Source organism: Panthera onca, chromosome D3 (assembly GCF_046562875.1).
Source record: "Panthera onca isolate mPanOnc1 chromosome D3, mPanOnc1 haplotype 2, whole genome shotgun sequence".
In the NCBI taxonomy this organism is placed as follows: Eukaryota; Metazoa; Chordata; class Mammalia; order Carnivora; family Felidae; genus Panthera; species Panthera onca.
In genome coordinates this window covers 42,264,676-42,329,982 of record NC_138350.1, presented here as the reverse complement: position 1 = coordinate 42,329,982, position 65,307 = coordinate 42,264,676, and the positions used below count along the sequence as shown (strand labels likewise).

Genomic DNA, 65,307 nt, shown 5'->3' with positions numbered 1-65,307 from the left:
AAATAAACATTGGAAAAAAATGTGATACAAAAGCAGAGCAGAGCCTTTTCCCATGAATGTGGTCCTGGCAGCGGCCTGGCTAACCAAGTGCCAACCTCTTAGACAGCCAGGTTGGGGAAGAAGCTGGATTAGTTTGTAGGATGACAACACATGGCCTAGGTGCTACCCTTTGATTAACTTCTCTGGGGCCTCATGGTCTTGCTTTCACGTGGCTTCCTCTAGTGATTTTTCTGTCATAGTTTTAGCAATAGCTGTGTCAATTTTTTTTCAACTGTAAAAAAGATTTGCTTTGTGAAGTTGTGCTTAGAAGGTACAGCTTGCATTGCTTTCTCCCAACCACACTTTTTGAATCTTGGTAAAACGCCATGGAAATTGACTGTGACATTGGTGGTGACTTTTCCTTACTATGAACTGTGATCTTAAAGAAATAAGTCACCTTGCTTATTTATGAGTGAATAATCCATCCGTCCATCCATCCATCCATCCATCCATCCATCCATCCCCTCTTCTATCTATTTCTCTTTAGTGGTTTTTCCTTGTTTCTGATGCAGAATTCTAAGGAAGGTTTTGTCAGTGGTTATGATGACTTTGTAAAATTTTGCTTTCTTATAAGACAGAACCAAAAGGAAATACGGAAAAGGAAATGATTTTGTTTTGACGGAATAGAACCTTAAATGAATGTTGTCTTTTTGATATCCACTGTTGTCATTATAAAGTTTGTATAACACACTTTTGTTTTTTCTCTTTTGATCTTTCCAGATATATTTTCTTGCAAATATGTGCATACATATACTTACTCATTTTTATGAAAATGAAATCATACTCTGTAAACATTTTTGTGGCCCTTTTTGCTTTTAGAAATATAAAATAAGCATTTTAAGTTAATAAAGCTCTTCATAATAGTTTTAATGGCTGCACAGTATCCCATTGTAAGAACGTGCCATAATTTACTCCATTTAATTAATTCAATTAATCTCCTTTTTTTGGGTATACTTTAGAATTTCTCCATTCTTAGAAACTTTGATGCAATGAACATTCTTGCATGGTTACTTTGTGCACCTGGTCATTAATTTCCTTACAATAGATTTCTAGAAGTGGAATTTGCTATATGAAAGGCTTTTGATATAGTTGGCCAAACAGTTCTTTTTCAAAAGTTGAACCAATTTATCCTCCCATCAGTAGAGAGTGAGGATATCTGTCTCTCTAGTGATTTTCTGTCATAAGTCACTAAGCAATGCCAGTGAACATTTTTTACCATTGAAAACTTTTCCATTATTGACTGGATGCTTTTCTTGTTTTGTCAATTGCCTGTCTGTATACTTTGGCTGATATTCAACTGAAGTGTCTGTCTTTTTTTTTTTTTAAATTTTTTAAAATTAAAAAAAAATTGTTTTAATGTTTATTTATTATTGAGAGAGAGACAGAGCATGAGTGGGGGAGGAGCAGAGAGAGAAAGGGAGACACAGAATCTGAAGCAGGCTCCAGGCTCTGAGCTGTCAGCACAGAGCCCGATGCGGGGCTCGAACCCATGAACCGTGAGATCATGACCTGAGCTGAAGTCAGACGCTCAACTGACTGAGCCACCCAGGTGCCCCTCTATCTTATTTTTTTTTTAAAGTCCCTTTGCATAGAAAGGACATTTTCCCAGTTTATCATTTATATTTTAACTATGATAATGATGTCTTTTGATTACAAAATTATAACACTTTGGTATAATCAACTTTATTTACTTCTTCCTTTGTAGTTGTTGTTATGCCCCAAGTTCATATAATTATTCCACATTTTTGTTCTAGTGCTTTATTTTAAAAGATTTATATCTGCTTGGAAACTATTTTGGAATATGGTGTGTATTAGAAATATGATCTTTGTTCTAAAGTAATTAAAATAAATACTTAGATCTATTTCTTGGGCTTTTAATATTGGTCATTGATCTGTCTGCAGGGGAAGGCACCAATATTACATTGTTTAGATTAGTATGTTTTTACTATTTTTTAATTGTTACACTATGCAAAATGTGCATAACATAAAATTTATCATTTTAACCATTTTAAATGTGCAACTAAATGGTGTCAGCTACATTAACAATGTTGTGCAACTATATCATTATCCATTTCCACAACTTCTCCACCATCTCAAATAGAAGGTCTGTACTCATTAAACAATAATTTCTTGTTCCCCTCCCTTTAGCCCCTGGTAACCTCTATTCTACTTTCTGTCTCTATGAATTTGCCTGTTCTAGGTACCTAAAACTGGAATCGTACAACGTTAGTCCTTCTGTGTCTGGCTTCTTTCACTTAGCAGAATGTTTTCAAGGTTCATCTATATGTAGCATGTATCAAAATCTCATTCCTGGGGTGCCTGGGTGGCTCAGTCGGTTGAGTGTCCCACTTGGGATCATGATCCCCCTGTTTAGGGGGTTTGAGCTCCGTGTCAGGCTCTGCTGACAGCTCAGAACCTGGAGCTTTGGATTCTGTCTTCCTCTCTCTCTGCCCCTCCCCTGCTCATACTCTGTCTCTCTCTCAAAAATAAATAAAACATTTTAAAAAATTAAAAAAAAATTTCGTTCCTTTTACAATTGAATAATATTCTGTTATATGTATATACTACATGTTTTTAATCCATTCATCTGCTGATATTTGGGTTGTTTCTCCCTTAGGCTATTGTGAATAATGCTGTGATGAACACTGTTATAAAAGTATCTATAATGTAGTTTTATAATTCCCTTTAATATATTACAGTGTGTATTTCCATTCATTATTCTTCTCCTTAAAATTTTTCCTTAGATATCCTGCATGTTTACTTTTGCTGCTAAATGTGAAGATAATTTGATTTGCTTTTAAACCTCTAATCTCAAGTGCTTTTGGAATTTTATTTTGGATCATATTGAATTTATACATTAATTTTGACAAAGTCGATATTGTGATATTTAGAGTTCTCAATCAAATATTATGGCTTGCCTCTCTTAAATAATGATGCCCCCGGTAGAGTTTTGAACATACTAGGATAGCTCTTCTGCATTTTTTGTTAAGACTATTCTTAGGTATTTTACAGTTTCTGTAGTTATTTTTATGGAATAGTTTGCATTTTATTTTCTACTGCTTATTGCTGGTACACAGAAATTCTTCTACATTAACTTTTGTTACCAGGTGCGTACTTGAATAACATGTATATTATAAACGTTAAACTGTTAGTTAATGGTTTAAATTGATAGTGTGCTTGGCTTCCTCTCTGCATGGACTGTTTTTATGTTTACCAGATACATATTTAACAGGAAAAAAATTTGTTTTCAAAGATTGAATTGTTGCTGTGTATCCATATTATAGGGAACAGTGGCCTTTATCTTAAAGGCAGACAGCTCTTTTCTTTAGGAAAACTCTTAGTAGATCTTTTGGTCATGGAAATCCTAGATAAGTGAAGGATTAAAAACTGTTCTGCCCAGGGGCGCCTGGGTGGCTCAGTCGGTTAAGCGTCCGACTTCGGCTCAGGTCATGATCTCACGGTCGGTGAGTTCGAGCCCCGCGTCCGTCGGGCTCTGTGCTGACAGCTCAGAGCCTGGAGCCTGTTTCAGATTCTGTGTCTCCCTCTCTCTCTCTCTGCCCCTTCCCTGTTCATGCTCTGTCTCTCTCTGTCTCAAAAATAAATAAACATTAAAAAAAAATTAAAAAAAACTGTTCTGCCCAATAAAATAACAGGAACATTCATGGATTCTTCTGCCATTTGAATAGAAGGGAGTGGGGAACTGAAGGATGAAAAGAGAAGAAACCACAGGGAGTAATAATAGCCTCAGTGGGGAGAGGGGTCCCATGACAATATCGCTGCTAAGAAATTCTCCGTAGAGATGGCTGAGGAACAGTGATGTCTAGTAATGAATTGTAGGTTGGCTCCTGTTCTGTGCCTTATTGTGATTTGTTAAGAATTTAGTGTAGTAATAAAAAATTTATGGGAAAGCCAAAGGATCACAAAATGATTGCCATTGAAAGATACTTTACTCACAATTCTCAAGAGGAGTGGACATGCCATACCATGGGGTGTGCCACACGAGGAAGCACAAGGGTGTGTCATGAGGCAGAGGGAGGGGGAAGAAATGTGGGCCAAAGTTTATTGTGGTTTCTTCAGAAAGGAACTATCAAGGCAGAATAAGCAGGTTTTGGATTGGCTAGTTGGAGTAATTTCACCAGGCTCCAGGGCATAAGGGCTGTTCATGTTGTCTGGGGTGATTAGGGCAGGTGGATAGTGGCCAGAGTAAGGAGGTGATTGGGGGTGTGGACTCTGGATTGTTTGGTTAGTATTTGAAAAGGAGCCCCCAAGAGAAGGACTCCTCTCAAGGAGACAGGGGTGGTGAAGCAGTGGAGGCTAAGTCAAGGTGACTCAAACATATTAGTAGGTTGTTCAGAACAAGGCATGTCCAACATATGCATGGAGGACAGATACTAAAGGCATCAAATTTATGGGGCGCCTGGGTGGCTCAGTCCATTAAGTGTCCAACTTAGGCTCAGGTCATGATCTCGCGGTTTGTGAGTTCAAGCCCTGCGTTGGGCTCTGTGCTGACAGCTCAGACCCTGGAGCCTGCTTGGGATTCTGTCTCTCCCTCTCTGTCTGCCCCTCCCCTGCTCACACTGTCTCTCTCTGTCTCTGAATAATAAATAAATGTTTAAAAAAATTAAGCATCAAGTTTATAGAACCTAGAAACATGGTTAATACATGGTCCTTCTCAGTTTTTCAAAGCCTTCAGTAAAGTTCTATCTTATGATAATGGTACTTTGAGGAATCAATGAAACAAGAGCTATTTTCTATGTTGAAGATGTTGCTATAGGAGGTGAATAGAGTAGAAAATCAGAATGAGAGGTGACCAGGAGAAACATGAGCAATCCCCCCAAGAATTCTCAGAAACACTGAGGAGGGCTGTAGACATCATGTTGGATGGAGGCTCAAGTCAACTTTTAGAAGATAAATACTTTAAAGAGGCTGGAGGAGTTGAAAACACTAATGGCAAGCCCTTGGGTTATGTAGTAGACATTTTAAGTTTTAGAGGTTAGGGAATGGTTTGAGGGCTGGTTTGTTTCCAGAAAAGGGCTCCCTTATATAGGGGAGCAAAATATGCTACTGCAAAATATGTTTCATTGGCATATAGATTATTTTAGGCTGGTTATTTTTAAGAAACAAAAGACCCAGGGAGAACCTTTGACCTTCCACTTAGCTGCATGAAAGTATCTAGATAGAAGTCCTGGAAGTCCTGCTCCAGGAAAGGAGCTGTCACAATAGATGAGTACCTTATAATATGAACTAGGTATGGCAGACAGGGAACATTGAGTGAAGTATCTCCCAATATTAAAGACAGAAGTCATAGTAAAAGAAATGAATACTATGTGTTCTCCTTAAATTGGCCACAGCACATCTGGTCCAATTATGCATCTTTAATACTACCACATGTTCACTGAAAGAACTACTTTTTCTTTAACCAACTCTACTGGTTGCGTTCTTATCTATCATGTAGTGTAAAGTCAGGTCAACTTAGAATGATAGAAGTAGTGCTTTTATAATAAATGTCAGGGCAGTTTTCTAGTATTTATTGTTAAAACTTATGCTTTTCATATATATATATTTCATGTATATTTTATATTTTCATATTATCACACATATATATTTGTATATCTATTCATATATTTCATATATCATATTTTTCACATATATATTTTTAAAATCCAGTTAGTTAACATATATTGTAATAATGATGTCAGGAATAGAATTTAGTGATTTATCACTTACATACAACATCCAGTGCTCATCCCAACAAGTGCCCTCCTTAATGCCCATCATCCATTTAGCCCATTCCCCCCACCCAACACCCCTCCAGCAGCCCTCACTTTGTTCTCTGTATTCAAGAAGCTCTTATGGTTTGTCTCCCTCTCTGTTTTTATCTTATTTTTGCTTCCCTTACCCTATGTTCATCTGTTTTGTTTCTTAAATTCCACATATGAATGATATCATATGATATTTGTCTTTCTCTGACTGACTTATTCCACTTAGTATAATACACTCTAGTTCCATAAACTTACAATTTTTCTTTACATCCAAATGAAGTTAAGGACTCATTAAAAAAAATTTTTTTAACGTTTATTTATTATTGAGAGACAGAGAAACACAGAGTGTGAGCAAGGTAGGGGTAGAGAGAGGGGGACACACAGAATCTGAAGTAGGCTCCAGGCTCTGACCTGTCAGCACAGAGCCCGACACGGGGCTCGAATTCACAAACTGCGAGATCATGACCTGAGCGGAAGTTGGTCGCCTAAACAACTGAACCACCCAGGTGCCCCACCTTTAAAAAAAATTTTTTTTAACGTTAAGGACTCATTTTTTACTCTTGTTTCTAAGAGTGTGGATGACATCAGAAAATCTTATTCTTTTCTGTTCTGAGTGGAAGTGAGGAAATAAGATTACCAAAAAAGATTTTTATCTTGAAGTTATTGAGAAGTTTTCTGAATAGTTCAAAGGAGAAATAAAAATCACATAATGATAAAATGAAAGCTTGCTTGACATTTTTCTTAAAATTTTAACAAGAGGTAATTTGATAACTTATTGCTGGCTAACATCTGCCCAGGGACCATGAATTACAAGTAATTTCACTGGTAAAATAATATCTACAGGGAATAAAACAAAGCTGTCTATAAGGGTTTCATAAGACACATTTCAGGAGCCTCCATTTATCTGCTTATTTATCTTAAGTTGTAGGAAAAGGTGTTGTATAATAATTTGTCTGGTCTCTGCCCAGCTTCCTGGATGGAGATCTTAAATCCTTGGAATTTTCCCAGGGACAAAAGTGTCTGTTATTCATGGTGGCCCCCTCAGACTCTCAGACCATGCCTGAGTTTATACCAATGAGATGACTCATGGTAGGCCCATAGATGGTTTCTGGGTGGGGGCTGGTCATAATGGAAAGACTAACCATGTGACTAGAGGATTAGAGGGTTGCAGCTTTTTTTTTGTTTTGTTTTGTTTTGTTTTGTTTTGTTTTGTTTTGTTAAGAGGGTTGGAGCTTTGAATCAGGTGATATTAGCTCAACCACTGGGGAGGGAAGAAGGGCTGGAGATTGAATTCAATTACATGTCCAATGACTCTATAAATCATGTCTAAATAATGAAACCCCAATAAAAACTCTAGACACCAAGGTTAAATAAACTTCTCAGTTGGTGAGCACATCAGTGTGAAAATAGAAGGTGATGTGTCCTCATTCTGCAGGGAGAATCATGGAAGTTCTATGTTTGGAACCTTCCCAGGCCTCACCCTACAGGTATCTTCCTTCATCTGGTCTTGATTTTCATCCTTTGTAATAAAACAATAATCATAAATACAGTGCTTTCTTGAGTCCTGTGAGTCTTTCTATCAAATTATTAAATGTGAGGGAGTAGTGGGAACCTCTGAATTTTTAGTCAGATGGACAGGAGTTTGAATGGCTTGGGAACTCCAGAGTTTGTAGCTGGTGTCTGAAGTGAAGAGACTCTTTTTTTTTTTTTTTTTACATTTATCTATTATTGGAGAGTCAGAGCGTGAGCAGGGGAGGGGCAGAGGGAGAGGGAGACACAGAATCTGAAGCAGGCTCCAGGCTCTGAGCTGTTAGCACAGAGCCCGACGCAGGGCTCAAACTCACTAACTGCAAGATCATGACCCGAGCTGAAGTCGGACGCTTAACCCACTGAACCACCCAGGCGCCCCTCTGAGGTGAAGAGACTCTTGAGAAGGACTGTGATCTCTACCTGTGAAGTCTGTGTTAACTCTAGGCTGTTGGATAGTTAGTATCAAAATTGCATTGCAGAAGCAGTTCAGGTGGATGTAAGAAGAGTGTCCTTGCTTGGTAAGGTAATTAGACACTGGAATTGGCTACCCACTGAATAGGCAAACATCTGTCTTGTTTGAAGTGTTGTCTTGGCTAGATCTAAGAGATATGGGCTAATTATAGTTTATCATGAATTTTTACCCAGCTGTGTGGTTCTGATATCTTACAGCCAGCTTTTTTTGGAGGGGGGGCTAGCACAGTTAAAAATTTTACCATTTTTTCGCTGTTAAATAACGATTTTAATAAAGATTCAGTATCTAAGATTGGTAATACATTTATGAAATTATGTTGAATAAACATTTGAATATCTCTGTAATAGAAAGAGGTCTCTCCAATAATTTTGAAAGGATCATAAAGGTTGATAAAGCACTTATTAAAAAACACCATGTGGTAGAGTAGAAATCTGGTTTGTGATCTTAAACATGACAAAGTTGTCTCAGAGCTGCTATTTACATATAAATTTCCCTGATATTTGCCAGTAGTTCTTATAATGGAAAATGTCCTTCAAACATATAGACCTTCTAACAAAAAATTTAAAGAAATCTCATGATTTGAGTATTTGGACATTCAAATAAGAAAACAATCACACAGTTATTTTGGACCCAAAATAAAGAACCAAAGAGCATCTGTATTAATTGTATTAATCTGTATTCATTGTTGGGTAATAAGGAAATTACCACAAATATTTTCCAAGTCCTAAAACCCTAATGTTGGGCTACAAATCATCACAAAAATTGCAACATGAAATATTTGTTTAGTATGCTTAAGTAATGGATAAATACAAAGCATTAAAGAACTGCAAGAACCATGGAAAACACAGAATCTCTAGAGATTGCCATGAGTGCTAAACCAGGTCTACACAAATATATGAAGTAAGTGAAGTTGGTCTTATGTTCCATTTCAGGATCCTGTCGTCTCTGAAAGTATCTTCCCCCCTCTTTGGTTTCCCAATGCTATTATGCCAGGCTGACCAGAACCTCCTACTCAGCCTTTATTCTCAACTCCAGAACAAGTCTCCTCCCTTTCCCCATCAAGAATAGCTCCCAGTTATCACATTATGAAGTTCTGATAAACTTACTCTGCCTTAGCAGTTACTGATAAGTGTAAAACATTGTTCCTCCCTCAGTCTCATATAGTGTGAGTTGAACTGTGGCAGGAAAATTTTCCTTTTTCTTTACCTGATGTATTTCCTCAATCCCACCATTAACCTAGTTCTTAGGGTTTTGAAGTTTTTTGATCTTTGATAGAACTCTCTTAAAATATAGTTTAAAATGCTACCAGCCAAAGTCAGCTAGTAGAAGAGGTGGATATAGAGTGAGGGGTAAAGGCTGGAGGTTGGGGTTTTCGGGGGCTTATAAGAAAGTTTAACCATAGGGTCTTAGAAGAGCTCTGGAAGAAGATGCAGAAGGCTGCCTTGTAGGGTGGAATTAATTTATAAAACTTTAATTTTACAGTTTAGACATAGCTATTAAAGGAGATCTGGAGAAAAATATACACACAACTTTGTGACTGCTTCATCCACCTTGAGGAAGGGGATCTTGGTCAGAGACTTAGAAATGGAAAAGTGGATCAAGTCAGTGTGTGATTCAGGAGGCAATGAAACACAAGGGGAAAAGTACAGACTGGTTCTAGTCTCACATTTGTAATGGGGCAGCCATATGAACTTGGTTCAGTCATTAACCTTCCTGAGTAAGTATCTTCCAGGGTGACATATGAGAGTCAGACAGGATGACTGATTTCTGAGGCATAATCTGGCTCACATTCTCATACAGACACCCACTTTCTGATAATCTTGAATATATTGAATGTGATTCACATCTTCTTTGTAAGAAGAAAGACTAATACAACAATAGGTTGTAATCCCTCATTTCTTAAAAAATCCCTTATCTCTGCCTTCTGTTGTTAGTCACCATCCTCTCCAAGGGCCACCATACTTAGTGCATATCATCTTCTACTTGGATGATGACTTTTTTCTTAAACCTTTCAAATTCCACTTGTTATTTTTGGTTTTAAATTCAGGAGTATAGCTTCCGTGGGACTTTGGTCGTAGGTAGGGAGATTGTAGGCAGCAGGGGATCCTGGCAATAAGGTCGGAAGCAAGACTTAAATAGTAGAGATGAGTTTGGCGTTGATCTTGAGACTAGATCATGTGATAATCTTGCCTTAGAAGTAAGCAGCAAGTACCGGCGCTCCTGGGTGGCTCAGTCAGTTAAGCATCAGGCTTCAGCCAAGGTTATGATCTCGTGATTCAAGCCCCTTGTGGGGCTCTGTGCTGATAGTTCAGAGCCTGGAGCCTGCTTTGGATTCTGTGTCTCCCTCTCTCTGTCTGCCCCTCCTCTGCTCACACTTTGTCTCTCTCTCTCTCTCTCAAAAAATAAACATTAAAAAAAAAGTAAACAGCAAGTACCAATTTAGGAACAAGCAATGAGTCAGAAGTGCAGAAGCAAAAACAATATCCATAGATCAAGGTACCTCTAAACCACAGAAAACATAATCCCAGGTGCAACAGGACCCAGAGTTTTGGCTTTTCATGGCATGGCCAAGATGATGTTTAAAGGCTGCTGCTGTGTAAAAACTCATCACTCTGGGTAGATTTTGTTCCACCGGACTTTAAGTAGAATTATAGACCAGATATAATGGATATGTGTTTGTGTGGGAAGGAGCAGTGAGTGGTCAGTGACTGATATAAGAGGTCAACCACTGCTGAATACTTAGATGTTAAAATATCTTCAAAATAATCTTGGATAGGTGATTATTTTATCATAACTATCTTGCATTATTTAATCTGTTAAGATTATGTCAACTGAGACTTTCAAATTTTGCCTAATTTGATTAGGGAACTTACATTATCCCTTGTTATCTCATTAACTCTCACAATAATCCCATGAGATAGGTATGGGGAATGAGACAAACGAGTTTCAAAAAGGTTAAGTAACTTGTATAAGACCAATTACAGAGAACATAATGGGCCTAGAATTCAAATATAAATCTGTCAGATAACATAAAACCCAAGCAAGCCTTACTACTGTATGTACCATGGTCAACATGGAAAAATAAAGCGTTCTCTGTTAGAATATTCTAACTATAGTGGCATGAATGCCAGAACCAAGGTTCCTCTACCTTCACTTTTTTGCCCAAACTCTCAACATTATATTGGTGAAACTTTGTTACTTTTGGAAAAGAGTGATAACGACAAAATAAAAATAATCTGTATATAAAAATATAGAGTTGCCTTTATAGAGACTGTAGATTAGCAAGAAAAGTCTCTGAATACTGTGCATATATTATTCCCACATTCAAGTGGATGAGCTAGTGGGAAAAATAAATTTTCCAGTGATAGCCAAGCATAGAGTTAATTACTGGTTAAAAAAAAAAAAAAAAAAAAAAAAGGTCCCAGTGTCCTGCCTCCCCTCCCTGGGCTGCATGTATGTGTGTGTGGTGTGTGTGTGTGTGTGTGTGTGTGTGTGTGTGTGCATGAGCATGTGCATGTAATGACATTATACTCCAGGTAGGCTAGGAGTGAGTGAGTCCATCCCTTCCCAAATAAGGCCTGGAGAGAAATCCAAGCTCCATAGAGAAGTGCCTCCCAAAGTGTGGTGTGGCAGTGGCAAATGCCCATGAGGAAGGTCTGGGCAGAGAGTGCCTGAGGCTGCCCCCAGAGTCACCTGTGGACCAGAGGAGTGTAGAAGAGCATTAGAAAGTTTCCCATGCTCTCAAGAGAGGGTTAGGATTGGCTGAGAAAAGGCTGGTGGATCAGAAGTGGTCTCTAGACATGAATGAGGGAAAGTCATGATGAAAGGAAGCAGTCAGCAGATGTAGCATAGACCATTTGAATGAGAAACCACAGCTGGAATAGATGTTCACCACTGAAGACCCAGCAAGATAAGTTATATCTCTGTGGATACCTGAGGAAGATGGAGAACCATTAAGAACCAAATACCTCACGTTCTAAAGAACAAGTACTTCCAGAAGTTCTCTGGCACTTATGCCCTTGGGTAAAAGTGGAACAGGGGGTCACTGGATTTTACTGGAAAAAAATTCCTGAATTGATTGGCTAAAAACATGGAATGAGTGCATGATCATTCATTTGATTGAGTTTACCTAGAAATAATTCTATTTAACTTTCTGCTATTAGGCAGTATGGAAGCTCAGGCAGAAATTTACTTCAATTATAGGAAAATAAAATACAATTTTGCATATTTGAGTTTATGACTAAAACTCCATTCCTTTCTATGTAATAATGCAAAACAAATCAGAGTATTTCCCACCTACCTCTATGTTTTTCCACAGTTTCTCATTGATTTCTCTGTTATTTCCTCCCACATAGTCTAAGTTGCTAGGCTATCCCTGTCAGCTTTCTCGGATTTAGAGGCCAGGAGCTCCAGGGAACTTGGAAGATGTCAGGTTGTTAGTTATTATTGTAATAACTATTCAGTTAAATAAGAGCTCCATGAATTTGTGTGTTGAAAAATTTCAGATAGTTTCTATTTCTTTTAGGTTTGTTCCTTTTGCAATAAAAGCTTTGTATTTAATTATTAATTTGGCTGTTATTTCTGGCAATTCTTGGTTATAAATAAATGTCTTCAAAACATTATCCACAAACCACTAAGGGTTTTCCCCCGGTGGTAGAGCTGTTATATATGAAATTGTTGACTCTGTAAGTAGTGTTTAACCATGAATAAATACTATTAATGTAAATTAAATTTAAGTGATAATTTCTTCATGATTTTGGAAGAACTGGAGGCAAAAAATATAGTTTAGACAAAATTTGCTATGTAGTAATTGTTATTGGATGGCCAAAGAGATTGTGTAATTTGCTACTTATAATGGAAACAGAAGTCACTCTTACAGATTGTGATGGTTAGTTTTATGTGTCGACTTGACTAGGCTATGGTATCCAGTTATTCAATCAACACTAAGACTTTGCTATAAAGATATTTTGTAAATATGGTTAATGACTACAATTAGTTCACTTTAAGTAAAGGAGCTTATCTTTGGTGATGTGGGTGGGCCTTATTCAATCAGTTAAAGACTTTAAGAACAAAACGAAAGTTTCCCTGAGGAAGAAGAAATTCTGCCTTAAGACTGAAGCATCAGCTCTTGCCAGAGTTTTCAGCCTACCAGACTGCCCTACGGATTTCAGATTTGCCAATCCCCACAATCCTGCAAAATCCTGTAAGCCCATTCCTTGAAATCTCTGTCTCTTGATCTCTAGATCTCTATTATATGTACATAAAATTATATCTGTTTTCCTAGACTGATACAGATATAGTACCCAGAGTAGTTCTAGAGGAACAGAATCTTAAGGATAAGTTTTCTGAATTGGTTTTGGGTCTTCTGGAATTAGTTCTGTAATATGATTGGATTTAAAGGCATGAATAACTCCATTTCCAGTGGCAAAGAGGCCACTGATAGATATTCCACGGTATGATGCAGCAATAAAGATATGCAAACTATTACCACCAGATACACTTAATCAAATAGTTATGAGGCAAGGTTCTAGGTGACCATAAACTTGAAATCTTAGAACATTGTTGTCAAACTAACAAATATAATGAGATTGGCTAATTTCACTGGAGAAAGTGAAGAAAAAGATGAGTTCAGGGTTTCAAGTTCCCAAATAAATGCCCTGAAAATTTCTGTGTCTTCCCTGAAAGGAATCCTTACCTTCTATAGTTTCGGAGCTGAGATTTCCAAAAACCAAGCTTAGAGTATCATGCAGGTGGCCTAATTATTCAGGCTGTAGAGAAATTTTTCCTTATTAATTTCTAGGTTCTTTGGCTCATCTAATAATTCAATTGACATAAGATAGATTAACAGAAAAACAAATTTAATTTCATGCAAATAAGAGCTCATAGAAATATTAGACTCAGAGAAGTGACCAAAGCAAACAGTTTTTACAGATTTTAGACAAAGAACCAATAAAATTTTGAAGAATTGACAAGATAAAGAAGTTTGGGCTTGGGGTAGTAAATTAGTGAAGAAGTAACAAGGTATGTTTTCACAGCCTTCTCAACCCTAAATTCCCTATCTCTGGCGACAAGGAGGTCTCTCTTTCTCCTGGTATAGGGAGGGTACCTTCCACATGGGAGATTTTCTCACTATTTTCAGGGGGACAAAGGATGGTCAGTGTGTCCTTTTGGCACCAGCTGTTTTTTTTTTTTCCTTAAAGTAAGTTTAATTCAAAATAATCAATATGCCAAAGTGGCTTAACTTGGGGTAGTCTGCCCTGAACCCCATCAGGACCTTGAACAGGACTGAGAAGCTGCAATCAGTTTTCAGCAGCTGCAGCATAACATCTGTGGGTCTCAGGGACCTGAGGCCAGTTACAGGTGACTTTAGAGGTGAAAGAACTCTAGTGTTCAAGGGGTGGCTTTGGTCTACCTGTGTTCATTGTATTTATGTAACTGAAAAAAGTTAGCTTTTAGGAGACTTTTTTTTTTTTTTCACCCTCTTGGTCTTTCAGATTCAACTGCTGCCAACAAATAATTAGCCTTGGTTTTATGGATAATTCATATTCATAGCCATGTTGTGTATATTTAATAATTATATACATGTATCGGGGGATTTCATGACTTTAAAAATGCAATAATTTTATTGGTTTTTATTAATCTATAAATTATTATTTATTACATTATTGCTTTACCTAATTTTGAACAGGATATTACTTTACCTACCAGGTAGAAATAAAACAGGTTATTGTGATGTAACTTGTAAAGTACACAAGTCTTAAGTTCACAGTTTGATAATTTTTACCTAAGTATAGATCAAGGTAACTATCACCCAGATTAAGGTACAGGACATTTCCAGAAGACTCCTTCGTGCTCCCACCTGGTCAATATCTTCTTCTAAAGGTAACTACTACATCTCTGTAATGATAGGTCACCAGCAGGCACGATTTTAGTGACTTTAAGGTACATAGATTTCTCTGTATCTAGCCACTTGCATGTTTTTATGTCAGAGTGATGTGGCTTTGATAAAAGCCATTGAAAGCAAAGGAGTAACTGTCATAAAATTTTTCTTTAATATATGTGCTGAAGCCCTACAAGACCTTGGGGAAAATCTAAAAGAAATCAAGTTGTAAGTATGATGACATTTATTTCTGCCTCTTCTACGTATTTTATTTATTTATTTATTTTGAGAGAGAGAGAATGCAAGTGGGAAGGGACAGATAGACAGAATCCCAAGCAGGCTCCACGCTATCAGTGCAGAACCCAACTTGGGGCTTGATCTCACGGACCGAACCGTGAGATCATGACCTGAGGTGAAACCAAGAGTTGGACACTTAATGGACTGAGCCACCCAGGCACCCGTCTTCTATGTATTCTAATTTAATTGTCCATCTACCGGGAGAATCTGCTATGTGCTCTGAGAGCAAAGTAAGTGAGGAGTATGTGTGTATGCATGTATCTGTATGTGTGTTGTATGGTATTTGTAACAGATATATTTGTTTTGTTGTCTCTGTTGTGGGATAGGAAGAGAGAATAGTCTAGGTAAAATCTGTCTTAGGAGAGTGCAAATTTTGTAGGTTAAGTAGTCTTTGTAAACATACTGATTTTTTTTTCAAACACAAATGCCATTTAATTAGAATAGTGGAAGCTTGAAAGTGCAAAAATCATTCTTGAACAGTAACAGATAACTTTAAAATTTTAAAAGAACATATGAATACTCTAAAACTGCATTAGTTCAGGCCACATGGGGACACTCCCTTTGGTTGGCTGTGGTGAACATGACCTGAATTAGAGTCCCACAGGCTAAGATCTTCAGGCTCAGGGTGTTGTGGACTAAACACCTATACCCACTTCACATCCATTCAGACATGCTCATTTTCTAGAACTTAAAAACCATCAGCTAAAAACAACTCATTCAACTGAGTTTGGAATGGAGGTTACACATGTTATGACTTAAAATAAATGGAGTTTAAACTCTCCTTACACACTTCTCAACACTTTATCAGGTCTAACCGAAATGAAACCAAAATACTAGACCACTATACTTATTCTCTTCCCACTTTTTTATTTTTAATTAAAAAAATTTTTTTTCAGAACAGGTAAGCACAGTGATTTTTTTTTAAATATGAAATTTATTGTCAAATTGGTTTCCATACAACACCCAGTGCTCATCCCAACAGGTGCCCTCCTCAATACCCATCACCCATCCTCCCCTCCCTCCCACCCCCCATCAACCCTCAGACTGTTCTCAGTTTTATTTTATTTTATTTTATTTTATTTTATTTTTTCAATATATGAAATTTATTGTCAAATTGGTTTCCATACAACACCCAGTGCTCATCCCAACAGGTGCCCTCCTCAATACCCATCACCCACCCTCCCCTCCCTCCCACCCCCCATCAACCCTCAGTTTGTTCTCAGTTTTTAAGAGTCTCTTATGATTTGGCTCCCTCCCTCTCTAACTTTTTCTTTTCTCTTTCCCCTCCCCCATGGTCTTCTGTTAAGTTTCTCAGGATCCACATAAGAGTGAAAACATATGGTATCTGTCTTTCTCTGTATGACTTATTTCACTTAGCATAACACTCACATAGTGATTTTCAAAAACGATTTGCAAAGTTGCTGTACCTCACATTCATTCCTGCTATCTCAGGTAGCAGTACAGCAGTTATTCTTGTGAGTGGCAGTGTCTTACCTGATGAACCATCTTCTTTAACTGAGGTATTTGCTGGAAATTTCAAACAAATCGTATTTGTGGCAGTCATGGCATCTGCAGATATTTTCTGACTGGGAGCAGTAGTTCAGGCTGCTATAACAGAACACTGTAAACTGTGTGGCTTAAACAATAGATGTTTATTTCTCACAATTCTGAAGACTGGGGAGTTCAAGATCAAGGCACTGGCAGATTCAGTGTCTGGTGAGGGCTTTCTTCTTGGGGTTTTGCAGATGGCTGCCTTCTTGCTGTGTCCTCACATGGCAGAGTGAGAGATTATCTCTCTTGTGCCTCTTCTTATAATGGCATGAATTCCATTCATGAGGGCTCCATTTTCATGACCTAGTGACCTCTTTAAAGGCTTCACCTCCAAATTGGGGATTTGGACTTCAGCATAAGAATTTTGAGGGGACACATTTGGTCCATACCAGGAACTCCGTAGACAACTTACAAAAAAGCATTTTGATTGTAAAGTTCTCAATGGCAGAGAGTTCACGTGTCTTATGGTTCTCTAGCCCCTTCCATACATGACATTAATTGACAAATACTTATTGATATTTTTATTTTGATTTGGCTTCAGTAGATATTATAGAGGTATCCTGACTGTGGTTGCACATACAGTGCTAAACTATGGACCTGAAAGCTCCTGTTGCTTTACGTGCAGCTCTCTATAGTACTATATGTTTAGAGTTCTATATAATTCTGAGTTCCTTCAGCTCAGGAGTTGGGACATTTGCATCACATTTTGGGAGGGCTTGCTTCTACATATAAAAGCACCACATTAGGCAACAGTAAAAGAGAACAGGCCAAAATCATTCCCACTCTAAAATATGTGTATATCCCTATAACAGAGGCATTTGGATAGGAAAGATGAAGGGTCTTGCCTTCAGAATGAGGTTGACTTTATAGAGGAGTGTCTTTCACTAAATTGAGAACCTATGTATCTCAGAGTTCTCTGGTGGTCCATCTGAAAGGTGCTGGGGCATCCTTCTTCTTTAAAAAAAATTTTTTTTTAACATTTATTTATTTTTGAGAGACAGAGAGAAGCAGAGTATAAACAGGGGAGGGGCAGAGAGAGAGGGGGACACAGAATTCGAAGCAGGCTGCAGACTCCGAGCTGTCAGCACAGACCCCGATGCAGGGCCCAAACTCACAAACCACGAGATCATGACCTGAGCCGAAGTCGGAAGCTCAACCGTCTGAGCCACCCAGGAGCCCCCAGGGGCCTCCTTCTTTTGTCCTCTGCCTATTGCTCTGAGTCATGCAGTTTGCCTAAAGAGATTGCATTTATGTAGCAAAACATTTGCCTTCTTGGCACAGTCTTATTTATGAAGTGTCTGTTGTGTGGACTGTTAGGGAATGACCATCACACCCTATTGCCCTAGTGTATGTAAACCACACAGACAGCTCTACACAGATTACCCTATCTGCACACGATGCATTAAGCTGGCACAGTAGCTTGCTGTTTTAACACATTAGGAAGTATCATAAAATTGCAAGATTTAAAAAGCACTAGATGGAGTTAACAATTGCCTTAATCTATTAGGCTCTGTAGCCACTTCTGTTCAGCACATTTATTATGGTTGTCACTTTACCTGTTTCTGTCATATTGATGTACTCCCTTTCTTTTCAAAGTGCTTCCCAATATGCTTTAATATATGAATTCTGTTGCAGTAATCCTGTGAGGGAGACCAGAATTTTATCCCAATTTATTAAAGATGAAAAATGATTGCAAAATGGAAGTTGAAGGTGAGGGTATATGCAGAGAACAGGCAGAAGTTTTTGCCTGCAGATGCAGACAAGACTGGATCCTCAATTCTTGGTGATTAAGTTTATGGCAGTTCATTATATATACACAGGACATGGCCGCTGTTAATGATTGCATTGCTTGACTCTCTCCTCAGCTACGTTTCTTTTCCTACCTGCCTTTGTTTCACTTGCTTCCTTAATGTGCTGCTTTGGTTCTATTCTTCCTTTTGTCCAGATTTGCCTTTAACTTTCTAGTGCAGGGGTGCCTGGGTGACTCTTTCTCTCCCTGACCCTCCCCCATTCTCATACACGTGCATACTCTCTCAACTTAAATAAATAGACATAAAAAAAAACATTTTATGCCACTCAGGCACCCCCTAGATATATTTTATAATGTTCAAACAAAACTTTATTATAGACAGTGAAATTTATTTTCATATAATTTTCACACCACAAAAGTATTCTTCCATTGATTATTTTTTTCCTCAACCATTTAAAAATGTAAAAATCATTTTAGCATATAGGGCATACAAAAACAGAGAGTGGGTTTGATTTGGCACAGGGATTCTAATTTGCTGATCCATGAATTATTGGAAGGAATAAAGAAGCCAGAGATAATAACTATGTATAGAAATAAATGACTATACATATTTCCTTTCCTTCTCTTAATTTCTTTTAAAAAAAAAGATATATAACTTTAAAGTAAACATTATAGGGGCGCCTGGATGGTTCAGTCAGTTAAACATCTGTCTGACTCTTGATTTCAGTTCAGGTCATGATCTCACAGTCGTGAGATTGAGCCCTGCATCCGGCTCCACGCTGAGCATGGATCCTGTTTGGGATTCTCTCTCTCTACCTCTTTCTCTGTCCCTCCCCTGGTCATGCTGTCCTTTCTCCCTCTCAAAATAAATAAATCACCATTAAAAAAATAAACAAAACTAAAGTAAAAATTATGACATTGTTTTGGTGTTTTAAAATGTGTCTATAAATACTTTGATACTCCTACTTTCAAAAGGCCTGTGCTGTACTTAATGGTTTACTTCTTTTTTTTAAGTTGGGATTTTTTTGTGTGTGTAAATGTAACTTTATTTATTATTTTTTAGCAGTGTAATATTAGTTTCAGGTGTATAAACTCAACACCCAAAAAAACAAATAATGCAATTTAAAAAATGGGCAGAAGACATGAACAGACATTTCTCCAAAGATGTGTCTCCAACAAACATGAAAAGATGTTCATCATCACTTACCGTTAGGGAAATGCAAATCAAAAATCAAAACCACAATGAGATATCACCTCACACCTTTCAGAATGGCTAAAATCAACAACACAAGAAACAGGTGTTGAGGAGGATGGGTAGAAAAAAGAACCCCCCTGCACTGCATTCCTCATGCAGGAATGCAAACTGGTGCAGTCACTGTGGAAAACAGTATAGAGGTCTCTCAAGAAGTTAAAAATAGAACTACCCTATGATTCAGCAATCATACTACTGGGTATTTACTCAAAGAATACAAAAACACTAATTCAAAGGGATACATGTACCCCAATGTTTACAGCAGCATTATTTACAATAGCCAAGATAGGGAAGCAGCCCAAATGTCCATCAATAGCTCAATGGATAGAGAAGAAGTGGTATGTATATATATAATGAAATATTATTCAGCCATAAAAAAGTATGAAATCTTGTCATTTGTAATGACGTGGATGGAGCTAGAGAGTATAATGCTAAGTGAAATAAATCAGAGAAAGACAAATATCATATGATTTCACTCATGTAGAATTTAAGAAACAAAACAAATGAGCAAAGAGAAAGAGAGAGAGACAAACCAAGAGACAGATTCTTAACTATAGACAACAAACTGATGGTCACCAGAGGAGAGGGGGTTTGCGGGGATGGGTTAAATAGGTGATGGGGATTAAGGAGTGCACTTGTTGGGATGAGCACCTGGTGATGTAAGGTAAGTTCCTTATATTTTGAAAATTTGAATTCCTTCTTTTTCTCTTTTTTTTTTCAAAAAATTTTCTAAATGTTTATTTTTGAGACAGAGAGAAAGATAGAGTGTGAGTTGGGGAGGGGCAGAGAGGGAGACACAAAATCCGAAACAGGCTCCAGGCTCTGAGCCATCAGCACAGCGCCCTATGTGGGGCTTGAACCCACAAATGGCAAGATCATGACCTGAGCTGAAGCCGGATGCTTAACTGACTGAGCCATGCAGGCGCTCCTGAATTCCTTATTTTTCACAAACAATGGCAACATTTTCTCCAAGTTGTCATGTGCCATTTAACTTTATTTGTATTTCTTTCAACAGAGAAAATTAAACAATATTTAAGTCAATTTATCAATCTCTTCCTTTTTGGATTTCTTTCAAATTGTCAGTCTCTCCTTTCTAATCTTAAAATTATTTATATATTTTCTTAGTATTTTTATGATTTACATTAAAAAATTTAGTCCATATCAATATGTTTCATATTGTTGTAGGATAGGAAATAGTGATCTAATTTTTCTTTTTTGTCCAAGTGGGTAGTCAGTTGTCCCAGTATTCTATTCTTTCCATTGGGAATTACACAATAGTGTTTATTTCTTTACACGTTTATACTTTGACCTATTTGTTTTTATTGATTTATTCCTTTGATCTATTAATTCACCTGTACTACACTGTTGTAATTGCTACAACTCTATCACATTTTTAATACCTGGGATGCAACCTTATTCATTACTTATTTCTTTAAAATGTTTTTTTAAACTTTTTGAGAGAGAGAGAGAGAGCGAGAGAGGGAGAGCACTAACAGGGGAGGTGCAGAGAGAGATAGAGGAGTAGAAGATCTGAGGCCGGCTCTGTGCTGACAGCAGAAAGTCCAATGTGGGCTCGGACTCATGAACCCTGAGATCATAACCTGAGCCCAAGTCATATGCTTACCCAACGGAGTTGCTCAGGTGCCCCTAAAGTATTCTTAAAAATGATACTTACACATAACCTCTTCATTTATTTGAAAATGTCAAGAAAAAGCCAGAAAAATTGTTCAAACTACTGCCTTAAAACTTATGTTTTTTATGAAAGCTGACACTTCTTTCCCCTTTAATAATAATGGTAATTATACAGTAATAACAGGCAGGCCAATGGTAGTAGACAGCACAGTAACTTTGCAAACAGCTAGCCCTGGGCTGGAAACCCAGGACTTTGTCCTTTGTTGGCAAGTTAATTCACTTTTAAGAGTCTCAATTTATCCATTAGTAAAGATAGGAATAATAGTGTCTTATCTATTGACAAGAGCAATAAAAGGATTAAATGGAGCATTGCTAACACAAGGCTTGTCCTGCTGTTAAAGAAGGAGGATCTATTGTTTGTAAAACATTTTTATATATATCATCTCATTTGACTCACAAAACACTTGACTCACTGGCAATCATAAGGTTTCTGTGGTATTGAATTACACGATGATTTAATAAGATATGATGATATAATGGCTACTAAATGGTGATCTTACAAAATAATAAGTTCTTTTTTTAACTTAAACACATCACTGAAACTTTTGCTACCGTCTTAGGTATGAAATCATTTTAAATAATGACTTAGGATGGCAAGATTTTTTATCTTTTCTACAATTTGATATATATAAATAAGAATACATGCACTATTAATGCACATATTTTTAGAAGCATATCTATTCTATAAAGCAAAGTTTGTTGTCTAACTTAACCAGTTTTATTGTGTTAATAGCATTTGGTTCCTATTACATGAAACATAATTTTTAATTTGAAAATTAATAAGAAATCCATTTTCTCCTTAGTTGAGTCAAGTCAGAGATTAAAGCTCCTATTAAATGAGTATTGGTATTCATAACAACTCTAGAGAAAATAAATACATAAACCAGTATAATAACTAAGGTCATTAAAACTGTTTGGAATTATTGAGAAGTGAATTTGAATTTCTGATTATAGAGATTCAACCTGTGTGACTTTGGGTAAGTTACCTAGCCACTTGACCCTCAGCTTCTCATCTGTAAATTGGAATAATTGTATGTCTAGAAAAAAAGATTGTTTAAAGGTAAACAAAATAACTGTAATCAACATTTTAGCCCAGTACATGTTCACTAAATAGTTATTATTGCTGCTATTAACTGGTGAGTAGCAAAAATCATGCAGCCCCACTGGAAGGAAGAATTGAAAAGAACATAAAGAAATAATATTTGAAGTTTTAAAATAGTAAATGTGCAGCAAATATAGTTGTGTTCCAAGCAGATGATAACTTAAAAAAAAATCATGCCTGTGTATTCTTGGGTGGAGAGAAAGATTAGTTAAAAAGTCTTTTCAGTGTTATAATCATTACCACAAAGTGCTAGTAATGAGGATAATGAAAAACAAAGGCTCCAAAATTATTACAAACAGATATATTCACAGATAGATAAGGCTGAGTCTAAACCAAGAGGACAGAAGTTTGGGATGCTATGAACTCAGAGAGCAATATCCTTTTTTGATTTACACATAAAAACCTTGTTTTATTTTGCACACAGATCTTCCTTACAACATTTGCAAAAGCGGTCACAAAAACTTATTTAGGATATTGGGTTTCCTGGATCCTCTCCATGCTTTTCTTCCTGCAATTAAGCCTTATATGATCTGAGGATTTAGACTGAAGTAGAGAGAAGACTTTCTTCCTTTTGGCTTTTAAGAGGACATGTTCTGGAAATCTTGGGAGAATCTGGCAGATGCTACACAGTGAAGTCTGGGGTATGTATTTTTGGCACCCAAGAAACAAACATTCAGTGAATAAGGGTCTTAGAAGAACCATAGATGTCAGATAGTTGAAATCATCCAAACCTGCAGCAAAGGTTAGATCCTAGTTTTTGTTTCTAGAGGGTCTGCTTTGTCTTAAAACAACTGACAAAATTTTTTGGCCCTGTGAACATGCAATTCTGTTCCTGAATTAGAGAGAGATGCTTTTGTTCATACAGCTTGGAAAGGCTTCCTGGTTCCTTTCAGAGTGTGTGAAGCACTAAATTCTGAAGGTCAGAGAAGTTGTGACACATTGTGGGTAAGCTCATCAGCGTCTTACTTCATAGTGAGTTCAGAAGGGCATGATGCAGGCAGTCCAGTAAGTGGTATTCATGATGCCCTGCTACAGAACATTTGGGTTTCCCTACAGGTGTAATCGTTATGAAGTGAGTCATTAGTCATCACATTTTCTGGAAGAGTCAGAAGAGAAAAAGTTTGAGTGAAATTGAATAGTTTGTAATTTACTTTTGTCACTAATATGGGGGAAGGATGTTTGCATCAAGCTTGTTCACTGAAAAAGCCTACTGTAGTCTGGTTCTTATGCTAAGTAGTGGCTAGAAATGAATACAATGAGAATATAAGACTTTTTCAATCTGATTTACTATTATTTATAGTAGGAATTTATGAAGATACTTTATGCAAACATGTCCTTTTATGTGGTTAAAAAAAGTCAGTGAGGGTAGGGGATGGGGATGGTGGAGGTACAGGGCAATGGGGAAGTCTACATAACCATGGAAGAAAAAGTGAACACACGGGATGTGTAGGATGGGTAGCTAGGCCAGAAGGAAAGTAATAGAAATATCCTTACCCTAGGGAACTGAGTCTTGTCTATGCCAGGTATTTGCTAATGTTGTGAAGCTATCTGCAAATTCAAATTCTCAGGAAATATACAAGACATATTCTTCCTGTTTAAATATAAAAACTCAACTTTTCAAGGGCTAAAACAATCTTTATTTATTTATTTTTAATATATGAAATATATTGTCAAATTGGTTTCCATACAACACTCAGTGCTCATCCCAAAAGATGCCCTCTTCAATACCCATCACCTACCCTCCCCTCCCTCCCACCCCCCATCAACCCTCAGTTTGTAAAACAATCTTTAAATCGAGTGTTGACTGAGGTTTCAAGGCTGGAAGCTTCAACAAAGACTGATGTGTCCAGTGAACAAGAAAAACAATTCAGGCAAGTATTAGTTTGACTTGTAGCTAGCATTCACCATTTCAGACCAAAAGTTATGTTTTCATGTCTTAAGGACAAATAGGATAAAAAGCAGTTAATACATCAGGGGTTGACATTCAAGGTCTTTGATCATTTAACAAATATTTCCAAACAGCCTCTGCTGGGTAGGTTGAGGCATAGCCCCAGACTGATGCCTTCTGTCCCTCTGGCTCTCAGAGGACATAGGTGAAACTTACCACTGGGAAGATTTCCGTGGTTCCACTAGCTTTTTGAACTAGACGTGATTCCACTCTAGTCCAGTCTATGCCAGTCTAAGCTTCCATAACCTGGGAAGAAATGTTGTTGCCTGGGAATTCTTCTACTTTGTCCGGACGAAGGTTGTGTGGGCAGGGTGGAGCTGTCCGAAAGAGTAAAATTCCTTTGTGTTACTGGTTAATTGGAAGTTCTAACTTTTGGGCCCCTTCTTCATCCCCTCCCTCTTCTCCCCTGTCGTTTGCAATTATATATAGGAGATCTGAAGGGTTCTCTCTCGCTCTTAACCTCAGTTGCCTTAGGAGAATGTAAAAATCTCTTTGGGAGAGAAACGGTGAGAGCAGTATAAAATTGGAAGGCTCTCCTCCCTTGGCCTGCCTTGCCCCAGTTCCCTCACTCTCCCTGCTCTTCCCCTTCTCCTCCCAGTAATGCTGGGTTGGTTGTGAGTCCTTCTGATCTGCGATGCAGGCCCCACGCCTCCTTTTAAGCCAGACTGATGCCTGCATTTGCTAAGAACTAGTATGTACTAGCCGCAGTTTAATACGGCCTCCTCAGCCAGGGCACCTCAGTGCTTGTCCGGTGGCTATGGGCCTGTCTAGCCCAGCAGTGCTACCTGATGCACTCCTCCTCCTTGCCGCTCCCCAGATACAAAGGCTCCGTGGAAGCAGTGTTAACACTCTGAGGTAGGATGCTCCTCGATGGTAACAGCAAATTACTACTCTCAGGGGGCACTTGGGGGCAGTTTTGGTCTTTGAGACATCAGTCGCTCCGTATTTGTTTCCACCCAATAGAAAGCAGAAAGAGCCTGTGCGCAGGAGGATTTGGCAAGGTTGGGGTGCAACTGCAGGGCTGAGCAGTTTGAGAGCCCAATCCTCAGCTTCTAGTTACTCCCCTTCCTCAGCGTTCCCGGAATCCCGTGGTTCAAGGGCCCAGGACCAAAACTTTCGAGAATAGGAAAGCTTCTTTGCTCAAAGGATGCCAAACTGGCTTAATCAGAGATGGACAGTGGCAGCAGAAAGATCCGTGGAACCGTCCTGTCCCGGGCTTGATTTCCCCCAGGCATCTGTGGGTTGGGCTGGGCAGTTCTTTAGATTGTGATGAGCAACAGTTGGATTTTGGAAGCTTGATTTTCCTGAGGTCAGTGACCAAGAATCTTAAAATGAATTCTCTGCTTAATTTTTCACTTTCTTGAATGGGTTCAGGTCTCAAGGCCGTTAATTTAGGAGTGCTGAGCCTGAGTTCCGTGCTGAGTTAGGTCCTGAGTGCCTAAGCTGAGCAGAGTGAAAGCGGCCAAGCCCTTGTAAGCCAGGGCACAGTTCAGATTCTTGCGGACCACAGAGCCAGTACTTCCATCACCCTCCCCACAAAGTTAATGGTGTTTGTGGTTTTCCCTTTGATAGGCCATGAAGTCAACAATCTCCCCACATGGTGGCTCCCTTTACTAAAGTTGAGTAGTGAATTTGTACAAGGAGTCTTGGAAATTTTCAAATATTTCTACAGATTGAACTCATTTCAGAATTCGTGTGGGAGGGAAGAGTAAGGATTTTAATCGAATTCACCTTTGACGCGAAGCAAGACGGAAGACAGGGAAGTCACAGTCGGTAATAGCTTTGGGTGCTTTGGTAAAAAAGACGTCTCTGCTTCATTATCTGGTTGTGTTCCCCGCGGACTCTTTGTGTGCGAATTTACTCCAGAGGCAGAGCTGAACATGGAACACATGCATGTAAACACTCCAGCATAAATAGGCGAACATATGCAGTGGAGACAAAGAGATACATCCCCACGTTCATAGCTTTTTTGCAGGCAGGCAATCTGGAACATCCCCAGAAATAAACTAAGAAGAAGCGGTAGCTTCTGGCTATTCATGGCCAAGAATAAGTAAAACTTAGTCTTCTTGAAGGAAATATTAAATCTTAAATAAGTAGGAAAGGCATTCAAAATGAGAAGTATTATAATTTTGTCTTTGAAAAAGCATGCAGAGCTAATACAGCTTATTTTAATGTTAGCTCCAAATTATAATAGGAAATATTCCCACTAAATTGCCATTTCCTCTAAATTTTGTTTAAGATCCAAATAATTAAAATGCACACTAATGGTTATTGATGAGTCTATTTCCTTTGAGCCATAAAAAGAAATAGACCTGATTTTCTCTTACTGGAGTAGAAATTTGGGAATCTTCTTAAATTGCTCAAGGGCTTGAAAGCCTCCATGTGGCTCTAGTCTTCCCTTATTGCTTTCCTCTTTCCACGTCATTTTCAGCTAAAAAAAATTTAACGGTTCCCAGTGGAGGGATTCCCGTTAGAAGCCCTCAGCTAGTGAACTTGTACTGGGAATCCTCGTACTTTCCCAGTCTGTCTGTATTTCTCCAAACAGAACTTAAGTTGTAAATAAAAGGAGAATATATTTCTCACTCCCAAATTCTTAAAATTTCAATTTTTGTGGAAAATACAATTTCTCAATTCTAATCTTTAAAATAAGTAAGAGTCACAGAAAGTGTGAAGGTGTCCAAATAGGCCGTCTAGAGATCTAAAAGCCAGGACTAACAGGAAACAGAATGCTCTTTACTCAAATGTAGTCAGGGTCTGACTATTCTCAGCATTAAGAGCAATCATGGACACTGATGGAGGGGGGCATATCTGAACAGCGGGGAGACTTGGAAAATGAATTGCCACATTAATAGTATCAGTGCCAAATCTTCAGATTTAGAGGCTCTGGTGAAAAATTAAACCAATGGCAATTTTCAGCGTTTCAATGACCAGAGTTCAGCACTCAGAGCTTGGACAGCTCCGCAGGCCGCGCTCCGGACACCGCTTTGACTCTAATCAATTTACTCCAAGCCAGACTGTTAACGACAGCCAGACTCATTAGCGATTTACTGAAAATCCTCCAAGACTTCCCTTTAAAAACAAAACGACTTCCACATTTAATTGTCTATCTAAAAGAACATACGCAAGAAATTAGGAGATCTAAATTAAATTTATTAATAGGAGAGCTTGAGGGTGCTTAATTCTAGAGGCCAGAGCTCTGATTGCTGAGGCTTGATGAAAAGTAAAGAGAAATCATAGAGACATAATTAAAAACATGACTTTTACCATCCTCGAAATTGTATGAATTCTTTACCCATCCTTGAGAAATGGGCAACATTGAAAACCATCAAAATAATTGCACTTCTTAAAAATTGGATTGTATCAGTGAAAGGTGTTTATGAGAAGTCGATGACTCCGGATCTTATCATCCAAGAGGACAGCACAAAATAGTTAATATGTTCCTTGAGGGACTAGGATGCTGACGTCTTTTTCTGATACCCGATCATTACGTGACTGGAAAAAAAAAAAAAAAAAAAGGAAGTCATTCCATGAATAAAAATCGGAGCGCAACAGTGCAACAAAATATTCTGTACTTAAAGGCCATAGGCAGACAGATGTTGACAAGGAAGCCTCTTCTAAAACCACATTCAGATAGATTTCTGCTAACTGCACATATAAATAGGAGCAGAGGGCTGGTCACCTCAGTAACCACCGGCAGCAGCAGCAGAAGCCGCAGCTTCAGACGCAGCCAGAGGGACCTCAGAGTAGAGAAGGCGCTGCCGACTTGCACAACTGCCTGACCAGGCGGTTCCGACGGACGCCGGCTGAGACGCGGCCCTCCCTCTTCCTTCCTCCCCTTCGATTTTCCCTCTTTTCCTTAATCACTTACTTCTTTCTCCTGGTGGACTTAGGCCACTTTGTCCCCCACCCCCCACTTTAGCTCCTCGCCTCCTCTTTCTCCCTTCTACATCTCTCTCCTCGCCCCCTTCTCTCCCTGTCACGCTTCCTCCTAGTTCCGTGCGTCTGCAAACTTTTGAACAGAATACTGGCCTCAGCAAATAAGTCCTCCAGCTCCTCCTGCTGCTGCTGCTCATTCCTGCGGCTCCTCAGACACTAACGCCAGACGGTGATGCCTCTTGGGTTGTGACTCCAGCGCAGAAACTTGGAGGAGCCCTTTGCCCGCCGTCCTACTTGGCAACAAAGCCTCTCCTAGCAGCGGTAAGAGTTGAATGGTGAGGGGAAAATATCTTCCCTAATCAAACGACTCCTTTGCTGATTCTTTGACCAGCATCAGGGTATGAGTTAGCTTTCCTTCGCACCAGGTCTGGCGAGTTATTGGGCCCTGGGTATATACATATATATTTTTTCTAACTATAGAGAGAGGGAAGTGGCAGGGCGCGCGCGGGCTGTCATTAAGCGGTATTCAACACTGGGAGCCGACCCCTCCCCCAGCTCGGGGAGTTTCTTGGGGCTGGAGGGCGAAAGACCAGGGGCTGTTTTGACAGCTGTGTGTCCTCTCTCCCCTCCTGCGCAGAATGACCATGTGTAGCGGAGCGAGGCTGGCCCTCCTGGTCTACGGGATAATAATGCACAGCAGCGTCTACTGCTCACCTGCCACCGCAGGACTCCGGTTCCCTGGAATCAGGTAGGTGCTTGCTGCCCGGGCTGAGCTGAGGCTTGGCTTCCCCCAACACTTCCTCGTGGTCTCCCTCCTGCAGTTCCGCGGTCCCAGCTACAATCATCTTCCCACCGGCTCCCAGTACGCCGCCGCCGTCAGCCCGGGTCGGACCGCAGGTCCCTGGCCGTGGCCCTGGCTCCGCGCGAGGGCCGGGCAGGCTCCAGTGCGGCTCCGCGCCCCTCCCCCAGACCGCCGCAGCCAAGGGGCCCGGGTTGAGCAAGGGAGCATCAGCCGGCTGGAGAAATCTCCCCTCCCCCAGCCCCGCCTGCGGGAGGGGGCAGGGCCGGGCCCCGAGCTTGACTTCTTTTCCCTATTCTTAGCTTGAGTTAGGAGAAGTTCTGCTTTGGTGCCTGCAGCCAGGTTGGAGGGTAGAGCGTGAAGCTCCCGTGGACTTTGCTTTGTTACAGCGTGTTCTGGACTATCGGGGCGGGGTCTCCCGCTCTCTCCTCTGATCTCCCTTTCACTTCAATTCGAATTCTTTCCCCTGGAAGAGCTTTCTCTTAAGTGATACGTTTTCCAGCTGCAATATGAGTCTCAGACTGTCTTGGGGAGGGAGAGTGTTGGCCGGGTATGGTTGAGGAAAAGCGATTTGAGAGAAGAAAGAACAAGAATGAGTTTGAAGGGAAGGGGGGAGAAACGGATGAAACGGATGCAAGGAAGGAGGAAGAGAAAGCCGGCAGGCAGGCAGGACCTGGACAACTTTGCCCGCCAGAGGCTGGAGTAACCGTGGCTTTCTTCTTAACCCCTGATTTCTAATCGGTTGACACTGATGAGTTCCTTACGCAGCCCCAAAGTCCCGGGGCGGTCAGCGGACCGTAGTAGCTCCCAGCGTCCTCGCCGCGCGGTGTACGCGGCTCCTTGCAGCCAGGAGCGCGCCTTCCGCCTGCAAAGCTGCTTCTCCGAGCCGCGCCCAAGAACGGTCGCCTTAGGGACCACTGACTTGGCCGGAGAAATGGGTTCTGGCTTCAATATAAGGATTCCAGCATTTGGGCACGGGATGGAAGTGGCCAGAAAGACCCGGGGACTCTGGGAAGCTAGGCCATATAGAGGAGGCACGTCGCCGAGGAAGGGCTGGGTGCGGGGCGGACGGAGACTTGTGCTTGCCTTGTCTTCACCAATCCGGGGACGGAGGAAAGGCGAGCAGATCAACAAAGTACGACTCTTACCCCTACTAGAGAGCGCTACTTGCTCTGGCCGCGTTCCGGGTCTTTCCAGCGGCTCAAAGCGAGGGGGTTATATATTTTAGCCCACCTCTCCCCGTCCTACATGAAGGACAGAGGTAGTAGGGAAGGGCGACTTCAAGACCGCGGCACTCCAGTGGGCTCTTGGTCCCCTATTGACCCTTTCCCTTTCCGCCGCCTCAACATCGCCAACAGATTCGCGCGAACTATTTATTTAGCAGACTTAAAAGCCCCATTTCACTCCCAGCAATTTTCAAAGTCCCGTGTGCCTGGCACTTTCCCTGGGCGCGAGGCACCAGAACGCGTAGCCATGCTACACAGAATGAGCCGCCGCCAAACCGGCTAAGTTTAGGGGCATCTATTATTCATGTTCCTGCCAAATCCTCTCCCGCCCAAAATAGAAGCCGGAGGTTCTCCGTGACCTACATCTGCGCGGGTAAGGGCTCCCCTGGGCTCAGAGGCTAGGTGGGGGTGGCTGCGGAGTTGGCCGCCGCACACCCCACCCATCCACCCTCCCTCTGTATATCGCTCCGGGCCTCCCCAGTCGGGTCTTCGCGTCGGCCAGCGTCTTGTCTCTGAGGACCTTCCTCGTCCCCGCCCGTGGCTGCTTGTTTGGGGTGGCTCAGGCGCCAGGTCCCCGTAGGGGGGCAGGTCCTTTTTGGTGGCCAGGTGTACGAGGTTGGCATAGACATCTCGACTTCTCAGGCCCTGCAGGGCGACTCTTCACCCACAAAGAGGAGGGGTCGGAGAGCCGCCTGGAGGGGTGAGGAATTTCTGTTGGGTGTACTTTCTAAAGCCTTACCTCAACCTCCCTCCTCTCCCCCTCCCGACCCTCCCCTGTCCCGGAAGAAGAGGCAATTATCCGTGGGGACCTTTAGGAAGAAGGAAAGTCAGCGCGAGCCCCTTTCTGTGGGTCGTTGCGGAGCCGGGGAGGGATCTGTACTGACCACTCCTTCTTTCCCCGGGTCTCCCGGCAGGCCGGAGGACGAAGCGTACGACGAGGACGGAAACCCGCAGCAGGACTTCTACGACTCAGACCCGCCGGGCGTGGGGAGCCCCGCCTCCGCGCTGCGCGACGCCTACGCGCTCTACTACCCCTCGGAGAAGAGGTACCACCCTCGCGGCCTCCGCGCGGGGCCCGGGACTGAGGTGGCGGGAGGGGCAGGGTGGTGGCCCACAGAATAGGATGTTCATAAAAACCCCCAAGCCTCTCTTCTTCCTGGCTGGTACCCGCGAGAGCGACGGAAAGTTAGTAGCGGGCGGGTCTGTATGGACAAGAGACACGGGTGGGACCAAAAGGTCTGTGACCTAAGGAGTGGCCGTGAGTGCGCGCCCAGGCCAGACTCCCTGCCTGCCAACCCCGGAGGGCAGGACGAACTCCCGTTCTCCGCTGTCAGTCGCGGGAACTTCCCCAAAGAGTCATTTGCAAGTTCTGTGCCAGCGTCTTGTTTGTCATCAAGGGGGTTGTCGTCAGCGTCCCCGAGCGCCGGGGCGCGTGAGTGCCCAGCTGGGGGCCTGGAGCGGCCACTTGGGGGCACACGATCAGTGACCCTGGGCGCGTACTTTGCCTCCCCGTTAGAGATGTCGCCCAAGGGATCCTTAACAAGGCCTACCGCAAAGTACTGGACCAGCTGTCCGCCAGGAAATACCTGCAGACGCTCTTGGCCAAGGGCTTGGGGTAAGAGTTTGCGAAAGAGTTAAGCGGCGCAGAACGGCGCGCGCGCTCCGGGGTGGGTGTCCGTGCGAGCGCGCGCGGGGTGGGCGGTGCCGCTTCTGCGTCCTTGCGTGCACGTGGGCCCGAAGGTGCGTGTGCGCCGCTGAGTCTTCGGGACCAGTCTGCGGTCGCAGGGTAGGTTCGGATGTGGCGCCTTAAGTTTGGTGAACAAATTCTGAGCGGCAGAGGCAAGGAGAGGGCGGAGAAACCGGGGAGTTTGATCCGTTTTGAATTTAAAAAACAAAGAAAAACTACCCCCCCCCCCCCCAAGTCATTGAAAATCTTCAAGCTTCGCGGGATGATTTGCTATAATTTCCTCTAAGCATGACTTAAAAAAAAAATCCTTTTAGTGTAAATTCAAATCGAAACCAACAAATCTTCAAATTTGGGCAGTTAGGGAAACAGTTCTTTTGCGCGTGCCAGACAAACCCAGAGCACAGAGCTTGCGTGGAGCATCTCTCAGCAGAAGGCAACATTTTAATAAAGCCCATGGGGAAACAGATTACATTTTTCGCAATGAATAATTCATGCGATGAAAAATATTGCCTACAGCCTGTCGACTTATATTATTATCATCACGTTTTTCGACTTAGCGTGCGGAAGGGGAGGCGTGCTCCAATCTGACTAGGAATTGAGGGATCGATGTAAAACTCCCAGGCAGCAGCCAACGTGGCACTTGGGGCTCTTTGGTTATTTTCTCTCTACGTGGGGGGTGAGAGGAACAGTTAGGACAATTTAGCGCAAAAGCACGGATGGTCAAATCTCTAAGGGCAGCGTTTGGAGACAGGTTAGGCGTGAATCGCGCGCGTGCCCTTGGCCTGGACCTCGTCCCGGGCCCCTTCTGTAAGGACGTGATGCCAGCAAATCCTCGGTGGGGAGGGCAGAGTGAGGGGTTTCCATCACAGTCCTCCCTCCCCCGGCTGCTTACTGGCAGAAGAAGGCGGCGCCGTGGGCCCTGAGAGCCGTGCCTTCCCGGATGGCTCCCGCGTGGGGTGGGGCCCGCCTGCTCCCCACAGCTATTGAATCTTTGTCTCCCGCCCCGCCACCCTCTTCCCGACTCCTTTCCTTGCAGTGGGAACCTAGGCGGCGGCCCGGAAGACGACTCAGAGCCTCTCTCCAAGCGCCACTCAGACGGAATCTTCACCGACAGCTACAGCCGCTACCGGAAACAAATGGCTGTCAAGAAATACTTGGCGGCAGTCCTAGGGAAAAGGTATAAACAAAGGGTTAAAAACAAAGGACGCCGAATAGCTTATTTGTAGCGATGAGTTACCAGCTACCCTGTGTATACAATCCTGACACTATGAAAAGTCACTTTCCCAACTGACTGAACAGTCATCTCTCATGTGTTCTATCCAAACATGTATTTATGTATGAAGTAAAGCCATTAAATGAATATTTTGATAATAATATTGTTTTTCTTTTTACAAAGCACTAGAGAATGCACAGATATACTTTGTGGACCAATTATTGATATATATATATATATATTACAAATATATATATTAAGAATATATATAGGTATAATAGACAGCAGTTCATACAAAGTGTGCACAAGGATTGAAAATTCGCCTGAGCTGTTTATGTTTTTATATAAAATAAATAGAAAAATAGACAATCATTGTTTTGAATATTACTCCTATTTTTATAAAATGGAATTAAAAGGATAGTATTTTTATCCATGACAGGCCTGAAGATATTAATACTGACCATTTGCTACTGTACATAATGATGCCCTGCTCCAGGGAGATTTGGAGGTAATGATTTGGGAGAATTGCTGAAGGGTGTTCTTTCCTAGTGAGTCTCTGGGCCAGGCTGCTTCAGTCCCAGAGGAACTCAACTAGGCACTGTCCCCCTTTGTCCCCCTAACTGGGTGGCAATTCCAATACTTCTGCTTTCTTTGGTTCTACTTTTAGGTGTATTTGTCTCTCTTTAGACTCTCAGCCCAGAAGGAAATTCTCCTGATAAAAAAACAACAGCTCGATCCAAATTGTGCTTCTCCCCAGAATTCACACCACCCCCTGGGGAAAGTGTTGGGGGGTTGTACAGAGAAGGGAGACTTGGGTCTTGAAGCTCCCATGAAGCTCCCTTTTCTGTACTTCCAGGAAACCCAATATCCCAAGGTTAGGGCAATTGGAACAAAGAGAAGGAAATGTAGGTATGTTGGAAGAGGCAGAGCATAAGGCAGTCGGAGGAGGAGGACCCTGGAGAGGGACTGGTTTGGAGCTGCCCTGCGTCTGGGATGCGGAGGGTAAGCCCAGCCCCACTGTAGGTCCTCTGCCTGACTGACTTTGGGCGCTGGATATTGGAAATGGATGCAAAGTACAATGTGTTTTTCTCCAGTGCTGTCAATGCTTCTCATCTTGTGAAATGACCAGGATACTCCCCTTTGAATACGGCTCTGTAGGAGCCATCCTTTTCTTTGGCGGTTTTCTGAAGACTCTTCTTTCCCACCCTTCTGCACTGTTGAAGTACCGTTTACCATTTTTCATTCATTTCTCTTAAACTTGTGAATGCTTCTTTTTTGGTTGTTGGATGTGAGTACTTAATTGTAAAGTTTAGGAACCCCTGTGTAGTTACCAGTAAGTAATTATGCACTAAATATGAACGAACCTTTTGTTTCTTGTTTATTGAGTTTGTAGGTAAAGTGTATTTTTCTACATTATGGCTTATTGCTTAGTAAAATTTATTTCATAAAACCAACCTTTGTCATATTAGAATGTGTAGTGTTCACATGTTGCTCAGTTTTACTTACTGATAAATCATTTAAACCTCATCTTCATATGTATGAGTACTATCTTATATTTGTGGTCAAGAGTGAAGTAAGCAAGCTCCAACAGACCCTGAGAACCTCCCCCTTTGTATCCTTTCCTGGCTACTGAAAGCATGTCTGTCTGTTTCCTATCAATTCCTTGAACATGTGAGTAATCTCTATAAACAAAAGAACCTTCACCCAGCAGCCAGATCAAGCTACAGCAGGCAAACAAGCCAAACTCCCAAAATTCAGGCACAAATTCTTTTGGAAAATAAAAAAAGAGAACAAGAAAAGATTAAACATTAGCTTGTAAAGTTTAAAGGACCTTTCCTTTTCCTTTATGGATTTGATTCAATATGAAGTCATAAATCAAAGAAAACAGAATTGGATTTGCATTCCCAGGCGGGATGGATGCTGCCAGGAGATCACATTGCAAGCAGTGAAAGCACAGAGGCATTCGATCTATGCCTGAGTCCTATGTACGGGATCAATCTTTCTTTAATTCTGCAGTCTCCTCAGGCAATGTGACACGGGATGCAGTTTGCAGCTTTAGTGCCTTTCTTCGCCTTTTAAATCGCCACGAATCACAGATGGCTATTTAGTGGCCCTACAATGCTGCAACACATCGGCTTGCATTTTAGTCTTAATTATTTGTTTCTTGGATAATGGGCAGAGTTTTCTGTATTTGTGTCAGCTGTTAGTGGTGAAATAGGGCTCTAGTTAACCTTTTATTTATGAAGTCTAATTTAGTGTTCCCGTGGCTAGTTGCAAGCATTTACAGTGATCACCCAGTTTAATCTTTTGTATACTTTTTAGAAATGCCAAGAGCCTTACTAACCTGGAGCAGATTTATGATATAGTGATAATTTAGGTAGATGTTAGTCTTGAAGCTCTTATTTTGTGTGCAACTGATTATAAAAACATCTTAACCAAGTATTATTACACACATGATATCTATAACTAGGACTTTGATAACTGTTATATAAAGTGTGTAAAATTTGTATGAATAAATTTTTGTAAACAATGCAACCTCGTCTAATGTTTGGAGAGAAAAAGACATTCAGGAAATAACTAAGATCTCTTAAAGTATTATATTTTCTTTAACAACCATAAGATCTTTCATGTTTGGAATATATAAGCATCCATGTATTTTCATAAATTGTACTTTAATATCTGCTTCATGTGTTAACTGAATTCAGCTAAAAATTTAGAGTAGCTACTCAGATGGAGATGCCTAAGAAGATATTAAGTTCATAAATAGGCACAGATGTTGGTACCCTTATAGGATGCACAATTTAGGTTAATTTCCATCCCCTATTGTATATATGCATTGCTCAGTATTCAGAAAGTTACTACCCACTGGTGGGAGATAGTACTTGGGTATTAGTTATGCTTCTAAAATAGCAGTCTAACATATTCTTTTATAAGTAACTCTGCAGACTAAATTGGTCTTGATAAAATTCTGTATAAAAATGACTTAAATAATCAGTTTTGGAGGTTTTAAAATATGTTTAGAGATCTACAAACAACTATCTCTGATTAAATTGCTTTGGGTGGAAGCAAAGAGAACATGAGCAAGCAAAAAGTTGATTAAATACCTTTAAAAGACAATGTATTTTATCTTTAAAGAAAAAGCTAGGAGAAAATGTGAACAGTCCTTTGGGGATTCTTTTGTTTTATTAATCGATATTAACAAACTTTAAAGCAAAGCCTTTTTGTGAAATTCCCATGAATTTCTCAATTGTGTTTATTTTGGAGCCCATGATGATTTCTGGGTTAAAAAAAGTATTGCAAGTCGCTTATAGTAATTCAAATATAATTTAATTTAAATTCCTAGACTTTCATCCTAAAAGTAATGCTTTCAATTAATAAATCAATAAATATGTCACAGTAATACTAAAGAATGAGCAAAGCTCAGCAAGGATTCAAAAACTATCTTTAGAACTTAGCTCAGTATTTAAGGCCCAGAGTCATTCTAGGGAGGAGCTTATGATCTAGAGATCTCATTTGTAGTAAATTAAAAAAATGAATACAGTACAATTCATAATTACGTTGTTTTATTGAATAAGCTTTTAGTTCTCCATCTTTAACTGCCTACCCCATGAAGCTGCTAGTGTGGTAAATGGAAAAATGAAGAAAATTAATTACTTTGGTTGGAGGCTGATAACTATCAAGAAAATAGAGATAACCACAGATTGGCTGACTTGGACTGAAATTCATGTATATAGCAATTTGCTATATTCTCTTATGTGGGATAAATCAAATGATGGTTTTTCCTTGGAAGACTTGATATATCTAGATACCCAAGAAGTGTGACTTATTTCTGTTAGGGCTGAGAATACATTGATTCAATACAATAAATATTTATTGAACACCTAAAATGGACCAGGCACAATGGTTGAGAAAGCTTAATTAACACCTGAGAGCTAAGGTAGTATTTTTCCAAAGAATATTCTTCTGCTACAAGATCATGTGGGAGACTTGTTAATAATGTAGATAGATTGCAGGCCTCCACCAGAATAAGTGAATCTGTGTTTTAAATAAAAATCCTGGGTTAATGGGCACTAAAGTTTGTGACCACTAGATTTAGAATTTGGTGACATAGATAGGCATTTATGTGTGCTGGGACTGGGTGTTTTTTTCTTTTTCATGTTAAATAAGCAGTAAGTCATGTTTTCTGTACACAGTAATAAATATATCAATAAGCTGTATTCTCCCAGGATGGGCATTAGGTTAATTGAAAAATTGCAGTATTTCCTTTAGGTCACTAAGGCCATAGTTAGCATCATTTTACTTCTATATTCTGGTTGGACATTTCTGTTCAAGGGGCTTCTGGAAGAAGAGTGATCCTATAAGTAGAGTACAAACAATTGAATCACATGACAGAGGGATGAATGAAATCACTGAAAGGAACTGTACAGCCAGTTGGCAGTAATTCCGTGGATCTAGAAGTCAACTTCCAATTGCATCATATCCAAATTTGGCTTGAATATGTCCCCACAACTGTTTACAAGAGGATTTCAGTTGGATGCCCTGCTATGACCTCAGACTCAACCCTACTGTTTACACTGTCATAAGATGGGAACCAAGATCAAGTCTGAGCTCTTCTCTTTCACTGTAACCCTTCTTGATGAAGGGAGATGCCTGCTCCTCTTGCTGCTTCCCAGTGGTTTGTAACTGGTCAGCCCACTGTGGTCATTCTTACTGTTCCCCAACTACAAGCCATCTGTTTTAGAAGGACAGATTCATATCCATCTTTGAAATGCTATTGCTCCTTTTCATCTCCCAACCATCCCTCTATGCCCCAATGTCTTTTCTCTGTTACCCTATCTAAATATTCTGGAAGGTCCAACTCATGCCCTCTTTTTCTAGGGATCTTCCTCAGCCTGTCAGAGTGACCATAGCTTCATTCCTCCCATTTCACCCTCACACTGTTCTCCCGTGACCCTTACCCTCTGTAGTACTACTTCTGATCTCTAATTTCACACTGCTTTGCCCTGTTTCTTAACTGTTTTATATGTGCATGGCTGTCTTCCCAGCTAGATGACCTCCTGGAGGCCATGGCCAGTGTGTTGCACTTGAGTGCCAGAACACTTCTGGGAACATAGTAAATATCTCTTGAGTGACTGAAATAACCAGAGGACTTACAGAATTCACTATGACATCTTCCACTTAGTCTAGTAGGACAGCAGCCACAAAGCCTTATGTAGGAAGTGAAATTACCTTACTAATTAGGTGTTCATAATAAATCAAACTAGATCTTCCTCCAGGAAAAGCTACATTTTTAATTAGACGTGTTCCTGCCATAAGATAAAATGAAATTTAAATTCACATATAGGCAAAAGGCTGCAATAGACTCAACCCACTAGGTCTTTATTTTCTCATTCTGATAAAGAAAAGGATCACATTTTCATGCTAAAGAGAATTTACCTTATGACTCAAAACAGTAATGATTTTTTCTTAAACTAAAGGAAAAAGGGATTTCTTGAGACAGAGACTGGGAGCTGGGTTGCCCTCAAAGTCATAATTTACAGAGTAGTTATCTGCAGCTGCCAAAGAAACTTGTCCCATCAACAGAGATATGATTTGAACATGAGTTTCATAGACAGGAAAAAGGACATAATGAAAAATATTTTTTAAAAACAATGGAATATTAGGTGATATTATCTGGTCTAAATTTATTTTCTTCTTGGCTATATCTTTGCTGTATATTACAGAATCCTAATTCAGGGAGGAAAATTACCTATAAACCTAAAAGAATATAGACAGTATGAAATGTATCTGTGCACATTTCCCCTTCTCTTATTACCTACCTGATTTTTGCTCCATTGACCACATGTCCCTCTTGGCTTTCATGAGACATTAACTTCACTTCTGGATATAACAAATCAGGATAATTGTACCCTTGACCACAATTCAGGGCTTGGCATGTGATCTATTTTAGGATGGTGAGATCAGAGAAGAATTTTTTTTTTTCTGGAATTTTTGCTGGATTTTTTTCTCCCGGGAAAGAACTTACTATTTTCCTTCTGAGTGGTGTGGTATATAATGTAACGTACCATATAAGATGCCGGCCTTACAGTGGAGATGATACCATGAAAGAGAAGAGTGACAAGAAGAAACATGTCTTTGACAACATCATTGATCCCTTGAATCAAACCAACCCTGAAGCCTGAACTACTACTGGACTTTCCTGTTAAATAAGCCAACAAATCCCCTTCATTGCTTAAGCCATTTTTTTGTTATTTGTAATACCAGTTAGGACCTGTGTTCCAAGTAATGGAAAACTCAACTCAAGCTGGCTCAGTATCTTTTCTTCAGAATGCAGAAGAGGGTTTTAAAACTGGTATGCAAGGTTCCAGCCAACAGGAAGTTTTACAAATTCCAGTGCCTCAATATTTCAAAGACTTCACATTCTTTGCTAAAATTCTACCTTAGGGGTGCCTATGTGGCTAAGTTGGTTAAGCATCTGAGTTTGGCTCAGGTCTTGATCTTGTGGTCCTTGGGTTTGAGTTGTGAGTTGGGCTCTGTGCTGACAGCTCAGAGCCTAGAGCCTCCTTTGGATTCTGTGTCTCCCTCTCTCTCTATCCCTACCCTGCTTGCACTCTGTCTCTCTCAAAAATAACCATTAAAATTTTTTTAAAAAATTCTACTTCAATGTTTTAATATTTAAAATGATAAAATGCCTAGAAGTGAACCCTAGTAACTTTTTAAAACTATAGTAAGAACTATTCCTTTGAGGAGCCCTCCCCATCTTTTGCTATCAACTATGCTATTTCTTTGAACTACTAGTGTCTTAGAAGTGCTCTACTTCTGAAATTTTTAAAAAAACTCTGCTCTCTGGGGCACTTGGGTGGCTCAGTTGGTTAAGTATTCAACTCTTGACTTTGGCTCAGGTCATGATCTCGAGGTTTGTGAGATCAAGCCCTGCATCAAGCTCTGCACTGTCATTGAGGAGCCTCTCTCTCTCCTCTCTCTCTGCCCCTCCCCAAACCAGCCCCACCCCCTCTCAAATAAATAAACATTCAAAAAAAACCTTTGTTCTCTGAGTACAAACTACTATTTTGTCATTGCTGCCATTGCCTACACCCATGAAACTTGTGATAAAATGCAGTAGAGAGCCACTTTGGAAGACAGTTTGGCTGTTTCTTACAAACTAAGCATACTCTTACCGTAAGATCCAACAATCGGGCTGGATTTAGGTCCACACAGAAACCTGTGCATAGATGTTTTGAGCACCTTTGTTCATAATTGACAAAATTTGGAAGCAACCAAGATGTCTTTTGGTAGGTGAATAGATAAATAAACTATGGTATGTCCAGACAATGGAAAATTCAGTATTAAAAATAAATGAACTATCAAGCCATGACGAGATATGGACAAAACTTAAATGTGTATCACTATGTAAGCTCACTATATGATCATAAGTTTGGAGACAATAAAATGATCAGTAGTTGCTGGGGATGGCAGGTGGGTCTGGGCATGCGGTGGGGTAGGGAGAGGAGAGTTTAATAGGTAGAGCATAGGGGATTTTTAGGGTAGTGAAAAAGCTCTCTATATTATAATAATGAATATACCATTATACTTTTGTTCAAACCCATAGAATGTACAACACCAAGAGTTACCCTAAGGTAAACTATGGGCTTTGGGTGATTATGAAGTGTCAAAGTAGATTCATCTTTGGCAAAAACAAAAAACAAAAAAATGTACCATTCTAGTGAGTGATGTTGATAATAGGAGATGTTATGCATCTGTAAGGGTAGGATATACACACGAAATCTCTGTACCTTCCTCTCAATTTTGTTGTAAACCTAAAACTGCCCTAAAAAAACAAAGTGTTCTGAAAAAAAGACAAAACTCAACAGAGACTCATTCTAGTCTTCTGACATTCTATCCTTCATTTTCCCAGGGTACCTGTCTCTTTCTCCCTTCACTATTTCCTCACCCACCTTGGATCAGTTTAATGACCCTCCTTGGGCCCCTAAATGCTTTCATTCTTTGACCATCTCTTCTATGGTCACTTAACACTTCTCAAACTTGGATTAACCCAATCATGTGTTTTCTCCTGGTTGCTGAAGGCTATTGGAAAAATCTTTGATCTGTTTTTTTTTTTTTTTTTTTAATGTTTATTTGTTTTATTTTGAAAGAGAGACTATGAGCGGGGGAGGGGCAGAAATAGAGAGAGTGAGCGGGTGAGAGAGAATCCCAAGCAGGCTCCATGCTCAGCACTGAGCCAGATGCAGGGCTCCATCCATGACCATGACCTAAGATCATGACCTGAGCTGAAATCAAGAGTTGGTGACTTAATTGACTGAGCCACCCAGGTGCCTCTCTTGGATCTGTTTTCATCCAGCTTTGCTTATACATTTATGATTACCTATGTCTGTTGGATCTATAAAACATTCACTTCTCATCAGTTCTTTTTTCCATTTCCTGTACTTGTTCTTTATATTCTTCAAGATCCTTAGTTCATCTTGCCCTCGAACTTCATTGTTAACTTTGCCTTCCACTTTGTAAAAACAAAGAAAAACAAATCCCTCAGTTTCTTTGCCTTTACGACCAAATGTTTTTTCACTTCAAATTCCTATCTCAATTTCTTGCCATCTGTATGGCCTCCAAAATTTTACTGAAATTTCTTTGTATTCAATTGTCCCATATTTTCTGAAACCAATACCTCTGCAGTCCCCATCCTACATTATCTAGCATTCCTTCATTCCTGAAACTTTCTTTTCACTTGGTTCCAAGGACTTGAATCTCCCGGCTTTCCCTCTGCCCCCATACCTTTCTGTTTCTTTTCCCGGTCTTTTGCATTGCCTCCTCTTCCTTCTTAAATGTGAATGACCTCAAATTCTGTCCTTCCTCCTTTCTCTTAGGGCTATACTTTTACCTTGGATGAGCTCATCTGTGATGGTCTGATAGCGCCCAATTCCACAGCTCTTGTGAGTGAATTCAAATATCCAATGGAGATGTTCACTGGATGTCCAATGGGTACCTCAAACTCAGCATGTTCCCAATGAAATCATCATCCACATTTATTCCTTCTCTCTGGTATCATTATCCACCATGCTACCCATTCTCAATACCTCAGAGTATTCTTCTTCCCTTTCCTCCTCTTTATTGCATTCATTTAATTGGTCACTAAGTCTTATGAATTTTCCAATTCCATTTTCTGCAGAGTTCCACATTCGCATAATCTTTTGCTGTTTTTGCAATAAGCTTCCTAACACTTTGGCTCCAGTTACTCCTTTCTAGTCATTCTCCTCTGCCTACAGAATGATCTGTCTAAAATGAGATTGGCTTGTTCCCTATGCTGGCTTGAAAATATTTTATGACTTCCTGTAGCCCATTGGATGGAGTCCAAAATCTTTGGCCTGTTTTTAATAATTCCCCCTCCCCCTCCACCTACCTTTCTCTTCTTGTCTATCACCTTCTATTTATGGCTCCTCCACTTTGGAATGCTCTTCTACTCTCTCTCTCTCTCTCTCTCTTTTTTTAATGGTGAAATGCTACAAATCTTTCAAGGGAGGACTATCTCCTTTCTCTGTTTTCCCACTGAATTTCTTCAGACTGTTAGTTTAGTATTTAGTTGCATACATATCTTTTACTGTTAGGTTGAGAACACAAGGACCATAATTTTTCAACTTCCAATCCTTTTGACCTGTAGTTTCTGGCACATAATGGGCACTTAATCACTATTTGTTGAATTGGAATTAATCCCATGGAAGTTGTTGAACAATTATTCTCCACAGAAAACATAATTTAAGTTATAACATGAAGGATTTTGGTTAGATATTAGGAAGGATTTGGGCAGCAATGAATATTTTTTGAACAATGTGTCAAAGCTTACTCCTTTGAATACCTAAAGTGCTATGTGCTGAGGTGGTCTGAGTTCTGCAGGATTGTTTTCCTCTGTTTTTCTTATTCTCTTCTGATCCAAGCAGGTGATAAATCTTATGCTTTCAGGTTATAGATGGGAACAGTAACATAGAACTTGTACATAGTAGGTGCTCACTAAAAGTTGTAGCCTGGTTAAATGAATATGAACTTGTTTTTTAAGAAAATATAGCCCACCAATTTAGAGCCCTATTCCTGATAGTTTCTCAAAGGGCCCCAAGTATATTTGACCTCGTGCATTGATATGTGTGTCTCCAAAATTTAAGCTTTGATGAGAAGTGGAAAAAAAAAAAAAAAAAAAAGGAAAACATTCAAACAAAAGACATGAGACTTTCTTAAGTGGTTGGGAATTTTCCATCTCACTTGCAGATGCAGATGTTCTTGGATGATCCCCTGCTAAGAACTCTTCTGGCTATTTCACTTTGAGAGTAAATAGGGATCATCAGAGTAAGGCAGTCTGACTTCTTTATTGTCATATACTTTCTTGCCTGTGGAAACCAGATGCTCGGTCCTACAGCGAGGTGGGGAAATAAATGATGCTCTTAGCATTAATTAGATGGAAGCTATCTTGGGATTGTGATTTTGCAAGGGGCACATCTTGCTCATATAACTTTCATAATTATGGAGGAAGCTGATGATCCCATTTGCAGATTCTATACTCTGATCATGAGATTATTTATTGTGCTTCAATTAGAGAGAGGGAAGGAGAAGAAACAAAAATGTGAACCAGTTCAATTTGCTGATTGCCAGACATCCTGGTAGAAAGGCTGTTGAAAAGGATATTGAAACTGCCAAAGCAAGGCTTCTAGATTCCCATAAATCTAATCAGTGTGTGTTTGTCTCTATTATCATCAGTATTGGGGAGAGATCCTGTTTTTCTTACTAGGGTCTTTAAGATATAGTAAGGGAGAATGCTATTTTTTATTTTATTATTTTATTTTATTTTTTAATTTTTTTAATGTTTATTTCTGAGACAGAGAGAGACAGAGCACGAGTGCGGCAGGGACAGAGAGCGAGGGAGACACAGAATCCGAAACAGGCTCCAGGCTCTGAGCTGTCAGCACAGAACCCGACGCGGGGCTCGAACTCATGAACGGTGAGATCATGACCTGAGCCGAAGTCGGACGCTCAACCGACTGAGCCACCCAGGCGCCCCGAGAATGCTATTTTTTAAAAACAGTTTTAAAATTTTTGTAATTTATTATTTATTTTTTAAATTTTTATTCATTTGAGAGAGAGAGCATGAGTGGGGGAGAGGGACAGAGGGAGAGCGAGAGAGAAAGAAAGAAGAGAAGCTTAAGCAGGCTCCATGCTCAGTGCAGAGCCCGATATGGAGCTCGATCCCACAACCCTGTGATCATGACCTAAGCCAAAATCAAGAATCAGGTGCTCAACTGACTTAGCCACCCAGGAACCCCTAAATTTTTTAAAAAGTAGGCTCCACGCCCAATGCGGGGCTCAAACTCACAACCCTGAGATTAAGAGTCACATGGTCTACCAACTGAGCCAGCCAGGCACCCCATTTTAAAAACAGTTTAAAGTTAGCAATTCTATTTTAATGAGTAGCTTATGTCCCTGACATTACTGTGAGGAAGGACATCCTGCCTTGGGAGGGAAAAAAATAAATTTATGAGGTAAGTGTTTGTACCTTGAGATAACTGATTTTTAGTCATTCCTAAGAAGTTATCCCTGTGTAGACTACAGTCATTTAGACTTTAGGCTTAGTTTTGTTTTTCATTCAAGTGATTTAAAAACTGTAGGCAACTTGATCACCCAATTGTTGCAAGACTATTCAATTCAAGTCTCTGAATGTATCCTTTCTGGTTCCTTTAGATGACCCTGAAGAAATCTTTCAAAGAACTGGGCTAGAGACTTGGTGAAAATAAGCACTTGGACACCTACATATTCTATCATTATTGTGACAAGCACAAAGGATCCATTTTTAGCAAAGGATATCAGAAGATATCAGGCTGGAGGAGGTTTGATGAACATGGTTTCCCAGGTCTTCTAGTTCCTTAGGGATGTGCTTGGGAGGGTAGCCTTGGTCATTTGCTTGCTCAGGCGTAGGTCCTGTCAGGTGAAGGGAAGCCCAAAGTCATAGATTTCCAAATCTCTTTTACTCTCAACTACAATACCCTATACCATCAGCTTAATTACTTTATATGGTTACAAAAACTACCTTTAGCAAGCTACCTGTGTCTAATATCCTGATGTATTTTTTTATTTTACAACCGTTTGCCCTAGTGTGCATAGATTATATAATAACGATTAGACACCATCAGTTTCCAGTCACGTGGATTGAACTATGTGAGGTTGACCAGTCTGAACAGACACAATCAGTTCTGAGCAGGACCAGCTACATATTATGTGGGGCCTAGACAAAATGAAAACATGGGGCTCTTTCTAAAAAAATGATTAAGAATTTCTAGGCAACAACAGCAGAGTATTAAACCAAGTGCAGGCCTGTTCTGAGCTCAGGGTCCAATATGACTGTATAGGTTGTAAGGTCACAAAGGTTGCCCTGGTTCTAGATCTAGGCATGCTGAGTATAGTAGGCCTTACTAGAGCCTACCCTAGAACCCTGTCTTCATTTGTTCTTAAATGCTCTATCCTTATTGTGTATATGTGTGTGTGTTATTTTAATATGCATATAATTTTATTGTCAATTCAATTTGCCATTTACAGTGAAGTAGAGAATAGATTTTTTTTTAATGTTTGTTTTCTTTTGAGAGAAAGAGAGAGACAGACAGAGGCCTGAGCAGGGGAGGGGCAGAGAGAGGGAGACACAGAATCTGAAGCAGGCTCTAGGCTCTGAGCTGTCAGCACAGAGCCTAATGCAGGTTTTGAACTCCCACACCATGAGATCATGACCTGAGCTGAAGTTGGATGCCTAACCACTTGAGCCACCCAGGTGCCCTGAGAATAGACTTTTTTCATTGTGGTAAAAAACACATGAGATCTACCCTCTTAAAATTTTAAGTGTCCGGTACAGTATTGCTTACTATAAACACAATGTTGTACAGCAGATCTCTAGAACCTTTACATTTTGCATGACTGAAACTCTCTGTACCCTTTGAACAGTGATCCCCCATTTGCCCCTTGCACCAGCCCTGGGGCAACCACCATTGTACCGTTTGATTTGGTGAGTTTGTCTACTTTATTATTATTATTTTTTAAATGTTTATTTATTTTTGAGAGAGAGAGAGAGAGAGAGAGAGAGAGAGAGAGAGAGAGAGAGAATGAGTGGGGGAGGGGCAGAGAGAGAGGGAGATGGAGAGAGAGAATCCTAAGCAAGCTCCAGGATGGGCGTGGGGCTCAGTACCATGATTGTGAGATCACGACCTGAACAGAAATCAAGAGTCATATCTTAACTGGCTGAGCCACCTAGGCACCCCCTGACTAGTTTAGATACCTCACATAAGTGGAATCATGCACTCTTTGTCCTTCTATGACTGGCTTATTCACTTAGTATAATGTCCTCAAGTTCCATGCATGTAGAATATGACAGGATTTCCTTCTTTTTTATGACTAAGTAATATGCCAATGTGTATGTATGTACCCTATTTTCTTTATTTGTTTATCCATCATTGGACGTTTAGGTTGTTTCCACCTGTTGCTATTTTGAATAATGTTGCAGTGAACGTAGGAGTGCAAATATCTCTGATCTTCATTGTGTTCTAATTGGTCTAAATATCACTAATAAATAACAGTACATTCTTTTGGAAGTAGAGTTCACCTATTAAATGAAGAAAATAGAATAATTTGACTGGTTTTGTAGGTTACTCTCTATTGAAATGACCACTTCAGATTACCCAACTGGCAATGCAGGCATCAAGCTAACATTCCAGAGAACTGAACTCATTCTGGGAAAATGTAAGATAACCCAGGCCCCACAATGGATGCTCTGTGAGGTAAGGGGCACATGGTGCTACCTCACTGTTCTCCATAGGACTACATTGCATCAGCAGAATAAAGAAAGATACCACTCTGGAAAGGATGCTCTGAGACTGAGTAAATATTTGCCAGCAGGGCCTCAGCTCCTCAAAGCAGAGAGACCTGGGGCATTCAGCTGCGAGGACATCTCTATTAAGGGCTAAAGCTTGAGTTACATGTGCTAGCGATGTCTCTAGCAGCAACAGCAGGCTCTTTGCTGATACTGGAATCTGTTTTCTTATTTGCCTGAATCTTAGTTGTTGATTAGATGCCTAATTAGAATGTTTCTGGGCCTTTTACTTATACAATCTTGTTTTGCTTCAGGGAGAAAAATGGGAAAGTTTAGGTTGCAGCAGTTCCCCTTTGTGAGGAACAAATAGCTTGGTGAAATATGCAGGTGGAAAGGGAAAACAAGAGAGAAAAGCAGCTGAGTGAATGCTAGTCCAGCGGTGATAGATTTTCCAACAAGCTCTGGGTTCTTCTGGCTTTCTCAGTTTCTGTCACTTTGTTGATCAAACCCATGAGTTGGTGAATGAGGATAATGCTTCCTTTTATATAGACAGACCTAAGTGTATAAATCACCTACAAATGCTGTTAGGCTATTTGGACCTATAGAGGCTTCATTGAGCAACCTATGTATACTGTGAATTACTTCTTTTTTATTGTGGTGCTGAACATTCCTTTTGTTCTAAAATTCTGTGACTCTCCAATCATTCATGACAATGAGGAGTGGCTACTGTTATCACATTTTAAACTTGTGAGCCGTTGTGGCTCTCTCCTCTCTAGCAGTGTTGCTCAGGAAGGATCAGGATAGAGTTATGAGAAGGACTACATAACATGGACCACTGGGATACAGCTGAGGAGGGAGGTCATGGCCCCAGGGGAGTGAAAGCAAGTGGAACACACATTCAATGAATCAGCAAGGCAGTTCTGTTATTTAGGAGTGATAGTGGGCATGAACATGACCCTGGCTCTTGTTTTGTGATCTTCTTTCAGGAGCTGGGAAACCAGCCTTTTATTGGTCTATTGCTTAGAGTACTGCATCCAGGGTACTGTGTTTTGGTCTTCACATCTTAAGGTATGTGTGATAAAATTGGAAAGGGACCACAGATGAGCAATGGAATTGATTAAAGGCATGAAAAATAGGACTTATGCTTTATCAAGATATATCAAAGGAGTTGTGGCTGTTTTACTGGAGAGGAAATACAGAAGGGATTCTTAGTAGGCTTTGAAGTATTAAATATAGATTGAAATGGCACTGATTATCTCTTCTTGAGCAGACCTAAGAAAGCTAGTGGAAAGCATTTAAATTAGATACAAAAGAACACCTTTTTAAGAGGAAAGAGACATGGAAATGAGTCTCTTAAGGAAATTGAAGAATGCTTCGTTTTCCCTGTTAATGGATAGGCTAGGTGACCACGCGGGTTAGATAATTGAGGCTTCAGGGCGCCTGGGTGGCTTGGTCGGTTAAGCGTCCAACTTCGGCTCAGATCATGATCTCACGGTCCGTGAGTTCGAGCCCCGCGTTGGGCTCTCTGCTGACAGCTCAGAGCCTGGAGTCTGTTTCAGATTCTGTGTCTCCCTCTCTCTCTGCCCCTCCCCTGTTCATGCTCTGTCTCTCTCTGTCTCAAAAATAAATAAACGTTAAAAAAAAATTAAGAAAAAAAAGATAGTCGAGGCTTCTCCCCAGATCTGTTTTCCCTGGTCTCAGATCTTCCTTTGACTCCACAAGAAGATGTTAACAACATTCTCTCTTTGATTAGAGGGTTTGGGATACTTTCCTTACCTATTTTAACATTTGCCTCCCTCTTAAGTTTCTCCTTTAGCCATTTGCCTTATGTTTACAGGGATATCAGGTCCCCTGATATATTAGAGCAGCCTATTGACTATTGCTAGGAAACCTGAGTCAGTTCTGGCCACAGTTAGTGGAAATACAGTAATGGAGTATGAACACATCTCTCTGTGTCAGAGGGGACAGTATCCCCTAATGCTTGGCCTGACACATGTAGACAGAAAGATGTAACAAGAAGATGCGCTGGATTTTGAAGACCATGGTTTGCAGCCCGGTTCTGCCATTTACTAGTTGAGTGACCTCAGGGGAGTCACTCAGTTACTGAATCTCATATTCTTCCTCTATAGAATGAGAATGAACATAACAATACCTACTTCAATGGGATTTTATGAGATTCAAATGACATGAGAAAGTTCTCTGTAAACTGTAGACTCCCATGCAGCAGTCAGCCTTGATCACTGGCCAGGGTTAGCCTTTTGCTGATACTCACCTGGCCTCTGGTGTCCCTGTTGACTCTTCTCTGCTACTTGCTCCCTCATGCTGAGACCCTCATGTGGCTGCTTGACTCTCCAGGTTTCTGACTTCCTCCTCCCAAGCAATATTCAGGGCTTCTCAAGCCTTTCCCTCTGCAGCCTTCCTTTTCCTCATTCTTTCAGAATCCTAATCTCAAAGAGATGACAATAGTGGGTGGTAGTGGGTTGATTGGATAAACTAACCTCTCCAGTCACTTGGATTTTTAAATGCGCAAACTTTACAAGAGAACGTGTTATACTAATCCAAGCAAAACACCTTAGTCTTTAAGAAGGCCCTTAAAGAATGAACATCATGCTAATGATAACTGGAACATCAGGCTTCTCTGACAAGCCTATAGGTGAGTATCTCTATTAGAGAGACTCCATTAATTCCCAAGTTACACTGTGCCATATCTGCCTGCATAGCTCACTATGAATGGCATTGTCTAAGGAGAAGCCAGGGACAGGGTCCCCCTCCTTGACATACACACTTACACACTCACATAGCCTTTCTGAGAACAGTCAGTTTGAGGTTAGGCTGGGGGCAAGTCAGAGAGCTAAATTCTGAAAACTTGTCAGTAAAATAATGCTGCCTCTTAAAATAGCTCAAGGATGTTTCTGTGCAAGGTGCATTCTGTGGATATTTGCATACATATTATATTAATATAATATATAAATATAAAATCTATGTCTATATGTAAGGTATATCTTTAGCTACAGCATGTATAAAAACACATATTTAAGCACATGCCCAAATAGAAGTCATGAAACAAAAATGATTGAACTCACATAAGTTATAATATTTATGTCCTAAGGATGGCTAAACTTAGCTACAACATCTAATTTGCAGTGACGTCTTTCTTTAACAAGTTTTATAAGAGGGATGATTTAAGTCAAGGAAGAACAGTGACTCATTCACATGGTGGGCCAGTGGCTGAGCTAAGTTTAGAATAGAAGGAATGCTAGGATCTTCTGGGGCTTAGAGTTTTACTGTGAAGTCATTTTGCTCTTCCACACTTTCTTTTATCATTAGTTTAGGTAAAACTAGAACTTGTAATGCAATAGCAAAATTCTCATTTTCCTTATTTAATTAGTTCACTTAATATAGCTCTCTGTTTTAAATTCTATTTTGGGACATCATTTTAAATAGTTTGGGTTTGATTTGGTTGTTTTGCAATTCATGGTAGGAGATACCACCAAGTCGATTTTTACCTTTACACTGTGACAAGGGTAGGGGTGCCTGGGTGGCTCAGTTTAAGCATCTGACTCTTGATCTCAACTCAGGTCTTGATCTCAGGATCATGAGTTCAAGCTCCAAACTGCAGGTGAAGCCTACATTAAAAAAGAAAAAAAATATGACCAAGGTAAAGGCCTCCAACAATTAGATGTGGAAATGGAGAGACAATTGAGAAGGGTAAAAAAATTCTTTTGCTCCCAAAGGGAGGAGTCAATGATTTGAATAATACACTATCCACATTCATTCAAAAGCTTTCATTTACTACATGAGCTAGGTACTAGGGCCATAAGGGAGAAAAATTGCCCTCAAGGAACTCATATTATTCTGGAAGGAAGAAGGAAATGCAAATAATTGTTAAACAGGGAGAGAAATATAATAGGAGAGGTAGACAAAAACCTTATTGTGGGAACAGGGAAGAAAGATGGAGCTGGTGGGGCACAGGTGGCTATTGCAAGTGGTCATCAACAGGTGCAAGGCTTGGGAATGTGGTGTGCGTAGAGCAGTGTGTGTGTGCAGCAAGTACTAAGTGGATAAAATCCCTTGGATTTTAGTAGTTGGAGCCGTTTAAATGCTGAAAGTTTGCCTCCAACTGAAATTGCTCCATGGGAGGCTGAGTGGATGTGGCAAAGGGAGGGAATCTGGAGTCTATGACCTTTTAATATTCTTAAATTTGTCTCTAACTGATTCTTAAGATTCTCCAAAAAGTAATCAGATACTTTTGCTTCTGATAAGGTAAAGGGTAGGTCAAGACTTGTGACCTGCATACCTTTTCCAAACATGCTTCATGCTGAAGGGGAGCAGAATATGCTACCCCCCAAAATGCCACTTTGGCATATTGATTATTTTAAATTAAACTTACTTAAGAAACAGCTAGTACAAGAAAGGAACTCTAATCTCCTTTGTCCCCCTGAAAGGAGGAAATAAATCTTCCAGGTGAAAGATACCCTTCCTGTACCTGGAGGGTAGAAGGCATCCTTATCACCAGAGATTGGGAATTCAGGGCTGAGGTGGCTGTATAAACAAACCTTGTTACTTCTTTACTAATCTGCTACCCTAAGCCAAAACTCCTTTGTCTTCTCAATTCTTTACAAAATTTATTGTTTCTTTGTCTAAAAGGTATAAAAGTTACCTGCTTTGGTCACTTTTTTGAGTGTCATATTTTTATGGGCAAATTAAATTTGTTTTTCTCCTTACTCTGTCTTATGTCAATTAAATTATTAGACCAGTTAAAGAACCTAGAAGCGAAGAAGGGAAAAATTTTTCTACCCTACAGTACACCATGGTGTAGGGCAGCGGTTCTCAACCTTGACTGCACAATCTTAATGTCCAGACTATGATCTAAACCAATTAATCAGAATATCAGGGTAGGGGAGAACCCAGACATTAGCGTTTTTAAGGTTCTCCAGGTGATTCCAATGTACAGCTAAGATTGGTCATCAATGGTGTATGGTAAAGTATCAGCATTACATGGAACTTGTTAGAAATGCAAATTCCCTGTTCCCACCTGAATCAGAACTTCTGGAGATAGGGCCCACCCGTCTGTGTTTTAAACAAGCTCTCTAGGTGATTCTAAAATTCAATAATCATTGGTCTGAGGAGAGTGTTCCAGGAACTTGACTTTCTTAATTGACTCAGCAACTTCAGTCTTCACAGATTTTCTGCCTGGGACTGACTTTTGCTACCATTACCTCCTCTTTTCTTGGCTTCTTGGTCTGAATAGGAGTCAACAATTCCTCACTTGTTCCAGCCTGGTCAGAATTTTCAAAAGGACCTTTACTGAAGGAAAGCAAAATGGGAAAAAATAATATTCAGGAGCATAAAAGTCATTGATTATTTAGTATATGGATAGCAAACAGTTCATTAAAGTATATTAACTTATTTATTTAATATCTGCATTGAATATCAGAGACACAATGATAAATTAGAAACATCTTCAATGTGAAGGATCTCAGGGTTCTCAGGAAAGACCAATATGCAAATAAATGTGTGTAATGAAGCATAAGAGATGCCTTCATAGAAATCTGGTCTTGGGGTGCTTGGGTGTCTCAATTGGTTGGGCTTCTGACTCTTGATTTTGGCCCAGGTCATGATCTCTGGATCGTGAGATTGAACCCTGCATCGTGGCTCTCCCTCTCTCCCTCTCTCTCTTCCTCTCCCCCATTCTCTCTCTCTCTAATTTATTTTTTATTTTTTATTTTTTTCAACGTTTTTTATTTATTTTTGGGACAGAGAGAGACAGAGCATGAATAGGGGAGGGGCAGAGAGAGAGGGAGACACAGAATCGGAAACAGGCTCCAGGCTCCGAGCCATCAGCCCAGAGCCTGACGCGGGGCTCGAACTCACGGACCGCGAGATCGTGACCTGGCTGAAGTCGGACGCTTAACCGACTGCGCCACCCAGGCGCCCCTCTCTCTCTAATTTAAAAAACATTTAAAAAACTATGGTCTTCTTCATGCGACTCATCAATAGAGGTGAGGACAGGTTTTGGGGGACTCAAAGAATACAAAATTATGAAAAAGATTAAGTGCAGGCCTTGAAATTCACTAGCTTGCTGGTAAATGTAATTTTCCTCATTGCAGTTTAGGTGATAGCCTCTTCCAGCCAGGACCTGTGTTAATTTTTCTCAGTGACATATCCTCTGGATAGCACAGTAGGTTGCACTTGGTAGGGACTCAGTAACTATTTGTTGAAAGAAAGAATAAATCTATGCAGATTAAGGAGGAGGAACAAATTAGTTTTATCTTTACCCAGCCTGAGAAACCTCCAACTGCAATGACTTTGGTCTGACCTTGGTCCTGTGGAAGGCCTGGAGATATCTCTATCATCCATAGCTTACCTTTTTCTCTCAGGGCTCCTGTGAAACCTGGAGTGTCTATACTGATATTATTACCTGGTTTTCTCGTTTCCCCCTTAAAGTCTGGACATGTGGGTGAGAAAGGTCCATCCCATCCTAGCTTCAAGAGCCCTGCTGTATTAGGTTTGTTTGTTGGAATGTTATTGATATATCTATCTAGGCTTCTTTGCTCTGGCTTCTGAAATTATTCTACTTGTTCTTGGTCTGTATCTCAGGGTCATGCTTAATTTAGCTATGCTTAGTCATAAACCAGATGGTAATAGCTGGTTACATCAATTGGTTAAGCTTGGCTTTCTCAGTAGTCTTTGGATATAATCTGATTTGATTATATTTCACTATATGATGCAAGATGGTGAACTCCATCTTTACTCAGCATCGAAGATTTATTTCCATATTTTCCATCCTCAGTCAGACTGTCACCTCTATTTGCTTCTCCCCTCTGTGATTGCCTACTCACTTTCAGCATTTGGTTTAGGTTGTATATCAATTTAGACCTCATTTACATAGTCTTCAGGCAAGGCCTGACATGACCCAAGCAGAATTTGTACTCAGAGCCTTTGCTGCTATAATTCTCCTGGGTATTCTTTATAAAGCGACTTGGCACAATTTCCCATTGCCTTGGCCACACCTTCAGTAATACAGTTCTCGCAAGTTTGTGACTGTGTCTACAGGGATCTTCATAGTTACTGCTTTATCTTGTTGCCTTTGGGATTTCTAGATGGCTTTGCTAAAACTGCTTAACATTTGCCTACTTTGTCCCATCTTAAATTTTTCTCTATTTTTGGACATTAATTTGTTTCTACTTTAAAAAGCTATTACATTCTGGGGACACCTGGGTGGCTCAGTCAGTTAAGCATCTGACTCTTGATTTCGGCTCAGGTCATGATCTCATGGTTTGTGAGTTTGAGCCCCGCATTGAGCTTTGCACTAACAGTGCAGATCCTGCTTGGGATTCTGTGTTCCCCCTCTCTCTGCCCCTCCGCCAATTGTCTCTCTCTCAAAATAAATAAAAATAAACTGAAAAAAAGCTATTACATTCTGGAGTGCTGGTAATAGTCTGCTTTTTTTTTTTTAATTTAATGTTTATTTATTTTTGAGAGAGAGAGAGAGAGAAAGAGAGAGAGAGAGAGACAGAGCACAAGTGGGGGGGCAGAGAGAGAGAGGGAGACACAGAATCCAAAGCAGGCTCGAGGCTCCTCGCTGTCAGCACAGAGCCCAATGTTGGGATGTTGGGCTCTAACTCATAAGTTGTGAGGTCATGACCTGAGCCTAAGTCAGACGCCCAACTGACTGAGCCACCCAGGTGCCCCCCACCTTTTTTTTTTTTTTTTTTTTTTAATTTTTAATGTTTATTTATTTAGTCTGCTTCTTTTTTTTTTTTTTTTTTAATTTTTTTTTCAACGTTTTTTATTTATTTTTGGGACAGAGAGAGACAGAGCATGAATGGGGGAGGGGCAGAGAGAGAGGGAGACACAGAATCGGAAACAGGCTCCAGGCTCCGAGCCATCAGCCCAGAGCCTGACGCGGGGCTCGAACTCACGGACCGCGAGATCGTGACCTGGCTGAAGTCGGACGCTTAACCGACTGCGCCACCCAGGCGCCCCTAGTCTGCTTCTTTAGTTGGGTGATGGCTACATGGATGGGTTCAGTTACTGAAAATTTATTGAATTGTATCCTTCTCTATAAGTACATTAACTTTAATAAAAGGTAAAAAACCTTTTAAATGTTATTAAAATGTGCATATTTGTACACAAAGCTTTTTATTTATTTCAGTTTTATATGCATATGCATAAAGCTACTCAATTATAAACTTTTAACTTAATTTTACTTTATTTTTTTAAAGTTTATTTATTTGAGAGAGAGAGAGAGAGAGAGAGAGAGAATATGTGTGAGCTGGTGAAGGGCAGAGAGAAAGGGAGAGAGAGAGAACCCTAAGCAGACTCCATGCTGTCAGTGTGGAGCTACAGTGGGACTCAATCTCATGACACAAGAGATCATGACCTGAGCCGAAATCAAGAGTCAGATGCTTAAATGACTGAGCCACCCAGGCGCCCCTAGATTATAAACTTTTTAAAGGCTCCTGCTAAATTGCTTTCAAAGGAGTATGAGTTTACACCCCACCTTCAGCAATAAGTCTTATTACTTAAAAAAAAAAAAAACTTTGATAATATATAAGTAAAACTGTTTCAATATTCTAATTTAAATTTCTTTAGGTGCCCATATATTTGAACATAGTCTAACTTAGAAACTTCAACTTATAAAATTAATCTTTATGTATGTTTACACATACATACATATATGTTTATATATACACACAAAACACACAAGGATAGGCATTATTTTTTTCTTAAGTGAAAGCCTGTGTACATTTTAAGCTAATAGAAAGTCACCTTAAAATAGTGGGCACCATTGTTGAATGTCTACAAGTTATATATTTAAACAACTAAGCTCTAAGGATAAAGAGATTCTCTTAGATAAGATTTCATTAAACATTCAAATGGTGAATATTTTATTTCGACTTAATTGTATTTCACTTAAAAGGTTTCAATCTCTTTGTAATTTTGAGCACCTAAGAAAGTCTTACTTGTTCTGGCACATTCTGAATTTGTTTAGGAAACATTTCATTTGGGAACAAGCAACAATGGAAAAATCTGATGACTCTAACTCAGGAGTGATTGCTGCCCAGAAGGTGCATCTTGTTCCAAAATGTATCAATGTGTTTATACTTCTTGACTCTAATAGTCCTCCATTTTTCATACTGAAGGACAAAAATGCTTATCGCTACTCTCTCCAATTCTCAGAGAATACTAAAACTTGTGTGTTAAGTCTTCTAAGACTAAAACATTTTTCATCCCAGTGTTTTATTTCTAACCATGCTTTTAAAGCAAGTGCTTAAGCCAGTTAGCATTAGCCTGTCTTAGGTTGGTTCCTCAGAAGCAGAATGTAAGAAGAGGATTCCTGTGAAAATCATTTCCTTAGTAGGAAGTGTCCCCTGGTAGGGGGTTGGGAAGTGTGACTTGAAAGGGGAAGAGGGTGTAGTGTGAGGGAAAGTTCTATAAAGGAGAGCACTCATTCAAGTTGTCTCCATCAGGCTGCAGAGAAAAGGGTTTTATCCTCTGCACCTGTCAGTAATGCATGGGTTAAGGTTGTCCCCAAAGGGTATAAATTCGGGTTCAGACAGCTGGAGGGCAGACCACCAGAAAGAGACAGCTTGCGGTTGGGAGTAAAAATGCACTAGGAGTCAGTGGGCATGAAAATGGTGAAGAGATTCGAGGACATGCAAGTGGGTCATTGACAGCATTTGCTGCATCAGGAGAGAAAGGAGCTGGGTCAGCACGGGCAGAGGAAATAGATATTTTCATCCGGTTAAGCTGATACTCCATGGCTTTAGTTCTATAATCGAGGTCACCATTTCCCATTGCCGTTGCAGACATCTGGCTGGACTTTTCGGTTGTGGGTGGAAGATAGTGACAATAATAATATAATGTGAAGACTCATATTTGTGTTATTTGCCAGGTTTAGCTACATGCTTTACACATATTTCTGCATTTGGCGAGGCCCACAGAATTTTAAGTTGCTTGTCCCAGGTCACACAATTAGGTTGTAGCAGAGCTGGGCCTCAAATGGTGGACTGAGAGCAAGTTCATGTTCTCAGTCACTGCGCAGAGCTGTTCCCTAGCACTTCCTCTCAGGCCTGTGGATCAAGCTGTGCATTTGCTTTGCAAGGGAGAGGGCTCCGGAGGGCAGAATTTTTCATAAGGATAAGGTCACAATTCTTTCTTAAGGCATCATTGCTTAATGCTTATCACAACTTATAGATATATTAGATATATTATATACAATCATGTATGTGTGTGTGTGTATATATATATATATATATATATATATATATATATATATATATAAAATAATCATATACATTGTCTATGGTCTGAATGCCTCAGTGTGCAAGCTACCTGGGAATGAAGACCAAGAAAATGGTTCACTGATGATTAGTGTGTTGTGAATCAATGAGGAGGCTGCTCAGCATTTCCTGCACTTTCTGCATTACATACAGACCATACAATGGGCTCCTCTTTCTACTTAAGTGAATTTAAATGTTATATTTTCCTTGAAGGCTCTGTGAATCTGGACAAGCTATTTAACTTCTTTGAGCATTGGTTTTTCTGGTGAAAAGTAGGAATAATACCACCTGTTTCAAAAAAATGTTGAGGTGACTAGACCTAATAATTGTATAGAGGGTCTGGCATGCAGTAGGACTCAAAAATACTAAATGGGATCAGGTGCAAAGTACAACTGCTGTGAGGCTGGCTGTGAGGGTGGCTGGGAGGAGAAATCTTCTCTTCGAATTATAGTCAGGGATTCAGACTCTACAAAGAGTTCTTGGCTTTGTCTCCACCAAGCCTTGACTGTGGCCATGACTAATATAGGGTGTGTATGTGTAGAACCTTAGGCCTGTTGTCCTGGCTGCTGTTGAGAGTTGACAGAGGGCTTTCTGTGAGCCCCACGTGCTGGTTTCCATCAGGAAGAAGAATTGGATCGAATGGGTTGTTTCTTAGCCACATAGCTTAGATGCTAGAGGGAATCAGGTTCCTGAAGACACTTCTATTAACTACTTAATATGTGAAGGAGAATAGAATATGCCACCCCAAAATATGCCACTTTGGCATATTGATTATTTTGAATTAAACTTACTTAAGAAACAGCTGGTGCTACAAAATTGTCGAATCATTATGTTGTACACCCGGGACTAACATAACATTATGTGTCAAATACTTCAATTAAAAAAAAAGAGGGAAAGAAACAGCTGGTGCAAGAAGGACCCTCCTTCTAAAAGCAAGAAATAAGTCTCCCATGTGGAATATACCCTCCCTGTACCTGGAAGGTAGAAGGCGTCCTTATCACCAGAGGTAGGGAATTCACAGCTGAGAAGGCTGTATAAACAAACCTTGTTACTTCTTCACTAATCTGCTACCCTAAGCCCCAACCCCTTTGCCTTGTCAGTTCTTCACAAATATATTGTTTCCTTGTTTAAAAGGTATAAAAGCTGCCTGCTTTGGTCACTTCTTTGAGTCCCATATTTTTATGGGCTCCCGTTAGTATGAAATTAAATTTGTTTCTCTCCTTACTCTGTCTTATGTCAATTTAATAATTAGACCAGGCAAAGAATCTAGAAAAGAAGGGAAAAGTTTTCTGTCCCTACCTATGCTTAGGAGCCAGTAACACTGGAAGCATCATGCTAGCAACAAGGAAGTATTTCTCAAGGAGGTTGAAACATATTTGTTTCCCTACCCTTCCTGTCCATTCAGAGCAGATTCCTGTTGTCATGGTAACAGAAACAAGAGCAAGTAAGAGTTTTTGAGTGCCCTAGACGCTTTTGTACAGAAAGAAGGGTGATGTTGAACTGAAATGTGGACTTTAAATGAAATATCATTTTCATCTCTCTCTCTCGCTCTCTCTAAAGAGGGCAGATGTCATCATTGTGCCTCAATCTACTCCCCAAAAGTAAGCATATTCAGTCACTGCATTTGAAGAAAGAAAAGAGAGAAAGGAAGATGGAAAGAAAAGATGCTGTTCTCTTGTCCCCTTGCTCCTTCTCAAACTATTTCATCTGGTGACATGCCTCTGGGAACACTTTGCCTCTCTGTTTGGGCTCATGGACTGTATCCCAAACACAGATTAGTTTTGAGGAAATTTATAACTCACCCCTGCCCCCAACTTTATATTTCAAAAAACACATAGGTTAGATTCTTTAATTTTAATTTTATTTTATTTTACATTTTTTAAAATTTATTTTTGAGAGACAGAGCACAAGTGGGGGAGGGGCAGAGAGAGAATGAGACACGGAATCTGAAGTAGGCTCCAGGCTCTGAGCTGTCAGCACAGAGCCCGATGCAGGGCTCGAACTCACAAACTGTGAGATCATGACCTGAGCCGAAGTCAGATGCTTAACCGACTGAGCCATCCAGGCGCCCCAGATTCTTTTTTTTTTTTAAACGTAGATTTGATTTAACTAAACAAATGCACGCGTGGATTTGATGTGGAGTTTAATGATGAAGAGTGAATTTTACTTACTGTTCTGTCTGATCCAAACTGTACTTTCCACCCTGGAGACTCTCCTTCAGTTTGGATGCTCTTTTTCTCATCTGTAGCACTGAGGCTTATGTCTGTACATCCTCTCAGTTCTGTCCTTCTCTGTCCCTTCCCTTTCAAGGTGCATCAGACGTGGCAGACACCCACACCAGGGTGTGCTGTACGTGCCCCACCCTCTGACTTACCCCACTCCCTTTGGAATCTCCGTGACTCAGTTCCGGTAGTCTCAGCCCATCCGGGGGCATAGTCTGCCTGATTCCAGTGTACCCCCTCACTCCAGAGTGTGTGTTGAAGGGCATTAGTTGCCCAAAGTAATCTCTATGTTCAATGCAATAAGCAATTATAACTGGAAATCTGAGTTGGAGGCCTGAGGACTGAGTGGGACTGGGCAAAGGCAATAGCAAGAGGGCTAAAGGAAGAGAGGAGGCAGAGGCGGGGAGAGGATTGTGATGCTGGAGGCAGTGGAGCAAGGGGCAGAGAGCTGGCACTCGGCAGGCTGCTGAGCCCAGCTGGCATCCACGATGTTGTTCTTTCTTGCTGTGGAAACTCAGTCAAGTTACTGAACTTCTCTATACCTTAGTTTCATCATTTGTAAAATAAAATAATACAGTTATCTACCTACCTTAGAATTTTAAGGATTGAATAAAATAATGTATGCAAATTACTTGGTGCTATACTTGGGATGGGCTCAATGCTCAGTAAACTTTATCATTATTTGTGAATATTACCACTGGAGATGAACTTTGTTGATCTTCATAGGCTGTCTCAAGAGAACTTATTCATTTGGACCAAGCACCTCTGTTGGTAAATTTGAGAACAGGAGATCTCAAAGGTTTAAATGGGCAGGATCTCACTTGTTATATTTCATTAAGCATATTCAGTACATTTGGATATCTGAATTTGAAGAAAGCACTCTTAACATTTGCAAAGCTGGGGACATCAGTATAAATAGAGGTCTGAAAACCATATATCTGAATTCTGAAAACTTATACATCAAGCTACTAAACTGTATCTGCTTTTACTTTCCTTCTTGACGCATACACTTTTTCTTTCTCCCCTCCCTCTCTCTTTCCATCCTTCCTACCTCCTTCCTTCCTTCCTTCCTCCCTCCCTCCTTCCCTCTATTTCATCTCATCTCATCTCATCTCATCTCATCTCATCTCATCTCATCTAGCAAGTAAAGAGATGCTCCCTGCACACACACCTTCATGGCAACCTGGAAGGCTGATTTTTTTAAATCAGATTTTTAAAATAGCATTTATTGCCTGTATTTGTAGTTACAAAATTAGTACTTGTGTAATAAAAGCTGTAGTTAAGCATTTATCCATTGTGCTTCAAGCTTTATATTGGTTATCTCATTTAGTCTTTATAACAATTTTATGACAAATATCCTATTATTATTTTCATTTTACAGACATAAAAACTGAGGCAAAACAAATATAGAACACATAGGAAAAAACCACCCACAATTCCACCTCCAAAAGTTAACCAACATCATGATGCATGATTTTCCAGTAATTTTCAAAGGCAGCTTTGATTTTAGAACTGTTGGTCTCCGTGGTGGTGTGTGACACAGGGAAAGCAAACTCTGGTCCTTGGCCTGAGGCCAGCCCCTGTCTTCTCATCCTTGCCTCTGTCCTGCATGCCTTTGTGTGGGCACCCGTCTCTGCTGGGTGCACCCTCTAAAGCTGAGCAGGGAGCACTCTAGGTTTGAATCAGTCTCTGGAGGAGGTACTCTGGAAAGTGGTGTTCCACAGGTTCTGGAAGTAGCTTGTGCTGTTTGACCTGGGAACTCAGGGGTCCTAGACACTCAAGATGGTGGTCTAGGAGAGGGGGTGTGGGCTCTGGGTGTGCACATCCTCTTGACTTTGCAGACTCCTTCATGGTCAGGGGTGGGGGAGGTGCCCCTGGACAAATGCCAGAGAAGGGATCCATAATAAGGCCTCTCTTGCTTGGGTCTAAGGTACTTCCTTACTGCTACTGAGTAAAGAGAAATCTGGTAGCTAAAGCATTTAAACATTTCTGCACACCACTCACTCTTTGCGACTTCTCTTGGCCTGGGAGAAAGTAGAGTGAACACTGGGGAGAACGTGGAGAGTCCAGCCATGGAGGACCAAGTGCCAAGCGCCAGCACTTGGGGTCCAGGGAAGCCAAGAGCCCGTAGCCCACAGCCCGCAACCCGCAGCCCACACGTCTGCTCTGTGGGGTCCCCTCTTTCTGGGCTTCAGCGCCCTGGCGCCTCCTGAGGCAGCAAAGGAAAAACCGCCTCCAGGCTCCAGTCTCCTGGTCGTCCGCGCCCCCTCCGCCCGCAACCCCCCCCCCCCCCCCCCAAGGTGGTGACTCTGGGGGGAGGTTAGGGTTAAAAGGACAAAGCACGTTCTAGGGGACATAATAACTGAAATTGGAAAATAATTTATCTTGTTAGGAAAAGAATAGTGCCTACTTACCTCAAAGAAAGATTACTGCACAGCTTGATGAAAGGCTGATTAAAGCATATTAATAGTCCGTATTTAACAAATTAGTAATGCCTTACTATAATTATATTCTGGTAGCAAAATTCCCTTTGTAGTATCACTATCTGGGTGCTTGCTTATTGTTTAATAAAACACATTTAGAATCAATACCATATGTTGCTGAATTAATTAAAAACACCATTTGTATTTTGCTGAGTAAAGTATGAGTCACTGATTTCAACAGTTCATTTACTCATTCAATAAATATCGAGTGCCTACTCAGTAGATCTTTGCCAGGTACTGTACTAGGAACTCTAGATAAGGTTAATAATTAAATAATGATTGGATTTGCATTTTGGAAACAATTGACATAAGGAAGTAAACTGGAGATTCAGGCTCAGAGAAGGAAAAGTCTAGGAGTTTGCCAGAGAGAATGGGGTGAAAATCTGGTTAGAAAATATTTCTTGATTCATAATATGCTCTTGTTGTCCAACACCACTACTTGATTTCCACTTGCTTAAAATATGTGAATTTTGGAATTTAGAAGTATTCCTTTTAAAAATGGCTCTCTGGACAAAGTACCAGAGACATCGCTACAAGCATAAAACATACAGACATCACAATGACTCTAAACCTGTATCTTTCTGTAATAACACTGAATGTAAATGCACTAAATGCGCCAACCAAAAGACATAGGGTATCAGAATGGATAAAAAAACAAGAGCCATCTATTTGCTGTCTACAAGAGACTCATTTTAGACCTGAGGACACCTTTAAATTGAGAGTGAGGGGATGGAGAACTATTTATCATGCTACTGGAAGCCAAAAGAAAGCTGGAGTAGCCATACTCATATCAGACAAACTAGGCTTTAAATTAAAGGCTGTAACAAGAGATGAAGAAGGGCATTATATAATAATTACAGGGTCTATCCATCAGGAAGAGCTAACAGTTATAAATGTCTATGTGCCGAATACGGGAGCCCCCAAATACATAAAATAATTACTCATAAACATAAGCAACCTTATTGATAAGAATGTGGTAATTGCAGGGGACTTTAACACTCCACTTACAGAAATGGATAGGTCATCTAGACACACAGTCAATAAAGAAACAAGGGCCCTGAATGATACATTGGATCAGATGGACTTGACAGATATATTTAGAACTCTGCATCCCAAAGCAACAGAATATACTTTCTTCTCAAGTGCACATGGAACATTCTCCAAGATAGATCATATACTGGGTCACAAAGCAGCCCTTCATAAGTATACAAGAATTGAAATTATACCATGCATACTTTCAGACCACAATGCTATGAAGCTTGAAATCAACCACAGGAAAAAGTCTGGAAAACCTCCAAAAGCATGGAGGTTAAAGAACACCCTACTAAAGAATGAGTGGGTCAACCAGGCAATTAGAGAAGAAATCAAAAAATATATGGAAACAAACAAAAATGAAAATACAACAATCCAAACGCTTTGGGATGCAGCAAAGGCAGTCCTGAGAGGAAAATACATTGCAGTCCAGGCCTATCTCAAGGAACAAGAAAAACCCCAAATACAAAATCTAACAGCACACCTAAAGGAAACAGAAGCAGAACAGCAAAGGCAGCCTAAACCCAGCAGAAGAAGAGAAATAATAAAGATCAGAGCAGAAATAAACAATATAGAATCTAAAAAAACGGTAGAGCAGATCAACGAAACCAAGAGTTGGTTTTTTGAAAAAATAAACAAAATTGACAAACTTCTAGCCGGGCTTCTCATAAAGAAAAGGGAGATGACCCAAATAGATAAAATCATGAATGAAAATGGAATTATGACAACCAATCCCTCAGAGATACAAACAATTATCAGGGAATACTATGAAAAATTATATGCCAACAAATTGGACAACCTGGAAGAAATGGACAAATTCCTAAACACCCACACTCTTCCAAAACTCAATCAGGAGGAAATAGAAAGCTTGAACAGACCCATAACCAGCGAAGAAATTGAATCAGTTATCAAAAATCTCCCAACAAATAAGAGTCCAGGATCAGATGGCTTCCCAGGGGAGTTCTACCAGACGTTTAAAGCAGAAATAATACCTATCCTTCTCAAGCTATTCCAAGAAATAGAAAGGGAAGGAAAACTTCCAGACTCATTCTATGAAGCCAGTATTACTTTGATTCCTAAACCAGACAGAGACCCAGTAAAAAAAGAGAACTACAGGCCAATATCCCTGATGAATATGGATGCAAAAATTCTCAATAAGATACTAGCAAATCGAATTCAACGGCATATAAAAAGAATTATTCACCATGATCAAGTGGGATTCATTCCTGGGATGCAGGGCTGGTTCAACATTCGCAAATCAATCAACGTGATACATCACATTAATAAAAGAAAAGATAAGAACCATATGATCCTGTCAATCGATGCAGAAAAGGCCTTTGACAAAATCCAGCACCCTTTCTTAATAAAAACCCTTGAGAAAGTCGGGATAGAAGGAACATACTTAAACATCATAAAAGCCATTTATGAAAAGCCCACAGCTAACACCATCCTCAATGGGGAAAAACTGAGAGCTTTTTCCCTGAGATCAGGAGCACGACAGGGATGCCCACTCTCACCGCTGTTGTTTAACATAGTGTTGGAAGTGCTAGCATCAGCATTCAGACAACAAAAGGAAATCAAAGGCATCAAAATTGGCAAAGATGAAGTCAAGCTTTCACTTTTTGCAGATGACATGATACTATACATGGAAAATCCGATAGACTCCACCAAAAGTCTACTAGAACTGATACATGAATTCAGCAAAGTTGCAGGATACAAAATCAATGTACAGAAATCAGTTGCATTCTTATACACTAACAATGAAGCAACAGAAAGACAAATAAAGAAACTGATCCCATTCACAATTGCACCAAGAAGCATAAAATACCTAGGAATAAATCTAACCAAAGATGTAAAAGATCTGTATGTTGAAAACGATAGAAAGCTTATGCAGGTAATTGAAGAAGATATAAAGAAATGGAAAGACATTCCCTGCTCATGGATTGGGAGAATAAATATTGTCAAAATGTCAATACTACCCGAAGCTATCTACACATTCAATGCAATCCCAATCAAAATTGCACCAGCATTCTTCTCGAAACTAGAACAAGCAATCCTAAAATTCATATGGAACCACAAAAGGCCCCGAATAGCCAAAGTAATTTTGAAGAAGAAGACCAAAGCGGGAGGCATCACAATCCCAGACGTTAGCCGCTACTACCAAGCTGTCATCATCAAGACAGCATGGTATTGGCACAAAAACAGACACATAGGCCAATGGAATAGAATAGAAACCCCAGAACTAGACCCACAAATGTATGGCCAAGTAATCTTTGACAAAGCAGGAAAGAACATCCAATGGAAAAAAGACAGTCTCTTTAACAAATGGTGCTGGGAGAACTGGACAGCAACATGCAGAAGT

The 65,307-nt window shown here is 40.3% G+C and overlaps 1 protein-coding gene across 1 annotated transcript; it reads left to right on the top strand.

The window, feature by feature from the left end:
• Positions 1–28,357: 28,357 nt before the first annotated feature.
• On the top strand, positions 28,358–35,595 carry ADCYAP1 (adenylate cyclase activating polypeptide 1). Its single transcript, XM_060613380.3, has 5 exons — positions 28,358–28,472; positions 28,789–28,899; positions 31,091–31,222; positions 31,693–31,791; positions 32,900–35,595. The coding sequence occupies exons 2-5, from the start codon at positions 28,790–28,792 to the stop codon at positions 33,087–33,089; spliced, it is 531 nt and encodes a 176-aa protein (XP_060469363.2). The 5' UTR covers positions 28,358–28,472; position 28,789; the 3' UTR covers positions 33,090–35,595.
• Positions 35,596–65,307: the final 29,712 nt, after the last annotated feature.

Bases quoted from the DNA above. Each gene is read 5' to 3' on its own strand.
- ADCYAP1 (XM_060613380.3), top strand. From the start codon at position 28,790: ATGACCATGTGTAGCGGAGCGAGGCTGGCCCTCCTGGTCTACGGGATA. The intron at 28,900-31,090 runs GTAGGTGCTTGC...GTCTCCCGGCAG, and splicing joins CTCCGGTTCCCTGGAATCAG to GCCGGAGGACGAAGCGTACG. The intron at 31,792-32,899 runs GTAAGAGTTTGC...CTTTCCTTGCAG, and splicing joins CTCTTGGCCAAGGGCTTGGG to TGGGAACCTAGGCGGCGGCC.